This window comes from Toxorhynchites rutilus, chromosome 2 (assembly GCF_029784135.1).
Source record: "Toxorhynchites rutilus septentrionalis strain SRP chromosome 2, ASM2978413v1, whole genome shotgun sequence".
Lineage (NCBI taxonomy): Eukaryota > Metazoa > Arthropoda > Insecta > Diptera > Culicidae > Toxorhynchites > Toxorhynchites rutilus.
Window position 1 is genome coordinate 244,334,366 of NC_073745.1, and position 54,490 is coordinate 244,388,855.

A 54,490-nucleotide genomic window follows, 5' to 3' on the forward strand; every position below is an offset into this window, starting at 1 on the left:
CCGTAATTATGGTACGTCAAATGGTTGCATGGCTGCGAGGTCGATTTGGTAGTTCTGATTGTTTTGTTTTCGGCGTGGTTCACCTCCAAATGGGAACAAATTGCACACGTTGCTAAGTATTTTGGCCTAAAGGGTCACATTGGATCGGAGCATTATATCTTGACATATCTAAACCACGGATAGTTTAACCTGGAGATACACAGCGGTACTCCATGCACCTATTGCCATCAAGTCGTTGGTGATGATTGTGAGCTGTTTATCTGAGAGTTTTCAATTTGTATGAGATGACTAATCTGGGTTTTCTGTGCATTAAAAAGACACGGTTTTGTTTGTTTGGCAAGTAGTTAAAAAAATCATTTCGCATGTTTTACGAAGATATTTTCTATTCATTCTATATTCGACAGTACATTATTTCTTATTTCATTTGTTTTCATTTTTTTAAATTTTTTTTTTAATATTTATTTGATCCCCGGACGAATTATTTGGTATATCAGAAACCACAGTTTAATTTTTTTATATTCAACTGGATATTTTTCTAGTGTAGGTAGAGGAACAAAGGGCCTGGCCGGGTAAGGGAGTAAAAAGTTCCCCCAAACCAAATCACCTGCTGTATGGCAAATATTGTATAGGATATTGAATAAGAAATTTTGGCGGTTTTTTTGAACCCCTATGTGGTTTAACATTTTTTTTTCTTTAATTTAGAGATTCACTACTCTAATTCATATTTAAATGTGTTCCTGTGGCTTTTCTAGATATGTGTGATTTTTTTCAGATTTTTTTCAGTGTTGCGCGTTTTTTTTATATTTCCAAAGGGTCTGGCTGGGTAAGGGAGTAAAAAGTGCCCCCAAACCAAATCACCAGCTGTATGGAAAATATTGTGTAGGGTACTAAATAAAACATTTTGGCAGAAGTAGCACATATTTGAGTCCTTATATGGTACACCATAGGATCTATGGTGATAAATGCACCTTTTGGTTTTTTTTCACACCATTCTCAATATCTTTGAAACAAAAATTTAAAAAAAATACTGAAATATCTTCAAACATTTTTTTCATTAAAAAATCTAATAATAAAAAAAAATGCGCGGTATAAAAAAATTTGGTATATTTTCCGGCATTTCGAAATTTTGAAAAAAATATAACTTTGAGACCCACCTCTGCTCTAATTTTTATTTAAATACGTTCGTATGTGTCTTTTTTCCTACATGTGCCGTAATTTTTTTCTAAATTTTTAAGAGCATTGCGAGACAAATAAATAATTTTCATCATCGTATGCATGATTATTTTTATTTTCTTGAAATAGATTATTTTATTGTGTTCATGGTTTTCAATTGTGAGATTAAAATAAAAAAAATTATGATAATCTGGGTTTCTTTAAGTGTTCTTCTCATAATTCTGAATGATCTTTCCACAATGACTTTATTTTTTCTCACAGAGCTCTATCGTACTGCTGACTCCTATGAATTTGGTAAACCGTCTAAATCCTATGTAAAGATAATCTCATATATTTTAAGATACGAGAAAAAAAATCTATGTACAGCACAATGCTTTAAATATACCTTGAAAACTTAGACATATGAAAACAAAATTTAAATAAATATTAGAGCGGTACTGGGTCTCTACATGCCAAATAAATTAAGAATGCCCAAAAGCCAAAAAATATATTTTTTTTTACCTCTTAAAAGTTTAACAAAAAAAGGCGCTACATGTGGAAAAAAACAACACATACGAACGCATTTAAATAAAAATTAAAGCAAAAGTGGGTCTCAAAGTAATATTTTTTTTCAAAACTTCGAAATGTCTGAAAATATATATATATATATATTTTTTTTTGTACCACAAAATCACTCTAAAAATTCTGAAAAAAAATCACATCAACTTAAAATAGACGTAGGAAGAAATTTGAATACAAACTAGAGTAGTACTGAATCTCAAAATAAAAAATAGAATTTAATTTAAAATTAAAATAATAATTTATATAAATTTTTTTTTCAGTATTTGATTTTTTTTATCAAAAAATTGTTTCAAAATATTGATCGATACACATTAGTAAGATGTACTTTCAGTATTTTTTTATATTATTGTTTCAAACCTGTTGGGAATGGCGTGAAAAAAATGAAAAAAAATACTGAAAGTGCATCTTACTAATGTGTATCGATAAATATCTTCAAACATTTTTTTTCATTAAAAAATCTAATAATAAAAAAAATGCGCGGTATAAAAAAATTTGGTATATTTTCCGGCATTTCGAAATTTTGAAAAAAATATAACTTTGAGACCCACCTCTGCTCTAATTTTTATTTAAATACGTTCGTATGTGTCTTTTTTCCTACATGTGCCGTAATTTTTTTCTAAATTTTTACCTTACCTAGCCAGATTCTTTCGAAATATAAAAGAAATATTTTTTTTGTACTGCGTAACACTGCAATCTGAAAAAAATCACCCATATCTAGAAAAGCCGTAGGAACACATTTAAATATGAATTAGAGTAGTACTGAATCTCTAAATCCAGAAAAAAAAAAATTCTTAGTTTCAATATTTTTTTTCAGTACTTCTATTTTGGATGATTTTTTTTTTTTATAACTTTTCTTGATACACCGTAGTGAAATGCACATTCAGTATGTTTCCCAAATTTTTATCTCAAAGCTTTTGAGGATGGCGTGAAATAAACGAAAAAGTACGTTTTTCACTATAGATCCTATGTTAAACCACATAGGGGTTCAAAAAACCGCCAAAATTTCTTATTTAATATCCTATACAATATTTGTCATACAGCTAGTGATTTTGTTTGGGGGCACTTTTCACTCCCTTACCCGGCCAGGCCCTTTCGGACGTTTTTTCGAACTCCCAAAAATTAAAAAAAATATTTGTACTATCCATTATATCATTATATGTTTATTTATCTTTAAACAATAGAATAAATTGAACGGGAAAAAAGATTCATAATTGAAATTGTTACAAGTTGATGAAGTTAGGGGGGGTTCGAAAAAAAGTTGTGCCATGTAGTACACGAAAAAACGAAAATCGATAAAAATGGAACAACTGTTTAATCAGTAAAGATACCGTCATCGCATGAATCTCGGACAAATCAGAAACATGTTTTTTGACAAAATGTCGGCCGTTTGAAGAAAAAATGATATTTAAAACTTTTTTTCACATTCCAGGATTTTTTAGAACAGAGAAATTTAAAAAAATGTGTTTTTCATTGTATTCATATAAATTGGAAATAATTCTGTTCAGTAGAACTTGAGATGTCGCGTACGCCATTTGCTTGGTGCTTGTTGAATTCTTCAATAGACCATAGCAAAATTGATTAAATTTGTAGAGAACTTCAATAACGAAGTATAACTAGGAAGGATTGAATACTGAATACTTGGAAATTCAGAAGGCAACCAGGCTTCAAATTTCATTACTACTACTTCCGCTTGACGAATCACAAATTAACAATATATTGTATATTGTATATTGGTATATATTAGGGTATACGAAAATTCGAAATTGATGTTTCCCATTTATCAAACTACCGAATAGGGGTGATGGGGGTAAAGTGGTCACCTGCTTGTTTGGTAGTATAACTATTGAATATTGACACTCCGTATTGATAGTCACCTTATGTTTGAAGAATTGCATGACTTTTAAGTCGCCCTGTACTTCAGTGGAGCTGTCGCATGTCAAAATATAAATAAAAAACAAAAATCACTCTCTCGGTAGCTATTCGGTCGTAGTTTCATGCGTTTTGAATTTAAGGGATTTCTAGTGAAATTTAGTTTTTTTGAGTTGATATTTTCAACACATGTTCACATATTCTAGGAGAGCTGATCAGATATTTTGTTCAATTTCAGCGATTATTTCGCATAGATATTACTCTGTTGTTTGGGGGTCATTGGTGGATTACTACTGACAATGTTCAATGTTCTAGCTGGTATACCTTATCACCTTCTGCTCTTAAAGGGGTCCCTATTGTGGTTTTGACCCAGGAGAAAAATGCCACCCCAACCAAACTATGCCTCATTATGAAAAACGTTATGTGTTTCCCACTACGTTTTTGTACGTTTGGGAATATTTCAATTACGACTCTAGGTTACTAGGCCTAACTCATTTCATACATGTACCTACTATTTCAATAATGATATAAACAAATTTCGACAAGAAAACGCATAACGCAAGCGCAAACGCATAAATATATCCCTTCTAGCATGATATGTGCCAGTGACGAGTAACTCCTCATTAAAAAAATGTTCGATTTTTCAACTTTTTTCCTAATGATGAAAAATATACTATTTTCAATATTCATAATAAAAGATGCTTGCTATCTTGAACAACAATAAGTTGAACTACAATATTCTTCGAAAAACGGAAATTGTAATGGTATGCGGACACAGGAAATGGGCATGTTCCTTAGGATGACCACATTCCCCCCACTTCCCCTACGTGACTTTTTATTTAGTTTACCCTGTTTGTATGTTTGTAACATGTCTGTAGCGCTGTCCCACATTAATAGAAATTTGACCCTCTTCCTGTTGACCGATTGATCTCTAATTTGGAACACACCTTTATCTCTGCAGTAACTATGAAACTGCGTATTTCATGATCTTGAAAATCCAAGATGGCGGCCGCTACAAAATGGCGGATTTTATATTTTTTCAAAACTTCATCAATAGGGGTTTTCCCAAAATCCCATCAATATGGGTATTGAATGAAAGGGCTTGACTAGTAAAATACAGTTGTTTATGAGAAATCCAAATCCAAAATGGCCGCCACCACAAAATGGCGTCATATATATATATATATATATATATATATATATATATATATATATATTTTTTTTTTTTTTTTTTTTTTTTTCAAAACTTCATTAATATGGGTATCAAATAAAATAGCTTGATTAGTAGAACACATTTATTTATGAAAAATGCAAATCCAAAATGGCTGCCACCACAAAATAGCGCAAGATATATTTTTTTCAAAAACTCATCAATTTGAGTATCAAATTAAAGTGCTTGGATAGTAGAATACAGATATTTATGAAAAATGCAAATCCAAATGGTCTCCACCACCGCCTTTATAAAAAAATTAAATCCAAAATGACTACAATACGGTGAAACGGTAATTTTCTTTTCCAATACCCTATCAATATGGGTATCAAATGGTCGGGGTTCTGCCAAAACGAACCAAGCGCCATTTTTTCAAAATTGAGTTACTTGCACCATTGGATGCAGAAAATAATAATCTATCAACTATAGAATGACCATGTCATTCGGATGATTAACAATAGCTCCAAAACAAAAATTCTGTGTAGCAGATTGAAAAAAAAACCAAATTGCATTCAACCAGCAACAGCAAAAGTGAATATATATCATTCATGCAATCAGTCAAGAGCCGTTACAAAATACTAAAGTGTAATGTAATGATATTATGTTAATGGCTAGCATGGACTTGGTTCGCTCTGGCTGAAAAGAAAACGAAGTTTTGCGTGTCTAGCAGAAACTTAGTTTTGTTTTTTTTTCATATTTCTAAAGGTTCTGAATCAGAAATTGACGAAGATGTGTGCTTACAGCATGAAAGGGAGTGTTATGATTGACACCCTGTTTGTAACACGTGGGCGATAAAATGATAGATCTGATTCGACACAGTCAATTAGTGGGAGCCCAAAGTTCAAATTGAAATATCTCAAAATAATGTTTTTGGCGCTTGGTTCGTTTTGGCAGAACCCCGACCAAATGAAAGTGCTATTAGAACGTAGTAGATCATGAAAAATCCAAATTCAAGATGCCCGCAGTCCCCAAATAACCAATTACTTTTTTAAATGGTTTCATTCAGCTCGACCTGTTTGTATGTATATTTGAATGTCTGTGGGGAAAGTACCATGTATTTTTACAATCCCCTCAATGTCGTTATTAAATTAAATGATTTGATTAATACAATACAGTACATCATTCAAAATAATGCCTAAAAACTAGAAAATAAAATATGTAAATAAAAAAAATTCTTAAGTTAAACGATTTCTTTGTGATTAAACATAATAATAATACAGACAATGTACTAAAAGCTAGACTTCTTTACCTTCTCATTAAGAAATATTCGATTTTTCAACTATTTTTCTAATGATGAAAAATATACTATTCTGCCCATGATTGCATAGGAGACGTAATCGACAACACTATTAGTATTGGGAAAACGTATTTTTGTTGTTTTTTGGCCTACAAGCATAACCATGCAAATTTCCGATGAAATGATCTGTCCAGTTAAAGGATATTATCGACAAAAAGAGGGCCTAGGTGATTTTGCGGATTATAACATATTTTTTTCCATTTGGAAAACGCTTGCGTCTATTTATGCGGACAATCAATCGTTCCAATGAACATTTGTCCGCATAGCTAGACGTAATCACCAGGTTGCTCTGTTTGTAGCGTTAGAATTTACAATTCCGATAATAGTCAAAACGTATTCGTCGGTAGTTTCAGTTGTTATCGGATAAAATCAAAAAGGTTTGGAAGAAATCTTGTGAAATGTCTGGAAAAGGTGCTCTTGATCTGTTGCGAGTCTATGATAGTACTTTTTTCCTGAAGAATACTCTGAGATATGATAGGAACAGCAGGTTCTTGTTTTTTAAATTAATTGAATTTGTAAACGAAATCTGCAATTTTAGCAACATGATTTACCGATATCACGATCAATCACATAAAGATGGTGGAGTGACTTACTCCAACGGTATGTAGCAGTTAGCAGTTATCATACCCCTTTTAGCAGTAGCAGTTAGCAGTTATCCTACCTACTAGAGGTATGATAACTGCTAACTGCTACTTGCCTAATTATTTTCTAGCTTTTAGTACATTATCTGTATTTTTATTATGTTTAATCACAAAGAAATCGTTTAACTTAAATTTTTGTTTACTTATTTTATTCTGATCATATAACAGAGCCACACACTTTCCCAACATGACAAAATTCAAGAAATGACCTTTTGAATGAATGTTTCTACCAAATCGGTTTACAAACACCAACAACTTGTACCATTACATTGTAGTTCAGAGAATATCTCAAAGTATTGTTTTTCATCAACAGTGTAGAGGATTAAATATTGCCACAAAATTATACCGATTAAAATGGTTAATCTGTTAGATAGTATCTTAAAGTTGGCAAAAAAAAACTTCAAAATTTCCATGAATTTTTTGAGTTCATTTCGGTTCTACAAAAACTCAGATCCTCAGAAATATCCGAATGAAGGTGGAAAGGAAAACAATCATTGAATCACAATCATTCAGAATCAAACAGAAATGTCCTGAATAACACAATCACATCACTGAATGAAACATCCTGTCAGAAGCTGCTCATCATCGAAAGTTCTCACCGCCGTTGAAGTCTCCGTCTGGTCCAGCTGGCATTTAGCATGTTTCCGAGAGCACGTGCGAAGAGCAACAACAGAGCGCGCCGCGCAGCCGAGGAAAAATCCGCGATCACGCTGCTGCTGCTGCTGCTGGAGTTGTGTTGGATTATATCTTAACCCCCTCAACTTCGTCCGGTCGGTGGGTAACCACACGATGTGCGGTGCTGCAGTGAAATGAATAGCGGCACCCCGAAGAAAAAAGCGCTCGGGTAGAAGGAGGTCTAATGCTTATAAAACCAAATCTGCCATCCGTCAACCGTACAGTATCCGTTCGAACAAGTTCCAGTGCTGTTGTGTCTCCAGAGTTTTGTGGGTGATCGAGAACGAGGATTTGTGTTAGACGATCGAAATTATTTCTGGAAAGGATTAAACGTTCTGAAGCAATAGAAGCAAAAAAATGGTGTCTGGAAGTTGTATCGCTGCTACTTTGGTGGTTGCCGTGGCCCTGTTTGGATCCAGTGCACTCGCCCGGCCAGGATATGCTGTGGATTATTATGTGAGCGTCATTTGTGATTACTTTTGTGTCGTGATTAATGCAAATTTTCCTTCGTCTATTGTCGATTTGATTGATTTTCCTAGTGTGAACTGATAACATTGTTCATAACAATTCAGTGGGCCAGTGAAGTGATTGAATAGAAGATAGATAGAAGATAAAGTATACGACATTTTGAAACGCACTTCCGACACCTACTCAGCATTTATAAAATCTCTATGTGTAGTCAAAATAGTTTTTGTGCGATGCTGTTTTGTGTTTTTCCATTGTGCGAGAATTTTAATGGGATATTACTATTATATCGGAAATTGAATCGTACAAATAATAAAATCACACAAAAAATCTAATTGGAAAAACGTACAAAAAAGACCTCATAAAAACAGATTTAACTGTAAACTGAAACTTCCTTGTACATTTCTATATATAGAAATTTGGTAATTTGGTAGAACAATGAAGTCAGCTAAACATTATCTTCTTTGAAAGTGCAATCTAAGTAGAGCTGAACAAATCAAAATATGGTTGAATAAAGTTCCTGTCACACCTTGTAATTGTATATACGTTTTCTAGTTGATTTAAAACAACATTTAACGAACAATATTGGTTATAGCTTAATAATTTCTCTTCATTTGCGTGAACAAGGGTTGATTAGAAGTTGTGAGGACATGTAACTCAAGAATTATTGAGCATAGAGCTAAACATGACTATCACTCAAACGTGACACTGATGGGGAATTTTGTTGGGTTTCGACATAGCCCTAAGGAAAGAAATTTGATGATAAATCGCAGATCATGAGCGACCTTTCGAAGTCAAAGGAGAACGGTCCAATCGCCCCTTTTTCCATGATCCGCACCAAACAATGACTCGTTGAAATCACATTAGCTTTTACTGTATCTCCCAATGATTTTCGGAGCCCTAGTTACTGAAATTTTACTTGTTGACGTATGAAAATGGGGGTCATGCGAACACACAGATTTGTTACAAAAATCAGCTACTACATTTCTGTTTTTCAATTTTCCAAGGCCCATTCCAAGAACCTACGATGCTGTTGATGGTCGTCTTCAACCTATTGAACGAAAATGACGAGAACAGTTCGTCAGAAACTTTCCTGAACAAACTGACAAGGACAAGCTGAACTCGTCAGAAATTATTCAGGTTTTATGCTTGTTATGAGGCAACATCTGCAAGACATATAGATTTGAGCAACATAACCGTAAGTTTCTATACCGATCCCTCCTCTTCAAACTAAGAAAATTAAATCATCTGCCAGAGCAGTGCTGACTGGAAATAAATTTCGTTCAATGGGTTAAGTTTGTTGATTTTCAAGTGGATTTGGCATGACATGTTGTATATCTTTTTTTTTGTAGTGTTTCAGGAAATAATTTTTAATTTTGCAAATATTGCAGTAAATTGTAATGTTAGAAGGCTAATTTTTAGCCTATTGTATCCCCAAAACACCTGTAAACATTTCATATTGATACGTTTAGCCGTTTTATTAGCCGATCTACCAAAATATGGATTACCACATTCGTCGCCCAGCGCGACGTTTTGAGTTTCTTGCAGGGCCCAACTTGCTAATAAATGATTAAATGAAGATCAAACTGTAGATAACTTTTACATGATCTAGCAATGTATGTTTTCAATTGAAGACGAATTGATAACAATAACACATGCCAAAGTCATATTATATGGGTTTTGCAAAAAACTGCAGTACAAACCATCCGTGCTACAAATTAATAAAAAGTATAGTATAAACAGTATAATATTATGGTTATGATTTTATTATTTTTTTTCATATCCTATAGACGAATTTCATGCCAACTCGACTGGCCGTCGGCAGCACCATCTCAGATTGAAACGTTGTGGGTGTAAAGGCATTTGTCATTTAAGCAACTTTACATACTTGAAACATTTAAAAAATAATTAGACTACTTTTTGGAAAAAGACAATTTTTTTTCTTAATTTTTTACAAAAAAATACCAAATATTTTTTTGGAAAAAATTTCGCTGAAGAAAAAAGTTGTTTTAAAAATTAAGATTCATTTTTCTCAAAAACGTATTTTTTTAAATTATTAATATTATTAATATTAAATATATATACATATGAATAGCCATTAAAATTTCCAATAAGTCGTGCATACATCGGAAGATGGACACTTTTACAGGGAAAAGGTTTTTTTAACAACAACTTTTTAATATTTTCTTTGAAAAATACACAAAATCCTAATTTTGTTTAAAGTCAAGATAGCGATATAGTGTATTCGACAAAGTTTTAGATCTTGTTAAATATAAACTTTTGTCGAAGACAATATAAGTTTTTGGAATATATTAGGCTGTCAAAAAAGTCCTGTGGTATTTTTTTTGAATTTTCATTTGTTCATAAAATTAGTTACAATCATCTGTTTTAAGTCAAATATGCGCCGTTTTGTTCGATGACTTGTTCCCAACGAGATGCCAACTTCATAATACCCCTGTTATAGAAGCTCGCTTCCTTATTGGCAAAAAACTCGGATAGCCAATTTTCACAGGCCTCTTTTGTGGCTAACTTCTGACTACCTAGCTCATTCGCCATGGACAAAAACAGGTGGTAGTCACTTGGTGCAAGGTCCGGACTATACGGCGGATGCAAAAGAACCTCCCATCCGAGCTCCCGGAGCTTCTGGCGCGTCACCAAAGAAGTGTGTGGCCTGGCGTTGTCCTGATGGAAGACATGCGGCCTCTGTTTATCAAAGATGGCCTCTTCTTCATGAGTGCTACCTTCAAGCGGTCCAGTTGTTGGCAGAACAGGTCCGAATTGAGCGTTTGGCCATAGGGAAGCAGCTCATAATAGATTATTCCTTGACATTCCCACCAAACACACAGCAGAACCTTCCTGGCCGTTAATGAGGGCTTGGCCACCGTCTGAGCCGCTTCAGCGGGCTTCGACCACAACCGTTTGCTCTTCACGTTGTCGTAAGTGACCCACTTTTCATCGCCAGTCACCATCCGCTTCAGAAACGGGTCGATTTTGTTGCGATTCAGCAGCGATTCACATGCGTCGATACGGTCAAAGATGGTTTTTTGCGTCAACGTGTGTGGCACCCATACATCGAGCTTCTTTGTGAATCCAAGCTTCTTCAAATGGTTAATAACGGTTTGATGACTTATCCCCAGCTCTTGGCCGATGCTACGGCTGCTACTATGCCGGTCTTTCTCGGCTAATTCAGCGATTTTGTCGCAATTTTCGACGACAGGCCTTCCGGAGCGTGGCGCATCTTCGACGACCTCTACACCAGAACGAAAACGTTGAAACCATCGTTGTGCGGTGGAAATGGAAACTGTATCGGGTCCATAAACTGCACAAATTTTATTGGCAACTTGAGATGCATTTTTGCCTTTGTCATAGTAGTACTGTAAAATATGTCGGATTTTCTCTTCATTTTGCTCCATATTTACGACACTATAACTCACGAACGTCTTAACCAAACAAAACACTGTCAAGGACTATATTATAGCCCGCAAAAATACCTTTCCAACAAGCTATAGTATGACTCGATACAATGAATACAACTAGAACTACGCGCTTACAACGACACCTCGCGGAAATACTGCAGGACTTTTTTGACAGCCTAATAAGTCATTTTTGTATGAAGACTCCTGAAAAAATATATTTTGCTCGTTACATTTTTGTGTGTAAATGCTCACGTTTGACATTTTCTTGACATGATATTTGGTATTTTTGTGTGAATTAAGCAATTTCCTACATTTCATCTTTTGACAAGAATTTGAAGGTATCATAGTTTTCAAGTTGAATTTTTTTGTAAAAAAATAAGTAAAGAAAATTGTCTTTTTCCGAAAAGTAGTCTAATTCTGTTTTAAAATATTTCAAGTATGCAAAGTTGCTTAAATGACCCATGTCTTTACACCCACAACGTTTCACTACTATCTGAGATGATGCTGCCCACTCCTAAGACGAGTTGGCATGACATTCGTCTATATTTACATTTAGGTGCCTATTCTATCAAATTCCTTCTCAAAACCCTATTCAATTTGAACGAGGAAAGTGTCACCCATATCTGTGTGACGAGGTGACGAAAGGGTTAAAATAGAGCAAATTGTACCTGAAGTACAAAATGCTATACGTACCCTCAGAATGAAAGATCCGTAATTTTCGATTCCACACATTTGTAGGCACGAGGATTGCAAAGAATGATGATACTCACACGTATACATACGCATTCGTACATATACACGCATTCCTCGCCCACAAACTAATGGCGATGGCGATGAAAATTTTGCACTTCCAGTCGCAGATGGTCGGCCAAATCAAATATTTTAACGTGGGACTACGTCTAACCGGAGTATATGGGGGTGAAATGGAAACCTAATCACAGAACATGCAGGAAAGATGAAACTCGAACATTTCTTAATAGATCGGAAAGATGTTTGCATCAATTTATAGGAAATATTTATACGCGTCTACCACAGTTAATAAACTGTCATTTTCCATGAGATGAACAGTTAAATAACTGTAAAATGTCAAGCGTTATTTAAACGTCCTAACTGCCTAGTTTTGATTGGCCGTATTTACAGTTTCCCTAACACAGACTTGAAAATTAATGTACCTGTGGGAATCCGCTTTGCAAATATACATGCAAGTAGGGGTTTTTTTTTTGTTCTCACCGAGCTGTGTTTCCCTAACACGGACTTCAAAACAAAGATTCCTGGGGGAATACGCATTGTAAATATATGCAAGCTTGACTTTGTGCAGACCAGGATATGTTTCCCTAAAACGTACTTCGAAACTGAGAAACCTGGGAAAATCGTTATTTCATGTACTAGAGGTGAATAAACTTTCGCGGTTCGAGAACTAAAACATGAGAGATGCAATAACTTATGAGGGAAATGTAAAATACAATGATCGTTTGACAATTCTTCTGTTCACATATTTTGGTAGTACTAGGCATCATATCAAACGTAAAAGGACGGTCATAAAATTTACTTGTAACGAAAACTATAATCTATTACAATGCATGAATTGATCTTACAAGGCAACTGTTCAAACTTCTTACTTACAAAGCAAATATGTTGAATTCAATTGAATTCGAAAATTGTATCATTCGCTCGATAATTCAATCAATACAATACAAATGCTTACTAAGACAATTGTGATCCCACGTCAACGTTGCGGTTATATCATAGATATAACAACACCCCCCCCCCTCCCCCGTAGGACTACGTCTTTCATTTCTGTACCGGGGTGTGAGTTCAAAGGAATATTTGCGGTTCCCGTGATGCAATCGTATTCAAGGGCATCAGTTTATGTTTAGCTTTCGCATGGAATGCTCATGAAGAAATGTTTGCTTGTAATTGCGGTCGAGCGAAGGAAGATTTGCGCGTTCGGTTTCAGTGATGTAATCGCATCCAAGAGTATCAGTTTCTATTCTGCTTCCGCGGGGAGTGATCAAGAAAACTCTCGTGTATTATTCTCACGAGAACAAAATAGAATACCCATCCACTCACCCACTAACAAAGAAAACTTTCAGCAATCTTTAGAAACATTTATTCATTCATTCATTGAGAATTGATTCAGATGCAATTTCAAACAAATGATTACAGAGCCATCGGTAGTCCTACGTCTACCTTGCGGTTATATCCCAGATATGACCCATCTCTAGTTTTTTTTTTTGAAAATTAGGATAGTCTTGTTCAAGACGGGTCTATGGTACTAGGTGAGGCCGTTTCGTCACTAAGTTGGTTAGGGGAGCGGTATATGAAAACAGTACGGAAGAAAGCAGAAGGGGAATTTTTTCCTTGAAGTGTGAAAGAAACAGACTGATCACGAGCGAGCTTGGGCACAAGCGTATTGTGTTTTGTTTACAAACAAAACACAGTAGACTTCCAAGATGGCTGAAGAGAGGTTTTAGCAAGTTGGCCCACCTTAGGATATACTTCTACGCGCCTTGGTCTTGTTATGGTCATGGTCATAGTCTTGAAGCCGTAGTCGTGTAAAGCTTCTGTCCTGGAAGCAGTTCAGTCCTAATTTACGTATATTTCGTCGACTATAACGATACAATAGAATTTCGTAATCAGTTCCATATACTGCTTCCGAGATCATTATTTGCCCGTCGTGTGCTGCCTGTCGTCGCGATTCGGTCGATACGGAGACCTTCTAGTATGGTGACAGTCCGGCGCGTTACTTGGCTTGCTGCTCTGCTGTGTGCGAAACTCCCAACTTGTACCTGAAGTATCGGGGATTTGGGGTTCTACTTGATAATGCTGGCCCTTTTTCCGTCGTCTCTCGGCTTTCGGTTTTCGATTTCCCTCCGATTTAGGCTTCCTGGCAGAAAATGTTCCTTTTCGGATCATCTTAATCACATCCGTTACAGTTGATTTGGCCACATTGAACAATGTTGCAAACTCGCATTTGAAAAGCTTGGATTGGTGAGCCAACGCCATTTTGAGAACTGAACGTGAAATGCGAGAACCAATATAAAAGAATAATTCCACGGGTTAAACCTACAAAATTGGGGGTGTTTGGATTTTCCATATGCACACTCAAAAGAAATACGTTTAATTGAAGTTGACCAAATAATGATCTTCCACCCTTCAAGCGAAAACTATAATAAGCAGAATTGCCGCATTTTGAGTGCATGAAATTCTCTTGCAATTTTCGAAACATCGTTGTATTCTGAAAAAAATCACTTTATGGTGCGCTGTATGGGTCGGCTGAACCATTGGTTCGTTTTTTGTTTAAAAATTATATCAACCAGAACGTTACCATTAATAGTGATCATTACAGAGCAATGAAAAACGATTTTTTTAAACTGCGGATACACAAAGATCGATTGTGAGTCCTAAGACTCAGACACACGGTCGTTTGTTCAGTGAGCGGACGTGCAGCATTTCTGCTACACGAACTCTTAATAACGTATATTAAGTGCTTTGATTCAATTTCAATTTCAATTGTCGTGCCACTTAAAATGACGTCGGAAAAGGTTATGTAGACAAAGTAGATAGTATATAGAAACAGCGACAATAAACAACAGACCGGTTCTCACGTTTTGAATTCATTCGAATGAACATAACAAATACAAACAAATTAATAAAACATAAATATCACGGTGTAAGAATACTTTTGCCATAATTTTCAATCTTTAATTTGACAACTCTCCCAATTCACTCCATTTCGGAACATATATCGTGGGTATTGTTTGATCAATCATTCAATCCGTTTGCGTAACGACCTCCAACGAACAGATCTAGTTCGCTTCCACCATTGGCATCTTCATTAATTCACAACGCGTACTAAATTAATTTGCGATTCTTTTGTCTCAAAACGTGAATCAGTTTATACGCTTGGATGGCGGAAATCCTTATACAACGCAATGTTGATAACAAATTGAATTCCCAACCAAATCGTCTTGAATCTTGTCGGAGGCCGTTACTTGAATGCGTCAATTCATATCGATTAACAATCTAAAATACTTTTTTTTTCATTTCATCTTTCAGGATCACCCAAAGTATGCGTTCAACTATGGAGTCGCGGATCACAGCACCGGTGACGTGAAGTCTCAGCACGAGACACGTGATGGAGATGTTGTGAAAGGTATGTACTTGTGCTTCATCCAGCTTCTTCTCACAAACTCGGAAACGCGGTTCGTCTGCAATCTTGGCACTGATATTGCGTAACAGTGGACGACTAATTTGTTCGTAGGCGGCCGACAAAACGACATACAAAACTGTTCCATTTCCATAATTCACAAGCGCTAATGCAGCAGCAAAACTCTTCCCTGCGATTCATTCAGCTGCATCATTTGCAGCAATCAGCAGGCCTCCCCCCACGGGGGGTTGCATTTTCTCACGGCGGCCACTAATGCACGGCAATTTATTTCAATTCTTAACAAGGTGTAGAAAATGAAGGACCGCCTCGTAAGCTATCATTATTCGCACCATCATGTTTCGCGGTGCCAGGCGAGTGAGAAGAAGTTTCCCTATCAGCCACCTGATCTTTTGCTGTGTAGGCACCATTCGGAGTGGCGTAGCGTGGTAACGGTGGCACATTGTTTGGGTTGCAACCACATGGCGCCCTTGGTGAGCGCAAAAAAATGCGTTTGTTGTCATTTTCGCAGCCGATGGTTTGCGGATAGGAAACAGCTTCGACTGGTGGGACCGCATAATGCGGCTAGTTACACTCGATTTGCATACCTACTTGCATTCACGCTGGGATAATCTCCGGTTACCGCATTTGAACAGACCGCGCGTTGGTATCGAGCCATATCTTCACCGAGTTTTATGGTTGTTTTATTGGATGAAGGTGTTTTGTTTCCTTCGTGCCATCAGACTGTGTCTTCCACTAATGAAATAATTAGACGTTCTATCAAAAATATTTCATAATGGTCATGAAATTTTCTAAGCCTGTTTTACGCTCCGCTTCAAAGTTGTGTAAAGGGAGATAAAAGTCTGATAATTTGGTTTTTTCGTATTTCATTGTTGAAATGTACAATTTACAATTTACTGAAGTTCCAATTGCTGATCGAAATTTGCGCACAGAGACAAAAATGTGAAAATTGAGAGTTTGACATGCTTCGGATACTTCAGTTTTACAGAATTAACGTTTACGTCACATCAGAATATAAATAAGAAAAACCTGAATCATTTCATGCTTTCAGTTTTTTTCGCAAACTGTTTACTGTGTTCCTTAGGAGACAAGAAGTTATTTTCTACTGAAAATGAGATTTGTGTCACTTTGCACAACTTCAATGATTCTCAGGTTGGTGCAGTGATATTGGAAATAACAGTAGTGGCTTGTTTTTTTTAAATGAGTAACTAATTGGAGTACCGGTAAGTTTCTTCGTTTTTTTTTCAAAAATTAATGCTTTATTCTGCAAAAATGTTTACAAATGTATTATTCAAAGTATTGCCCAATCGCTAGTCACAACTTTTTCCCATCTTTCTGGCAATTCACGGATCCCTTTGCGGAAATAATCGACCGGTTTGTCGACTAACCATGAATCGATCTATTTTTTTCAATTTGAAAATTGGATAAGTGCTGGTCAACCAGGCCATGTTGCATCAATCGAAAAAAGGTAGTATTCGGACGGAGCAATGTCTAGAGAATACGGTGGGTGGGATAGGACCACCCATTTCAGCGTTTCCAAGTATGGTTCGACTGGTTTCGGGACATGCGACCGAGTATTGTCGTGCTGCAAAATAACTTTATAGTGTTTTTGCTCGTATTGTCACCGTTTTTCCATCAGTGCACGGCTCAAACGTATCAATTGTCGTCGGTAGAGGTCCTCCGTAATGGTTTCATTCGGTTTTAGCAGCTTATAGTACACCACACCCAGCTGGTCCCACCAAATAGACAGCATAACCTTCTGGCCGTGAATATTCATTATTCCCATTGCTTTTAAACGATCGGATAAGGTATGCTGACCTACTCCAAGTGTATCTGCAAGTTCTTGTAGCGTTTGTGACGGATCTTGATCGAGTAAAGCCTCCAATTCTACGATAACTTTTTGAAATTTTAGGGTCGATTTTTTCCCATACATTCATTGGCACCCTAATGTACATTGCAAAACCTATTTCATTTGTCTATTCTGCAGCGAAGTTTGCAGAGAATAGAAATCTTTTCCCCTGGATGATATCGTCTGCATAAAACCAAAATATGACTTTTGGTGGAATATTTTCGAAAAGGGATTGCAGAAAGATCAGAAATAGTTTGAAAGTCACCTTTTGCTCGGTACTTTGCCCAGCTAGCTCACCTGTACCGTTTCTCAGGGTCGGCTTCCGATCTCGGGAGGACTCACACTAAGACTCGCGTAATCAAGACGGATAATTGAACGCCACCGGAGTGGAAGGGACTGGTCTTATTAAAAATTAATATAAATTTACTAAATTTACTGAATCGATTTTTATTTTCGGGTTGGTAATGCTATTGTGCTCCGTCGTCGATGGTTATTGGGGTTTGGGAAAGAGAGGGAGGGATATCGTACCTTCTCTTATTCTCGATGAAAGCGGAACGCATGGTTTGACTCAAACTCCAGCTGCGTTTTACGGCCACCACCGTCGCTACTTCGCTAGGTCCCAACGATAGTTGACTCCTCCAGAACACGGAATGATGCTGCCGCGTTTCGTGGACGAATTGTGTTCCCGAATGGCGAAAACTGCTTTCCCTTAGGAAGGTGGTCCCGATGGTCTTGCGTCCACTGCACCGTAAATCGGTGGACAGAAATCGTGTCGCGATGACACCACTGACACCCTCAAGTGTCTGTGGCAGGCACTCCTCGCGTACTTTCGCTCCAAAGCTGCTTACTGTCTCAAGAAACTTTCCTTTTTCTCAATTCACGTCAATATCGCTTTCTAGCTTAGACCTTAATGCCCGATCCAATCGTTTCCGCTTTCCTTTTAAACTTCCTCTCCCCTCCTCGTTCTTTGTTCTTCTCCTCCTTCCCATCTGTTCCTTCCATTCTTCCTGTTTCCGGTTACTGTCAGAGGCAGTGACAGTGACAGCTAGGCGGGATTTCGACGTTACCGTTTTTCGACGGTAACTAGTTTGATAGCAATAAGCCTTGACGGATACTGTTTTTTTAATCCAATATCCAGAGCGATAGTCGCTAATCCCGACTCTGAACCATCTGTCGTCGAGGAAATTTTGTGCGACCCATACTACCTTTGGTTCTTTACACTCGAGAGATTTGTGGATTGGAAAACGCCACGATCATGTGCCTTCGACAAATCAAAGAAAACAATGTCACCATACAGCTTCCTTCCCAGGTGGAAATCAAGAAGATCTCCAAAAAATTTGTGAGCATAAGCGAATTATTTAGCAAACGAGACTCCATTAGAATGATGAGTCTACTGTTAAGTATAAGGTATACTAGTAAGTTTCAATGGATTTATATTAGACTAGCTGACCCGGTAAACTTCGTTCCGCCCAAAATATTTTTTTTTGTTATCGATACCTTCAAACATTCACGTTTTCTTACTATGAGCATGTTTATGAGTCCAATCGCAGAACTGTTCATTGATTGATCTTCCAATCGACCCCGTTGAATTGACCTTTCACTAAAAAAATCCTAGTACTTCTACCAAAACTCATCATTATAATATCAGATTATTTTCAGACATAATTCTCGTTCAAGATTTTTTAACCACTTGCCAATAACATGTTTCTTTATATGGAATAAATGTTTGATACGGAAAATATGATAGAATGAAGACATACCCCTCCCCTCTTCTTCATTTAGAGAGAGGGGAGGAGTGTTTATTCATCATAGAAACGTTTCGTGTCCCCTTAAATCTTCACATGCCAAATTTGGCTCCATTTGCTTGATTAGTTTTCGAGTTATGCAGAAATTTGTTTTTCATTTGCATTACAGCCCACCCTAAGAGAGAGGAAGGATTATCTAACCACCATAGAATCATGTATTGCACCCTAAAACCTAGATATGCCTGATTTGGTTTCATTTTCTTGATTAATTCTCGAGTAATGCAGAAATTTGTGTTTCATTTGTATGGCAGTTCCCCCTTAGAGAGGGGGGAGGAGTGTCTTACCACCATAGGAACATTTATTGCACCCTAAAATCTCCATATGCCTAATTTGGTTTCATTTACTTGATTAATTCTCGAGCAATGCAGAAATTTGTGTTTCATTTGTATGGCAGCCCCCCCTCAGAGAGGGGGGAAGGGTCTCAAACTATCACGAAAACCTTCCCCGGCCCCAAAAACTCCTATATACCAATTTTCATGTCGATCGGTTCAGTAGTTTTCGAGTCCATAAGAATTAGACAGACAGACAGACAGACAGAAATCCATTTTTATATATATATATATATATATAGATTGATCGGAAACGAAGAAAATCCATCAATTGGCTAATTCATGGAAAATACAAGGAAGCATTCGAACGTGAGCTCGCCCTCTGTTTCTTGAATCTAGGTCCGGATTTTCTGATAATCCTATCCTGTTATTTTTTCGATTCAAATCTAGTGGGAAAGTCGCTCAATGAACATCGCGAAATAGGTGCTAGTAAGTTAAGCAATATGCGTTACACAAAAGCTCTTGTTCGGTAAATAGTTTCACAAAGTTCATGTTAGTTCTATGAAATATTTCGCGCTTATAGAAAGATCGCAACTATATTTAAATCATTTACAAGAACGTCGATTGGTAATGAATCCGCTTCTGCCACGAATGTAAAAAATGATGTTTGCCCAACAGATGCTCTGCATGTATGTGTAGCAAGAGCCCTATATGTTTGACGTTTATACTTCCTGATTGAGCATTTTCTGTCAACTGTTCTATTTTCATATTTTAAATTTTAAGATCGGACCCGATTGTATACAGACTCGATTATATATAATTTTAGACTCTGGAAATATGTTTTGTTATATTTTATATATGATTTATTTTAATTTTAAAAAATACTTCGAAGTGCTTTAAAACTTCCATTTCAAGTCTGTCTTGACTTGACCACTTTCGCCGCATGGCGTCGAGTATAGTCAGCTTTCGTCCTTCAATGCTCAGCACAAACGCTTCAATGGCATTCGGAATGGATCTACCATGATCGTTGTAATCGGCCAAAGTTAAGCTAAGCTGGTCACTCCAAATACATAATTGCACATTTATGCTGTCGTATTGGTTGTCGACGTTCTCACCGAGGCTTTCGGTATTTTTTTGTGTTTGTCAGTACAACATCAGTTCAAAGTATTTGCTCCTGTCAATATGAATGCGGAGTAGTGATTCCTCTCGTCTTTGCTTTTTATGAAATTTTTCAAAAGCAAAGGAATACCTTCCAACATCTTTCCGTTTTATTCCTATGCACCATTTCAAATTGATGAATTGTATGGCAAATATCATCTGTTATTTTTACCACTATTTACCGCTGTTGTGGTTGGAAACAAGTTGTACACCTAATGTTCTAAATGTTTTGTCCAACGCAGTCGGTCTGACTTGAAGTGTACTGTTTCTAGCAGCAAAAATTCAATATACAGATATGACACGACGCACTATCTATTCAGTAAGTCATTTTTTATCCAGATGAATCTTCCGGTTGTCAAGAATCTATTTTCTATAATCCCTATTTTGGGATTTTGAGTCAAGCCTAGTCTACTTACAAATGAGTTATAACCAACAATATGAGGCGAATTGTGTTCAAAACTTTTGACGTACCAAACAATCTGCGAGTGCGAATACCACCCTCTTATTATATCCAATCATTCATGTCCCAAGACCGACGGAGTTCACTGCATAGTGCAACCACGCGTTACGGTGGCTGTTACTATTTGCAAATGACATTATGTAAAATCTGCTTGGAAGCACGGTCGGCCGCAGTGCAGACTAGGCAATTACTGCTTCATGTTATTCCTAGCCAGGTCTTATTGCAAACATAAAATAATTACGTTTCATGGCGCATCTTTCAAAACAATCGTATGCAACTCGATTTGACCCAAAGCCGATGATGCGTCCTCAGATGCTGTGGCACACCCACGAGAGCGCATTCGTGTGTATGCATGATTATGGTACCACAGCCTATAGAGAAAACAAGCAGCGAAATAAACACACAAAATACTCACAGTTTATTGCTGCTCCACCGTTGTAGTTCTCCTATCGTGGTTTCATTCAGGCCGATCCGCTACTACTGCGCACTTCATTCATGCTAGATTGTGGGGTGCCGAGGTTGCGCGCGGTTTCGGCCTTAACCTAGGTTATGGTTCATGAAATAATGTATCCGAACGCTAGACAACAATTTCATGATTTTGTTCCATGTTTCTCTCTGTTTTTCCAATCGTAGGCCAATACTCGCTGGTTGAACCGGACGGTTCCGTACGTACCGTGGATTACACGGCTGATCCCATCAACGGATTCAACGCGGTCGTTTCGAAGACCGCCCCACTGATACACCCCGCACCCGCCCCGGTGGTCAAACATGTTGTTCCGGCTGTCAAGACGGTCCCACTGCAGAAGGTTATCTACACGCACGAACCACTGGGTGAGTATTATTTGTAGGGACGAAATTGCTTTCTGAAAATTTGTGAGTATTTGATGCGAAACCCGTCAATGAATGTTGTGAATAAATGCGAGGGTAATTAATGGTTAAACTTTGCTCATGGAGAAAACTAGGGTGCAACTGGTTCTTACAGACAGCTATTAAGCATAATTATGGTTTTTATTGTGTTCAAAACACGCTTCAGTTATGGTGTTGGAAGAAAACGTTGGGAAAAATTCTCCAACGAGAGTTAAAATGTATGATGTGTTCTGTGTGTGGTTTTTCAATTACATTCCCATGCAAATTAAGATTGGTTGAAGTGGCGTTGAGTTTGGCAATCAACTTTCCGATCTAGCGGTTTAGATCCAGAGTCACTAGGTTAATTTGGGTTAGTTCGCGGAATAAAGGCATCAAATGTCAGAAGAATAACTACTTAACATATGAATGAGCAAATTGATTGAGTTATCAAACTGATGGGGTATTTAAATAGCAGACAATGAAAATGTTTATAGCCGATTTGTATGCCTTTGCTGAATCTTAATGAATTACAGCGAATATCATTTCGGTTTTGTTTCATAAACCTAGTTTCATAAACAATCATCCATTATCTTCTGTGTCAGAATTCATTACTTCGTATAAATTAGAGTTCGAATATTGTTTTCGCTTAAGAAGAATTAAAATTTATGGTGTGGAAAACATATTCGGTGTTTTGTGAACTGTACAAGGAAACCCGTTTTCAATTTAGTGTCGAAGAAAAATCATGTTTAATGAAAATGTGTCAAATAGAGAATTCACACCTAGTTCTACGTAATGGACACAATTCAAATATAACTTCCCGTCCAACAAGCACTCGCCATTTGACAATCTTCAACCCAAGGACAAAGGGAAAGCTCCCAGCTCCCACCTCCAGTCAGCGCACGAGGGACAATTTCAACACAATTGCCCTTTCATGAGGCCTCGAGAGAATGGCTATCGGCACACGAATTCGATCCACATTTGAATGTAGTTTCAAACTGGAAACTATTACTAAGTCGTGTGATTGTTGGGAAGCAAAAAAAAATGTATGGTTGCATCTCTAGATGCAAAACGTGAGTCAGAACATGTCGATGCTGATCTTTCAATCACTTAATAGTTTGTTGAGAACTTAAAGATGCCTTGTGAGGCAATCAATCGGTCTGAGTGAAGCTATGTATGCCGTGTTTGATCATGGCCCGTGGGGAAGCACGAGCGTTGTTGTGGGAAATAATGCTGATGGTTCAACGACTTAATTTAGGGATTTAAATAGTTAATGTCATAAAATATAGAATGCATAATTGTTGTTTGCGAAACTGATATCCAATTTTGTATCTCTACTTACAGTGCACGTCTCCAAGACCGCCCATTACGCTGAGCACCAGCCAGCTTACAGCCATTATGGTGACTACAATGATGGTTACTATGGCCACTACGATGATGGGCACTACTACTAATGAGAAGCAGTTCTGAAAAAGGGCGATTCTCGTAAGCCACTTGTTTCCAAAAAATACATGAATCTTAAAGTTAGAGTTTCTAAATAGTAATAGGATTTTTGCGTTTTGCAGTCGAACAACTTTTCCCCTCTTCCCTATATATGTAAATATTCCCTCTTCCCAAGCTGATCTCTTTACATTGTTTGTAAACTCGTTAGGTGTATACTAAACAACGAATTAGTTTCTCCTCAACATCGTTAAATTTTCCAATTGAGTAATAATATCCATTTTAATCCAATCTACAATCGAGCTCTGTTTCCACTCTAGTAGTATATTATATTTTTGTATGTTAAATTTGTCAAGCTACCTTAACAACTTAATATTTTGAAATTATATTTAGTTTAAATTCAAATAATAATAGAAAGATGCGATAAATATACGTTGTGGAACATAACATAGTATAGAAACATTGTTTATTTAAGATATCACAAGTCAAATGCACTGCACATGCAAAAAACTCCTGTATTGACAATAAAACACATCTATTTGCAATTTTTAACAAATTTCTCGACATAATTATCTTTTAGATCTATTCATTTAATCCAGCGCGTTTCCAAATTTTTGTTCTTAGAATTGAAAAGACATTCCTTTTCTATTCGTCCACCCAACTTGCTTGAAGTTTTTGTAAATGTAATGTTCAGGAACGGATGAGATAACGCACTGCTCTCGTTAGCGTAATGCTTTAAACTACAACAAATTTATTGCAACAGTTTTCACTATTAAAAAGTATAATGGTGCTTACTAATTCAGTGCTTTCATGTGCTTTCACTGTGCTCCCTTGGCCGAGTGGTTAGCGTCATAACTAACATGCCGGGTGTTCGGGTTCGATTCCCGTTCTGGTCGGGGGAATTTTTCGTCAAAGAAATTTCCTCCGACTTGCACTGTGATCACGCGTATTCTAGAACTTGCCACTCAGAATGCATTCAAGGCGTGCTATTTGGCATAGAAATCTCAACTAAGTACTAATAAAAATGACGCAAGTAATACTACGTTGAGACGGCGAAGTTCCCCTAGGAACGTTAGTGCCATTGAAGAAGAAGAAGATGTTTCCTAGTCCCGCGAATAAAATCAATGTTAGGTTAAGCAATAACAAATTGTGTGTTGACACTCGAATCTATATACGAAATGACTTAACGCAATCCGTGCCTTTGCTTACTTTTCCTCGTTCGTGCAATCAAAACAAACATTTTTGTGCGCTGATTCAATCGGTCTGAAAATACTGTATTTTTTCAAAATTATCACCAGAATTGCACGTTAGGTAATCAAATAGGGATAATCAAGTGTAGTGGTTTTGAAAACTAAACTGAAAAATCTTTTTCCGTATTGCTCTGATCATTTCAACTGATCACATTTTTTTTCAACCCTGGGGTAAGTTGAAACAGCAATGAAAATCGGCACCTTTCTGCAACTGCAAAACCTTATTGGTCGGCGCGATTGCTGTATAAATGGATGATGATAAATTTCAAAAAATAAGAATCATTCCTATTTCATTTCTCAGAGACAAGTCAAATTTGTTGATTTTGCAACTAGGGGTCGTTCAAATATTACGTAACACAATTTGTTTACTATTTTAGACTCCCTCCCCCCTCCATAACGAGTAACAAATGGTCATTCGCATAAAAAAGTTTAGACTTATTTGGATTTATTTCTAGACAAGTTTGCACAAGTCATCCCCTCCTCCCATTATGAGTGGTTTACGTAATATTTTCAACTTACCCCGCTCTACGGAACAAGTTGGACCAATGCATATGAAAACTAGCCAGTATGAATCTCAACTTTTTATCGAAAGCCATCTGTCATAGCTTTTATATGTTGCAAACAGATTTCAATTTAGTGATTTGGTGATTTTCAAGATAATTTTCAAGTTGAACTTCGAAAAAATGTATTCAGCCATTCCAAGCCAAACCGATACAGTGGTTCTCAGATTTTCGCGAAAAGTGATAGATTTGTTCTTTATTGCAAAATGTTAGACTCGTTTTGAAGTAAGATTACGTCTTTGATTTCTATATAGGAGGGTCACTCTACGAAAAATGTAAAGTTTATTAAGAGTTTTCAAATGCATATTACGCAGAATCGTTCTTACGATATATGTTATAATATATACCATTATACGGCAATTTTAAGACGACAATAGTAGAAATAATAAAACAAGTGAGCAATATAACAAATAAAAGAGGTATGTTTTGCGAGCGGATGCGAAGTTTAATCATGTATGAAGCATTCTTTCTTCCAATTTCGTTCCTATGAATGTTGTATGTAACACAAAATTGCGTGCAATATTCGTTCTATGTCACAAATCAGCAAAATGTTAAAGTAGTCTGATGCAAGATTTCATGCATCATTCAAACTTCATGCAATATTTCATCAAAGCAACGAAAAAAGTGTCTCCCATACAGTGATCGTTCATTAATTAGGAGGAGGCAGCGATTATCATGCGAGGACTTATTGAGATCGGCATTACATCGCATCACAAAAATGAAATGAAATGAAATATTAATAATCTTCATGACTCAAACGAATATTATTTCACCGAAAAAGCTGCTGCTCTCGATGCCTAATAATAAGAATAAGACAATGGAAAGAAATCACAATACCATAGCTATTCATTAAAAATAAAGCAACTTCATGATTTCATGTGTATTTTACCTCAAAATATTACGAAATCGTGATTATTTTCAACTTGTTTTTTCGTTTCTTCCCCATAAATGTCATATTCAATGTAATCAATGACGATATATTTTTTTCGTTTACCTATTCACATATACTTCATCTACCATTACACCCTGTTATGTGTCCCACTGATATTCATTAATCATTTTCAGTTAGACAGTTGAACTTCCTGCCAGAAGCTTATTGTCTTTCTTTGTTCGTTACAAACCGTTTGAAGGTTATGAGTACATACAACAAACGACCCTTTTCAGGGTTACTATTTAGAGTTTCAAAAGAGTTAAACTAACAGATTTCTGAACAATGAAAAGAATTACATTTAAAATAACCAAGTGTTCTGAACGATCACAGTCCTACGTCAAACTTCCATCCGTGCCCCTAGGCTCAGACCCTTCTACTTTTTGACGTAGGACTACGTCTTTCATTTCTATACCGGGGTGTAAAATCAAAGTTTCGAAAACGAAAGCGTTACGCCGGACACCGAGATTTTGAGCGTTAATAGCTCTTAAACAACTGAACGAAATGGTATGATAAACACTTCATTCGAAAGATAAAATGTCTACGCGTTATATACTTGTTACTTTTTCATCTAAAAACTTGTTTCAATAGCCTTAAAATTGGTTTCAAAACAGGCTATTGAAATCACCAATCGGTATATAAGCGAGCGCCGCTCGTAAACCCACTCAGTTATAATTGAACAGCGATTGGAGCATGTTGTCGCTGTTGTTGTGAAGCTCTTCGTTTATCATGAAAGCGCTGATGAACGGTGTCACCAAGAGCCTGTTTGTGCACCTTAGGCCAGAAGGGAATCCACCAGAAGGAGAGTGATGCCACGGTTCCGCTTGAAACATCGGAGCAGCCGCCACACATACATACACGCGCGGAACCCTCGTTCCGCGTTCCGCGTACCAGTTCCCCTGGGAATTGAAAAATACATTCATGCGAAAGAGTTTATTTTAATGTTTTCTATTCATACAACACTGCAACCAAATACATTTGGTTTTGTGATTTTTCAATCAATCGCAATTGACAGGAAAGTTTCTGAATATTATTTTTCCCCATCAGTAGATAATTTTCGTATCCAATATTGGATGCATAACATGAAAAACGGAAAATGTTACACATCGCGAAAATCATGTCATTTTCGAGCGATTATTTGCATCCTACTCATATATTGCTGCGACCAAATACATTTCGTTTTGGATTTTTCAATCAATTGCGATCAACGTAAGACCACGTCTTTCGGCAATTTATTAGAGGTGCAATGAATCTTTAGGAATTCCCGCTCTACGCGTACTGGCAAACGATGTTTACTCAACAGTTTCTCAAACGAGAAATGGGTGTTGTGAGAAAGGATTAGCGAACGCAAAAACGACAAACGGGAGAAAGAGATGTTTGAAGGTTGAAGGAAATTAGCAGAAAACATCTTCATTTTATCTTCCGAATAATGTGATTATCATAGTACTTCCTTTTGCCGGAAACAGATTAATAACGCTCAAAGGAGGAATCGAATCCTCCGAGGAAATACCCAGCGCAAATTAGAATCGACTATAGATTGCGCCATTAGTACACAAATAACTTTATAATGCAGTTTCATCAAAGTGATTTCTTCGATATGGGGAAATATTCACTGCATCATGTCATGTATTTCATATTCTTCACTATCAAAATCCATATCCATGGCACCTATCGGTATCGAATTGTCATCGACAACACGATTTTCGCTAAATGCTCCCTTCAGTTCGGCCTGCAAAAAACTTTCCTGAACTCTAATACATCAAATTAGGAGCCCTGAAAAGGGCTGCTGATTATATGCTAAGCTAATAGCACGCTCTCCTCGGATACGATGGGCCAAGGACATCCTTGGGCATAATGTGACGCGCTTTGCGTGGATAGCACACAAATTGGTATCTTCGAATAGGCCTCCTGCAGTACCATAACCGCGAAGTTTGACGAGCAAGTCGGTTTTGAAGTTCCGGGCAATTCCACAAACCAAACGCTGCAAAGGTAGCTTGCGGATCAGCAGTTTGTTCGACCTCTGAAAGCGACGAATTTCACTTAAAGTTCCCGGTCGATAGCGATGTGGCTTCTTCACGCTTTCTGCGGCTGGTGCGCTTATCCGAGCTGCTTTCATGGTGCCTTACCACCGAAAGACTAACGAGCTGTCTTCTTTGTCCCAAACAAACAAGTCCTCACGGTGCGAGAGTAGAGTAAGAAATGAACGAAAGCAAAGGAAGCGTGATATTATATACCATAACAGACTTGAATGTAAACCCCACCCTCTTTATTATATTCTTAGCTTAGCCTGAGAGAGAAAAGAATAACATCGAAGTAATTATACAGTAATGTATTTGAATCCGGACACTTTGTGTTACATTCAATATCATACCGCAGACACAACATTTCGTGCATGCTGAATTAATACGATTGATTAGTAAGTATCAAGTAACTATCAGTAACTATATTAGTAACTATTAATCGCATAAATTGAACATGAAAAAAAATGTTATGGCTGTGGTATGATTTTGAATGTAATGCAGTGTCCGGATTCAAAAGCATTACTTCTTTTACAGTACAGTTAACTCAACTGAAAATTTTTCAGTTCGGCCTGCAAAAACGAAATTAATTGGAAGAGTACAGCATAATGCATAGACGTGAGTATGAGCTTCCCCATCTCACATTCCAATAGGATTAATGGGCTTCCAAGTGGGCGCGCTACATACGGATACGTATGATTTCAATAACCTGTTTTCGAAGCTATCATTAAGCTATTGAAACAATTTTTCGAGTCAATAAATAGCAATGATATAACTCTTGGACATTTTATCTTTTGTATGAAATGATTATCATACTGTTCCGTTGATCCGAAGCAGAATGAATCACGCTTAAAGAAGGAATGGAATGGAAAAATCTAATCGTTGCTGAAAAATAATCTGCCAGTTCCCGTAGGAATTGAAAAATACATTCATGCGAAAGAGTTTACTTTAATGTTTTCTATTCATGTAACACTGTGACCAAATATTGTTTAATCAAGTGCTATTAACAGGTGGTTATCGAGTTATCATTAACCACCGGTGGGCTTCAAGTATCGAGGAAAATCTGGAAAAATCTAATCGTTGCTGAAAAATAATCTGCCAGTTCCCCTGGGAATTAAAAAACTACATTCATGTGAAAGAGTTTATTTTAATGTTTTCTAACCATATAACACAGCGACCAAATACATTTGATTTTGTAATTTTTCAACCAAGTGTAATTAGCAGGAAAGCTTCTGAAGGTTATTCTTCCCCATCAGTAGGATATTTTCGTATCCAATATTGTATGCGTATGCAACGGAAAATGTTTCGTTTCGCGAAAATTATATAATTTTCAATCGATTATTGCTCAGTCTCCGAAAGTTTCAAACTCAGAGAGTTCATTCCCCTCTAGTTTGCCTTCCAAATTGCTATCGTAAACCATACCTTCTCTCGATTCAATCGCGCACAAAAAGCATTTATTCTGGTGGTGAAACGATATTCTGGTGGTGAAACGATATTCTGGTGGTGAAACGATATTCTGGTGGTGAAACGCATTCGATTAGAGGCGAATGAACTGAAAAGTTTAAAGCCTCTTTAATCCAACATCATCATCATGAAACGCATTCATTTTCCGTGAGGACATCGACAAGACAACATCGTTACTGAACGAGCTGAACTAGCTGGACGAGCTGAACGAGCTGAACGGCGAAGGATCGAGGGATCGAAGGATTCATTACCTGGCCTGACCTGACCTGAAACGCAATCAGTTTGTTTTAACTGTGAGGGAGCGCAGAAAAGCCGATCGATCAGAAGGAGAAGAGAAGGTGACCAGGAGAGTATCAGCATCGAAAAACGGTTCCCCGGGAAGACATCGAAGCAGCCGCCACACACACACATGCACGCGCGCAACTCTTTTCGTTTGCTGGTTATCGAGAAGAAACCTGGAAAGAAATGATCGTTGCTGAAAAATAATCTGCCAGTTCCCCTTGGAATTGAGAATTACATTCAAGCGAAAGAGTTTATTTTAATGTTTTCTATTCATATGATGCTGCGACCAAATACAATTGGTTTTGTGAGTTTTCAATCAAGTGAAGTTAGCAGGAAATCTTCTGAAGATTATCCTTGTGAAGAACCTTGTGCCTCCAACGTAACGCTCTCGTTTTCGAAGTCCCCCAAATATTCATTTACACATTCATTCAGAATGGATTTAGATTCAACTTCAAACAAATGATCTCTAAATCAACGATAGTCCTACGTCACCCTTGCGGTTATACCATAGATATAACCCACTTCCTGTTTTGTAATTTTTTTTTTATTAGGGTGCTCATTCCCATTTTAGGGCGGTTCAAAAAATCCATTTTTTCGCATATTTCCCAAAAATGACTTTTTTCGAAAATTATTTCGGAAAAAAAATGCGCTTGCCAAAAATTTGGATTTTGTTTTCGTTATTATTGATTGTATTCGTTTTTTGGTGTTTTCATAGCTTCGAACTAGAGAGCGCTATATTTTTTTATATTTTTACTTAAAAATTGAGGATTTTTTGCATAACATATCCTAAAATCTAAGGTGTGATTTTTTTCGTTTCAAGTTAGAAATTTTTAAATTGATTCGACGGTTTGTAAAAATCATTTTTCCCCTTTTTCCGAAAAAGACATTTTTGAAAACATCATAACCCTTGAACTACTGTAACGACTCACATGATCGACATATCGAATTGAAGCCAATGATATATTCTTCTATGGAAAAATATAACATTTCCGAAAACATTGAATTTTGGATTTTCGTTTCAGTAATTATCGATTGTGTTAGTTTTTCATAATTTTCTCGGTTAAATATGGAGGGCGCTGTATATTTTTATATTTTTCCTTGAAGGCTGAGATTCTTTTTCATAACATATTTAGAAATCGAAGATGTGTCATTTTCTTTTTTTGAGTTTGATTTTTCAAAATTAACTTTTATTTAGTCTTTGTTCAATATTCCTATGCAACTAGACTGGAATCCGATTTTTTTTGCAAGCTTCAACTTTTTGGCTTCAACTTAATATGTCGAAGGCTGACCCGGCAAATTTCGTCTCGCCCAAAATTTATTTTTCGTTATTTCATTCACGTTTTCTTACTAAGCGCACGTTCGTGGGTCCAATCGCAAAACTGTTCATTGATTGATCTGCTAGTCTACCCTTTAAAATTACCATTTAATATTTTTTGAATTTATTATAAAATACCTAGTACTTCTACCAAAACTCGTCATCATAATATCAGATTATTTTCAGACACAATTCTCGTTCAAGATTTTTCAACCACTTGCAAATAAAATGTTTCTCCGTTACATGGAATAAATCTTTGATACAGAAAATATGATAGAATGAAGACAGCCCTAAATCGTACAATTCATTTCTCGACTTTTACTCTTATCAACACATTCGGCGATCCATATATTTTTATATAGTCATTCCATGCCAAACCGATATAGTGGTACTCAGATTTTCGTCAAAAGTGGAAGTTTTGTTCATTATCACAAATTATTAGACCCGTATTTTTTAATTTTTTTTGTAAGGGTGACCATTTCCATTTTAATGTGGTCCGAAAAATCCATTTTTTCGCATTTTTGCCAAAAATGACTTTTTTCTAAAATTCATAACTTTCGAACCACTGGACCAATTCAGATGTTCGACATATTTAATTAAAGCCAATTAGCTGGTATTTGTTGGAAAGTTGCAGTTACAGTTGCAGAAAATTTGAATTATGTTTTCGTTATTATTGATTGTTTTTGTTTTTGACATAGGACTATGTCTTTGATTTCTATATAGGGGGGTCACTCTACGAAAAATGTAACGATTTATTAAGAGTTTTCAAACGTATATTACTCAAAATGGTTATTGCGACATATGTTGTGTTATATATCATTAGACAGGAAATTTATCCAGATTTTTTTTTGCTTGAAACATGAACAGCGGATATAGTAAAAAAGTTAACAATTTGACGATTTAATTGGGTATGTTTTCTTTCGATTGCACTATCCACTCGCTTCCTCCCCGTCGCAACGAGCAATCTTTTTACCTAAATTCGGGCGTTAGCTCATAATGTGAGTTTATGCGTAAAAAGAATTATTTTTCATTTATCGATAATAGGCATTAATTTTATTTTATACTAGCTGACCCGGAAAACGTTGTTCTGCCATATACATTATTTCTAGTAAATAGTTTCGCTGTTTAATAAAAAAGATACTAATATATTGATAGTGTGTTATGTGATATTGTGCTGGGTCCCGTTCATGCTTTTTGGAAAACGCCTTGTACATTTTCCATCTGCCATGCATGGTGATAAAAGATTCAGATCACCACGTAGGCTATGAACCATGTTTGTCGTAACAATATCGAACAGTCACCCATATTTTGGAATCCGATTGCTTTGAATCTCGATCGGATCTAACGATTCGTCTTTTGCATTCTGGAATCTGATCGACCTCAATTCATTCGTGCTAAAAAATGTGGCAATCTAGCCTTGGCGCAAAATAAACATCAAAATAATTTATCCGTATTCATATTCGCAATTTATCAAGACTTTGGCGTCCGGTGACACCACAGTTACGCACGCAAACTAGCGCCTGACTGCCGGTGACACCACAGTGGTTACGTGCGCATATACTATGCGGCCGGCGATATCACTTGAGTATCATTTTCATTCTTTTGGGGTTTGGTTTAAGTAACAATAACATACACAGACTATCAATTTTAATGTTTTTATAAGTAGGGAAGGTGGGAAAAAAACGGACATATTAAGAAGAACTTTTATTATATCTTTCGAAACTCGTGTTTTACCAAACTTGAATGCAGTTTCTTGCATTTCAATATACTGTTTTTCGAAATAATCGGTCGAAGGTATTTCAATGAACAGAAGAACATTTATTCGATGATTATCCGCATGGCCAAAAAAAAGGGGGGGGGGGTTGGTTTAATACGGACATGTTTGTAATATTTACGTTGTACAGCGCAGACTCGATTATATACAGTTTTTGATTTCTTTTCACTGTATATAATCGAATCCTGTATATAATCGAGTCAAAAAAAAATTTGTGTTATTGGTTTTTTTTGCATGTATTTTTTGTTTTTTCGAATATTAAAGAGGAATTTGGGTTTTGATTCAACCCCTTAAAGTCAGAAAACACCTTAATTAATTAACTGGATTCTTCCAGAAGGATCATATTTGATGAAAAAAAACCTTCTACGCATATGTTCGAATTTCAACAATGACAGAGTTATAGAACATTTTTTTGTTTCGGACTCTGTTGCCTCAAACTGGCTCTACATTACAGAGTACGCTACAGAAGACGATTTTGTTGCGTTCATTTGAAAGATGAGAAAATTTAGTACAGGATATAGTAGTGGAACATCTAAATAAGTGGATTTCAATAACATTTTGGAAGTGAAAAACATAAAAGTTAATTATTTTTAATGTGTTATTATTAATTTCATCCTAAAAAATTATATTAAACTAGATTGTTTTTATCAATTAAATTGAAGCTTTTCAACCGTTTTACAATTTGTTCTTTGACACCGAACTTCTATCGTTCTAAATTTGGCTGCAATATCGATATAAACAATTCTTGGTGAAAATTCAATCAAAATCTTCAAAAATCACGATTTTTACCCCACTGTACATGTAATAGCCACTTAAATTACACCTTAACGTTGAAAGGTTACATTTCTTCTTGAAATAAGTCATATTTGAAATATAAAAAGAAATATTTTTTTCCAAATTGTATATAATCGAGTCCAAAATTGTATATAATCGAATCACATATAATCGAGTTTGTATATAATCGAGTCCGACCTGTATATCTTCGAAATTTCATGAAATTATCGTTGAGAACTTATGAAAACTAACGATAAGATTAGATTTCTATTTCTAGATCTAGATCTATTTCAATTTCAATTTCAATTTCTAATTTCCCTATAATGTCAAGAACGGGCGTCGACAAGCCAAGTAATCCGAGTTAGCGCTGCCGGCGCCAAGCGCATATTTTTTTACGAACCGTGCGGACGTCAAAATGTTAATATACTCTCTATCAGATCAGCAGATACGATAGCAATTCTAAACTGCTAAAATTTGATTGAAAATCATTACTCGAAGTTGTTTGAATACGGTCCTAACTTAAGATTTCTTCTATAAATCTCTTTGAACTTCCGCCAAAACTTTATCCATAATATTAAATCATTATCAGAAACAAATTGTGAATGTGGTTTCCTATTATAGAACACAAATTAGGGACTATCTTCATTTTTTCCGTAGAATCCTTGGTGGATCACACCTTCGGCTGAAGAAGGGCTGGATTTTGCTGAGGGAGGGCTAGATTTTGCTATTATTGGCACAGCTCAAGACATTGTCCTGACTGCGTCAATTCATCAAACGACATACATAACAATCGCACTCTCTTGTTTGATTCGTCTCCTCCAACCTCATGTTTAAAAATATTAATTCAAAATGAGTAATGATGTTTATAATGATTGAAGTAACTGTAGCGCATTAGATCTACACACGTGTCCTCCAGCCTCCAGCATGTGTATGTTCAGAATAATTTCAATAATTCATTGTGCTTATCCAAAAGGTTTCCAGCTCGCCGGCGATGCACCTAGCTTTAGTCGAATTGAGGTTAGTTGCGTATGTATGGGGTATGTATGGGGTGAGGTCCTAGCAGTATCATATATAGTTTACGACCTATTCTCATTCCTACCAAGTTTTTTGATTATGATTTCATTAAAATCGGTCGAGCCGTTTCAGAGGAGTTCAACCACGAACATCGTGACACGAGAATTTTATATATAAGCTTGTATGTTGTCCAATCAATTTGTGCTCAATTCATGTTTTTATCGATTTCTAACAATTTGTGTAATTTTGGTCCAGATGGTCATAATATCGAGTACGTTGTTTGGTTATGTAAAAATGCAATGAATGAATTTAAATGGCCGCTGATTTAGAAGATCGAAAGGGTATACCCACGTAAATCAGATTATGATAGCTTGAGTAGTCGCGATCTTACAGGACTATAAAGTTATTACAAACAATGTTCCGGACAACTTGGTAACGAAGGCGATAATGCTATTTTTATTCATTATATATTTTTGGTAGTCATAGATTGATTTGACTCAGACTTATATTTATGTAGATTTTATATATTTAGACTTGTGTTTGAAAATGATACATGATGACTCTTTGTCTTCTTCTGCATGATTGAATAAACAGAAGAAAAGGCTAGTAATGGCTTTAATGGTATTTTTGTGTACATTTTTGAACAGAATGCGGTACCGAATTATACCACGTTATGTCATCTAACTCGTTTAAAGGATACAAGTACATACAGGAAACGGTTTTTCCAGGGCATCCATTTGATGTATCAAAAGAGAAAAAAATACAGATTTTGACAAATGGAAAACTCAATTTAAATGCAATTACTACACACAATTACAGTCCTATGTCAAGATCCCGTCTGTGCCCCTAGGCTCAGACCCATCAACTTTTTTTATAGTTTTCATGGTCTCGGGACCAAATATTTCTTTTATTATTTTTTCTGGAAAGCTGAGGATTTTCCACATAACATATCTCGAAACCACGGAGGCGTTTTTTTCGTTTTTGAGTTGTGATTTTTCAAAGTTAACCGGTGGTTCTAAACATCATTTTTTCCCATTTTTTCCACTACAAAAAACCATAACTTTTGATCTACTAAACCGATTCAGATGATCGACATATCAAATCAAAGTCAATAAGCTAGTCTTGTTTCAAAAAAATATTACACTCTGAATAAAAATTGATTTTGTTTTCGTTATTATTGATTATATTTGTTTTTTATAGCTTACGTAATTATTGATTATATTTGTTTTTTATAGCTTACATCGTTTCGGGACCAAGGCGCCATAATTTTTGATATTTTTTCCTGAAAGCTGAGTTTTTTTCACAAAATGTATCCGAATATCAAAGAGGTGTTATTTTTCATTTTTAAGTTATAATTTTTCAAAGTTAACATGTTTTCAGTTTTCGTTCAACATGCGACTAGACTGGATGTATTTGATTATAATCCAATTAATTGGCAAATGTGTTATTTTTTTTTTAAATCTAGCTAGTAGGCTTTAATTTGATATGTCGATCATCTGAATCGGTTCAGTTGATCAAAAGTAATAAATTTTTGAAGAAAGTCATGTTTGGGAAAAATTGGGGAAAATGATTTTATGGACCATCGGGTAACTTTGAAAAATCATAACTCAAAAACGAAAAAAAACGCCTCCCTAGTTTCGAGCTATGTTATGTAAAAAATCCTCAGCTTTCCAGAAAAAATATAAAAAACTATAGCGCCTTTGGTCCCGATACTACGAAAACAATAAAAAATGAATACAATCGATAATAACTGGATCAGAATTCAAATTTTCTGCAGGTATAGTATTTTTCCAAAAAAGACCTTCATACGAAACGTTAACCATCGGAGTCAAAAATATCTAATTAGGACCTAGCTATGGAAATAACATCTTATCAGTAAGACATTGATGCGTTTCATGCTGTTTGGAATAGTCAAATTGGAGGTACTGATCTTTTTTTGCTGAGAAACGGTTTGTCCCTCTGTGCTCGGGCATTCAAGCTACCCTTCCTAGGCACATTATAAACTTTTTGTTTGCTCAATTTGGTTTTTATCGATGGTGTAATGGATCAGAATGTTTACTTGAACAAAGAAAAGTGTCAACAAAATGGGATAGAATTGATTCAAAAAGTGTCAACAAAATGGGATAGAATTGATTCAAATTTTGCCAAGACAATGACCTAGAGCTCAAGACATATGAAGTTCGTACATGGTTACATTACAATTACAATGATATTCCTCACAATCTTCCGACATCAATCCCAGTAAAAAACAAAGGAAGTTATCTGCTTAGGAAATTTAGAAACCATAAAATTTCTAGAAATAACGATTTTAAAAACCACTTAATGAAAAAAATGATGAATATACCTTCTGAATACACCAAAAAAATTGTAGATAAGGCTAAAGACAGCTAAAGATAGTTGCAATGAACAAGGGATACCATACTAATGATGGAATCAGGGAATTGGCCAACGCCTTCGAAATCAAGTAGAGATTTCAACCAGCGTACGATTATGAGTTTGAGTCAATTTTCTTACATTAGCACATACATTCGCCTTTTTTAGAGAAATAAAAACAATTATTCTGAAAACAGATATCAAACCTTTTAACTCTCATATGACACTATAATTTAATCTAAATAGAATGTTCCGAAAGCTTGTTTTCGACTTTCAAAAGAAGGGAAAAGAGATCTGCATGGTGGAGTACGATTACGGATTTGAGTCACTGTATATAGATTCTCATTAATATCTGCGAGATGTCTTACGATGTTTCAATGTCCAATGCTATGAAAATTGACGATCATTTGGAAAGCGGCAAAAGTTTTTAGGTTGGAATGACAACGGAAGAAACTACAAGAACTGTGGATAGCGAAAGGCAGATCATTTTTAAGGATATTTATCGGAGTTTTTTCATGGAGCTGACAAAGATTCGACTTTGATCTGATGCTCAAGGCTGCGGCAATGTTAAATCCCAGAAACTTTTCCAGTTAGACAAGCATTAACGTTGCGTTAGATGCGTTTCCAGGGTTCTACGATGGGAATATACAAGATCTGGAGATGAAATTCCGTACAGGAAACCTGTTTTTGTGTGATTTTTGACGTAGGATTACGTCTTTCGGGAACATATTGGGGTACAAATTGAAAATCGAAAATCGAGTGCATCGTGAAATTGTTCAATTTCAAACGCTTATTGCTTAGTCATTTCATGATGGATTGATGAAATTTTTGCGTCAATCGATTTCGGCACTCCATAAAATTTTTTTAAATTGAAAAAAATAATATATGTCATGAAACTAATTATCGAACAATTGAAAAATCTCAACCCCTATCCTAACTGAAATACCCACTTTTGATTGGTCGAAATTGACGACACATGCGGCAGGTCCCTAACAGAGACATCAAAACCAAGCTGCCTGGGGAAAATCAGCATTGCAAATGCATGAAAGTATGGGGAGCTTTTGTTCCTACTGAAATGTATTCCCTAATAGAGACATCAAAACTAAGTTTCCTGGAGGAAATCGGTATTGCAAATACATGAGAGTAGGGGGAACTTTTGTTCCTACCGAAATGTGTTCCCTAACAGAATCATCAAAACCAAGCTGCCTCGGGGAAATCGGCATTGCAAATATAATGTTAGTGATACGATTAATTCTAGCAAAAACGATTTAAATTTGGAACTTTAATGTTGATTGCTTCGTGAAATTTCAAATCAATGACCGGTCGTGTATTGTGAAAATTTGGCACACAAATAACTGTAAAATTGTATATGGTAGCAGTTGTGTTAAAAATAACTTGATTTATGAAACGATTTATTTCAATTTTCATAAATAAAAACCAAGGTTTGTTCCCGCACGAGAAAGGATCGTTTGGTTTAAACTGTCTGTTTTGTTGTGTTCATTTTCACCCAAGGATAGTTTATATATTAGCTCTACATATAGTATTTGGTGTTGCTAGTCCAACTAATATTCGTATTGGGTTGAATAAATACTCAGAAAGTAAAAATTATCAACGAAAATTACTTTTTCCATTTCAAATATGTTTTCTCTATATTAAAGTGACATGTTTTTACTGATGAGAAAAATTGATAATTGTGTTCGGTATTGGTAATAATCTTATATTACATTGGTGAGTTTTTTTTCTTTATTTCATCCATACATATCATAGGAGGCATCTCGTCCAAGATCACAGAGGGTGGTTTTCATCATATCTCGTCCCACTTCAGTATCTTTTATCTGAAACGCGCCATCCAACGACTGTTTACCAACAGCGAAACAAAACAGCCCTTTTTAGGGCAACCAAATCATTATCAAAGAGTTTAACGATGTAATACTTCAAACATATCCAAAATCAACAGATAACCTAACGGAATCCTACGTCAACTATGCGGTCGTGTCTCGGACACAACCCTCCTGTAACTTTTTTGTGCGGTATATAAAAAGAAGCATATTTGACGAAGTTATCGTCCCTTTAGGTTTTTTTTCGATGATTTATGTGCATTTTAGTGCGAAAAAAGCATATTTGCGTCTAAATTATCCACTTCTTTAATCATTCCCATCCTTCCAACAAGCGCTCTAAGTTGCACATGACACAATTTCTAACAGCAACAAGTCTCGACATGCAACTAAAAGCACGTCACAGCCACGCGCAACCGAAAATGAAAATTGTCCCATCGCAAAACAGAGAAACAAGAGGAAGTCGAATGGTGAACGGCGTGGATTCGAGTTATTTTCTTTGGGAAAACTTTTCCATGCGGTCCCTATCTACCGCAGAAAAAAAAAATTCAAGTTGTGTACCGAACACGATTTTTTAAAGCTTATGGTGAAGTTTTGTACGATTTTTTTGCGATTTATTCTGTGCGACAAATACTCGAATGTGATATTTGCCCGAATGCAACATTTACCCGAATGTGACAAATACCTGAATGCTACATTCATCCAAATGTAACGTTTTCCCGAATGAAGATGGAAAAATTCAGACAAATCAGTATATGAGTTTTGTCGAATCTTCTGTTGATAAATAAGATAAATAAGAAGTAGAATGAAAAATTCTATGCTATTTTCGGGAAGTAATTTATCAATTAAAAACGTACATTTTTTAGAGTTCCCGCTGAATATGAGGCGAATGTGATAGCGTGCAGTGAATATTTGTGAAATCACGTCGAAAAAGACGGGTAAATGTGATATTTCCATGTGCCATTTTCATTATTTAAACGTTGATGTTTCGAAGGCTCTTAGAGTCGGTGTGTATGTTGTGAGAGAATAATCGTCAATTAATCAAAATTTCACCAGAAATGTTACTGCTTTCAAGAACTAAGCACATGGCTGCTCTCTGGACCTTTTTACCACATAAATAATCCAAATAAGCCACAATACAGTTTTCATCTATTGAAAAACAAACAGATCATTCAACTGTTTGTTTTTCAACAGATGAATACTGTATTGTGGCTTCATGAGAATTCTTGCTCAAACTATCATGCAATCGTGAGTACTTTGAACATTGTTTTGTTTCTTGCATATACATTCCGTATTGAATGCAAATATTTACGACACGATATTTTGCTTGCCAATACAGATATACTTCACCTACTGCTCCACCTCGATATGTACCTCATTGCTTTGAAATATATAAATAATTCACCGGGCAAACATACGTCCGGCTTGGAGCCGCCTCAGTTCCTTATCCTCGTTAAATGGAGACTTCGCCCCCATTACATTTACTTCACAATAAACTTCATTACGAAAAAAAAAGTTGCCCTGCGGTGGCGTTAATACGTAAGTTGCAGAAAAATATTTATGTATAAAATATTTTGTACTTTTTTGATTCTTAAACCAGAGCTATTCTTTAGTGTTTCTTTTTTTTTTGTTCTAAATATTTGGATTGGATTTAACAAACTTAAATATCTTAATTCAAAACTTACAGAAAATAATTTCTTCTTCGACAAATTCTCTGTCGGGCGATGTTCAACAATATGAATAAATTGAAAATTTTAATTATTTTTTCAAATATTTTTTTTTCTTCTCATTCGAGACAGTTTACCATTCGGGTAAACGTTTTACCCATATCCAGTGATTTAAACTCGTAATCGTACTCCACCATGCAGATCTCTTTTCCCCTTTTCGCCTTTTTTCGAATACAAACTTTCGGAACATTGTATTTAGATAAAGTCATAGTGTCATATGAGAGTTAAAAGGTATGCTATCTTTTTTCAGAATAATGGTTTGCATTTCTCTAAAAATTGGGAATGTGTGTGCTAATGTATGAAAATTGACTCAAACTCATATTCGTACGCTGGTTGAAATCTCTACTCGATTTCGAAGGCGTTGGTTAATTTTCGAATTCCATCATTAGTATGGTATTCCTTGTTCATTGCAACTATCTCTAGCTGTATTTGGCTGATGTCACATTCGGCGGATATCGCGACGGGTTTTTTTTCTCGATTTGAATTCGCTTCCAAAACCGCCCCGCTCTGTGTGACATGGCTCATTCACAATACCTGTGGATCCTCCGCTGCGGTTTTACTCGCGGAATCCGCGGCGGCGAATCCGCCTAATATGACATCAGCCTAACGCAAGTAATACCTCATTGAGAAGGCAAAAGTTCAACTGGGAACGTTAGTGCCACCCAAGTATGTAAAAAAACCTCAGCCTTCAAGAAAAAATATAAAAAAATAAAGCGCCCACTAGTCCACAGCTATGAAAATGACAAAGAACAATTACAATCAATAATTACGAAAAGTTCAAATTTTCGGCAAGCGTAATATTTTTCCAAAAAAAGACCAAGTAATTAGCTATAATTTGATATATCGATCATCTGAATCGGTCCAGAAGTTCAAAATTTATGAATTCTCAAAAGCAGCATTTTTTAAGAAGGCGAAAAAATTAAATTTTCTGAGCATCCTAAACTGGAAATGTGAACCCTTATGAAACAAATAAAAAAAAATATGGGTCTAATATTTTGAGATAAAAAAGTCACAGGAGGGTTGTGTCCGAGACACGACCATAGCATAGTTGACGTAGGATTCCGTTAGGCTATCTGTTGTTTTTGGATATGTTTGAAGAACTACATTGTTGAACTCTTTGATAATGATTTGGTGGCTCTGAGAAAGGGCGTTTTGTTTGGTTGTTGAGTATTGTTTGTTCACTACACCAGTGTTTACCGAGTGATGATGACACAAGGATGGTAAACAGTCGTTGGATGGTGCGTATCAGATAAAAGATACCGAAGTGGAACGAGATATGATGAAAACCACCTCCTAGACGAGATGCCTACTGTGTTATGTATGGATGAACAAAAGGAACAAAAAAAACTCACCAATGTATTATAAGATAATTATCAATACCGAACACAATTATCAATTTTTCTCATCAGTAAAAACATGTTACTTTAATATACAGAAAACATATTTGAAATGGAATAGATAATTTTCGTTTATAGTTTTTACTTTCTAAGTAGGGGAAGTGGGGGTATAGTGGTCACCCTAAGGAATAGGCCCATTTCCGGTGTCCACGTACCGCTTCAATTCGCGTTTCCCGAAGAATATTATAGTTCAACTCATTGTTGTTGAAGATAGTAAACGGCTTTTATTATAAAAATTCAAAAAGTACATTTTTATCATTAGAAAAAAAGGTGAAAAATCGATCTTTTTTATTGCTTGGAGGTAAAGTGGTCACCTTGTGGGGGCAAAGTGGTCACTCTTACATATCAAGCTAAAGGGGATAGATTTATGCGTTTTTTTCGTCCAAATTTGTTCAAATCATATTTGATACAGTAGGTGCATGTATGAAATAAGTTTGGCCTATTCACCTATAGTACCAATTTAAATTTTCTCATGCATACAAAAACGTTGTAAGAAACACATAACATTCCGCATAATTAGGCTTGGTTTAGTTGGAGTGGCATATTTTCCTAGGGTCAAAACCACAAAAGGATCTTCTTCAAGAGCAGAATGCGATGAGGTATATCAGCTTTAGTAAACAGAACATTGTAAGTCGTTGTTCATCTATGACCACTTTACCCCCAAACATCAATGTGAGTGCTAATAATCGCTGAGATTAAAGAAAATATCTGTTCAGCTTTCCAAGAATATGTGAACAGTCGTCCAAACTGATGATTTGTCTAACATATCAGATTGAATGAACTAAATTTCACGAGAAATTCCTTAGATGCCATGCGGACAGAACTACGGCCAAATGGCTATCGAGAGAGCATTTTTTGTTTTTATTTATATTTTGACCTGCGACAGCTCTACTGAAGTACAGGGTGTATCAAAAGTCATTAAATGCTTCAAACATAAGGTGATTATCAATACGGCATCTATAGTCAATAGTTTTAGTATCAAACAAGCAGGTGACCACTTTTTCCCCCATGACCAATTTGCCCCCACTACCCCTATTTATTCAACCCAATGCGAGTTTTAATTGGACTAACAACAACTATTACTATATGTAGAGCATATGGAAAATCACTTTTTCTAATATTTCTCCACTTTTCCAATTGTTCGATAGTTAGTTTCATGACATATATTATTTTCTTCAATATAAAAAATTGTTATGAAGTACCGGAATCGATTGACGCAAAAATTTCATCAATCCACTATGAAATGGCTGAGCAATAAGCGTTTGAAATTGGACAATTTTCACGATGTGCTCGATTTTCGATTTTCGATTTGTACCCCAATATGTTCCCGAAAGACGTAAACCTACGTCAAAACAAATCTGTCAATTTTCACGAAAATCTGAGACCCCTTATATCGGTTTGACATGGAATGGCTGTTTTAATGTACATCGATACAATAAGTCAGAGAATGTCGAGTTTATATGATAATATTGGAATATCTACCAGATTTTTTCTCAACAGTTTACTAAGCAAGATAGATATTAATGGTTCCGGATTTTTTCTACCACTACAATTCATGCAATCCGTTTGAAGTTCAGTTTAGTTCATATAACAAACGGTTGTCTAGGGCCACCATTTGGAGTGTTGAACGAGTTGAATTTACGGATTTCTGAGCAGTTGCAAAAACTCAAAAGCAATTTTCCTCAAAGTCCTTCCACAAGTTTCCGTCCGTACCTTCGATTCGATTCGTTGTTTTTGAGAGACTTTAAATTTTGCAGTTCATTCGCCTTTAATCCGTATCTCTAGGTGCATACTCTTCTACTATTTTCTTTTTCAAACTGTTACAGTGTTACAGTATTCTACGGTCCGTAAACGATCCTCTGGGTCAGATTTTATCTAGACAAGATTGAAACTTCCATATTGGCCATGCGGGTTGCCTTCCCATTCATGATCATGATACAGAGCTTTTCATGCAAAAGCTCTCAACATTAGTTGATGTTGCAGACACGTCAAATATCGAATAGTTTTTCATATGAAGGTAACACTTGGATGTTTTTGAAGAATTATCAGATTTTTTATCGTTTTGAATCATACATTTCGTTTTGATGAACAGTTAAAAGAAAAAAGAGGTAGTTAAAAATAATTTCGGTATTACACATGATAATAAAAAGCAAAAAAATATTCTGTTATACCGTTAGATTGTTAGAAGTTTTGCGAACTTTGTGTCCAATGAATATTGCGAAATCTAACCATCAATCACAATGTAAGCATATCTGTGTATGGCGCTCCAGCGGAGTATGCCACATTATGTGAAAGCTACATCATGTCAGCGAGCTCATCTTCCTTTCTCACCGACTCAACAGCTTTCAGCTCATTTCGGTTTTCCGCTAAATCACGCTCTGCTGCCGAAATTCATTAAAAGTCTAATGGTGCAGTAAACTAATTTGGCTTCTGCAACGGTAGTGATAATTTGATTTTCGACGATTTCTCAGGCGTGGAAAGCTTTTGGCGTCCGCCTCCGCTGTCCGCTTGTAAACTCTTCGGCGAGGCTGGTTAAATTAAAGATGAGATTCACGTACTAAGCGGCAGAGGCAACTGTTTCGCACACACTTTAGAAAAGCGCATCAGGGCTGACCTTCTCCGTTGATGAAGTTGGGTTCTGCAAGCATGGTGTGTTGTAAATCGTTGCCGACGGAGGCGGTGACCGATTGTATATGATTATGTGAAGTGTGTGAGAGTATTTTTTTGCAGACTGCGTCCGACGTCTGCTTGCTGCAAATAATGGAAACCGTTTAATTTATTTGGGTGCGAATCGTTGCATACACTGGAAAAGTAATTTCTATGAAAGAGAAACATTGCAAGTCTATTCATAAAAATAATTAGAAGACCTATATGTTTTAGGTAGTTCGTAGCTTAGGATAACCTTGATATGTGTACCATTAAATAAGAAATAATTAATTTGATGAATGGTTTTTTTGGAGAGTGCTGTTTCCTTCAGTGCAAAATAGAAAAGTGAAATCCTTGGGAATGGATAAACAAGTGAAAAAAAAATACTCAGTGCACCTAGTTAGTCGCAATTTCCGAAAATAGAAAAATAGATTATATCACACAAAACTACAAATTCGATCTAACGGTACCCAGGCGGTTTTCGAATGCATGCCACACCGGCCAATCAATCAATCAAGCGCCAATTCTTGATTACAGTGCATTCGGCGGCAGAGCTTTGCGAACTCGACCATGTCCAGGCGTTTTGGCCATTGGCGGCACACGCATGTGAACAAATTCTGCGCGCGACCTGAAAAAGTACGGCACCACACAGCATGCGTATGATCGATCGCGAAGCTCCATTTTCGGCTCCAAAGGCCGATATGTATTGTATCACAAGCAGACCTCGTCTGGGCTCATGAATGTGCTGATATGCGGCAACACTTGGTTAACTTTATTGACTGTGGTGTGAACCGGTGGCAAATCCGGTGGTAAACATTTTTGACTCATGTGAACTATGATGCTTGGCTGCACGATGGATATTTCGCAAGGAGTACCATGTGCCACACACACAGTCGCTCAGTGGATGAGGTTTATAAGATTCTTCGGAGGTCCTCCCCAAGAGACCATAGCTTGCTGTCGCTCGGCGACGGGGAGGCATACAATGTAGAGTGGGTAGGTATTGAGGAATAAATGTTGAGACAAATTGAGATTTGATTCCGTGGCATGGCTGATCAATAGTTAATGCCAGGCGAACTTAGATGGATAAATTACCTAAAGTATGCCCATGTTGGGTGGGAATGATGTGAAATTTACTGCTGTTAATGTCACCGATTGCTGTTGAAGGACAATTATGACAAACACGTTAGGTCATGTTGTCAGTCATAGTGATAATGAATTCAGGGAATCAAAGTTGGACAGATTCACTGCAATATCAAATCTTTGAATTGCAAATAATATCTGTTCAGCTGAAAGTCAAGTGGTTAGAACCCAACGAAAATAAAATCGATGTGATCCATCTCTGAAATAAGAATGTTTGAAGACAAAATAATATTTCCTATACCATTTACTGAAACGCTCAAATGTTTTTCCTTCATGGTTTGAACTGTATCAAATAGCTAGGCATTCATTTGGCTATTATAATAGCATTGAAGGTCCTATCGCATTTCCCTACAATGGTTTGAGTCGGACGAGTTATCTTTAAGTTAAACTATCTATACAGCCATTTCATGCCCAACAGATATAGTGGTTCTCAGATTTTCGTCAAAAGTGGTATTTTCGTTCTTTATCGCAGAACATTAGACCCGCATTTTTTATTTTGTTCATTAGGGTGACCATTTCCACTTTAGGGTGGTCCGAAAATCATTTTTTTCCTAAAAATGACTTTTTCCAAAAATTCATAACTTTTGAACCACTGAAACGATTTAGATGATTGATATATCAAATTGACACCAATGAGCCTTTTATTAAAAAAAGTATTGAACTTGCAAAAAAAATTATTTTATTTTCATGATTATTGATTGTAGTCGTTTTTTATTGTTTTCATGGCTTTGGAATAAGGGGCGCTATATTTTTTCATGTTTTTTCTTGAAAGCTGAGGATTAGTTAAATAACATATGTCGATATTAGTGATGCTTTTTTTTCGTTTTCGAGATATGATTTTTCAAAGTTAAACGGGGGCCGAAAAATCATGTTTCTCCTTTTATCTAAAGATGACTTTTTACAAAAAATCATACCGATACCGATTTAGATGATCGAGATATTAAATTGAAATATGAAAACATAACTCAATCAATAACTACAAAAACGAAAATCCAAATTTCTCGTAAAAGTAATATTTTTTCAAAGAAAAATAACTTATCAGCTTCAATTTTAAATGTCGATAATCTGAATCGGTCCAGTAGTTCAAAAGTTATGAATTTTTGTAGTGGAAAATGGAGGAAGATTGTTTCTTCGAACCATCGGTTAACTTTGAATAATTGTAACTCAAAAACGAAAAAAAACACCTTTTTGAGTTTAGGATATGTTATTTCATTGAACATCAATTTTCAAGAAAAATATATGAAAGAATACAGCGTGCTCTATTTTTAACCGAGTAAATTAAAAAAAGGCAAATACTGTTACTGTTAGCTTTGTTTATTCGTTTTTTGTACTATTTGTATTTAGTGTGCAGGAAAATATGCCATAAAAATACTACACACATTAGTTAGGGATTACCCCTCCTTGCAATGATTATCTCTCTTGATGTCTAATTTAAATAGAGAGGTCGGAGAAATCACTGTTTTACAGTGGAATTGTCGTAGTCTTATCCCTAAATTGGATACTTTCAAATTTCTAATTCATAAATTCAATTGTGATGTTTTTGCTCTGTCCGAAATCTGGCTCTCTTCTCAAAATGATCTCTCTTTCCACGATTTTAATATAATACGCTTGGACCGCGATGACAGATACGGAGGGGTACTTTTGGGGATTAATAAGTGTCACTCATTTTTCAGAATTGAACTTTCACCTATTGGAGGGATCGAAGCTGTTGCTTGTCATGTAACCATCAGAGGCAAAGACCTCTTTATTGTCAGCTTGTATTGGCCTCCGAGAGCTGCGGTTAGCCGCAAACAACTTGTTGACATGTGCTCACTCCTTCCTGAGCCACGATTGATCTTGGGAGACTTCAACTCTCACGGAACTGCCTGGGGGGAACAGTATGACGACAATCGTTCATTGTTGATATATGACAGCTTCAATATGACCGTTTTGAACACTGGGGAAACAACACGTGTACCTAAACCTCCTGCTAACCCAAGTGCTCTTGACCTCTCGCTTTGCTCGAATTCACTATCGTTAGATTGCAAGTGGAATGTAATCCAGGACCCCAACGGTAGTGATCACTTGCCAATCAAAATTTCCATCACCATTGGGTCGAATTCTTCTGAATCTATAAACATGGCATATGACCTCACAAGACACATTGACTGGAAAAAATATGCGGACGCGATTGCTCTAGCCATAAATTCCAGAGATGGTTTACCTCCATTGGAGGTGTATAACTTCATTTCTCGTTTGATCTATGACAGCGCGGTTCGCGCTCAAACGAAACCCATCCCAGGCTCCACTATTCGTCGAAGGCCTCCCAATCCATGGTGGGATAGCCAATGTTCCAAGCTTTATCAGGATAAATCGCATTTAAAGCTTTCGAAAACGTGGAACCATTGAGAACTTTCAAACGTATTTGGACCTTGAAAATCTATTTAAAAACATGATCAAAGGGAAAAAACGTGCTTATTGACGAACTTTCGTGGGAGGTTTGTCACGAGAAACGTCAATGAAAAAATTATGGAAAGTGGCTCGAAACATGAGAAATCGCTCTTCATCGAATGAAAGCGAAGAATATTCACATCGATGGATTTTCAATTTTGCGCGGAAGGTTTGTCCCGATTCCGCTCCTGTGCAAAAAATTGTTCGAGATATACCACAAGATAGGTGCGATCTTGATTCCGGGTTTTCGATGGTAGAATTCTCTCTTGCTCTCCTTTCATGTAACAATTCTGCTCCGGGATCGGATAGAATTAAGTTCAACTTGCTGAAAAACCTCCCTGATGTGGCGAAACATCGCTTGTTGAATTTATTCAATCGGTTTCTGGAGCATAATATTGTTCCAGATGATTGGAGACAAGTACGAGTTATAGCTATTCAAAAACCCGGAAAACCCGCGTCCGACTTCAATTCGTACCGCCCAATAGCAATGCTGTCTTGTATACGGAAATTGTTGGAGAAGTGATCTTGTTTCGCCTTGATCGTTGGGTTGAAACGAATGGCTTACTCTCAGATACACAATATGGGTTCCGCAGGGGCAAGGGGACGAATGATTGTCTTGCGTTGCTTTCTTCAGAAATTCAAATGGCTTACGCCGAAAAAAATCAAATGGCTTCAGTATTCTTGGACATAAAGGGGGCCTTTGATTCTGTTTCAATAGAGGTTTTGTCAGACAAATTACACTCTCGGGGTCTACCGCCTCTATTGAATAATATGTTATATAACTTGCTTTGTGAGAAACATTTGAATTTTTCTCACGGAGATTCGGCAGTGAGTCGAGTCTCTTACATGGGTCTCGCTCAGGGCTCCTGTTTAAGCCCCCTTTTGTACAACTTCTATGTAAGCGACATCGACAATTGCCTTACACAAAATTGCAGCTTAAGACAACTTGCAAATGATGGAGTAGTGTCTGTCGTAGGATCAAAAGAATCCGACCTGCAGTTGAATACTTTGAAAAAATTTTCAACCTGGGCCATTGGTCTAGGGATCGAATTCTCCACGGAGAAAACAGAGATGATGGTTTTTTCTAGGAAGTATAGACCAGCAAAACCAAAGCTTCAACTTTTGGGTAAACCGATCACTCATGCTATGTCATTCAAGTATCTTGGGGTCTGGTTCGACTCCAAATGTACTTGGGGGGCCCATATTAGGTATCTGAGTAAAAAATGTCAACAAAGAATAAACTTTCTCCGTACAATTACCGGCACCTGGTGGGGAGCCCATCCCGAAGATCTTATAATGTTGTATCGAACAACTATTCTCTCAGTGATGGAGTATGGCAGTTTCTGTTTTCAATCAGCTGCCAAAACACATCTCATTAAACTCGAGCGAATTCAGAATCTTTGTCTCCGTATTGCGTTGGGATGTATGCCCTCAACGCATACCATGAGTCTCGAGGTTTTGGCAGGCGTACTCCCACTAAAAGATCGCTTCAATTTATTATCTCTTCGGTTCCTCATCCGGTGTAAGGTTATGAACCCATTGGTGATCGGAAATTTTGAGCAGCTGATCGGGCTAAATTTTCATTCTGGATTCATGACTTCATATCATGAATTCATCTCCATGCAGGTTGATCCTTCTTCGTATATTCCCAACCGTGTTTGTTTTCCTGACTACAACAATTCCTCTGTGCATTTTGATCTGTTAATGAAGGAATGTGGAATTCCAGATTATCTTCTATCGAGGATCGTTCCTACGATCTTCAATGCAAAGTATGGGCGTATCAAATGTGATAATATGTACTTTACTGATGGGTCCTCTATGAATGAGTCCACAGGATTTGGAGTGTTCAACGAATTTTTAGCACCTCCCACAGTCTTCAGAATCCTTGCTCAGTGTATATTGCTGAATTGGTAGCAATTCACTGGGCGCTGGACAGCGTCGCCTCACGACCTGTTGAACACTATTACATTGTAACGGATAGTCTTAGCTCTGTCGAAGCTATCCATTCTGTGAGGCCAGAAAAGCACTCGCGTACTTCCTTGAGAGAATACGAGAAATTTTGAGTGCTTTAACCAGACGCTGTTAGGTCATTACCTTTGTCTGGGTCCCTTCACATTGCTCAATTCCGGGTAATGAGAGGGCTGACTCATTGGCAAAGGTAGGTGCAATTGAAGGCGATATTTATCAGCGTCAAATCGCCTTCAATGAATTTTATTCTTTAGTCCGTAAAAATACCATCGTTAACTGGCAACGCAAATGGAACGAAGATGAATTGGGCCGGTGGCTCCACTCGATTATCCCTAAGGTTAGCCTCAAACCATGGTTCAAAAGTCTGGACTTGAGTCGGGATTTTATTCGCACCTTCTCTCGACTCATGTCCAATCACTGTTCGTTAGACGCGCTACTCTTTCGTTTTAATTTTGCCGATGGCAATATCTGTGCTTGTGACCAAGGTTACCACGACATCGAACACGTTGTTTGGTCGTGCGAGGAGTATCTTGTTGCCAGATCGAATTTAGAAAACTCTCTTCGGGCCAGAGGAAGGCAGCCCAATGTGCCGGTGAGAGATGTGTTGGCTCGGTTAGACCTTGATTACATGTCCCAAATATATGTCTTCCTAAATGTTATCGATCTTCGTGTGTGATTGTCCTTATATCCTTATATTCTCCTTTTCCTTCGCGAGAAATCAAATCCCTTCTTACTAACAATAGAATAAGGTGAAATGTAAATACATATTAGATATAAGACAGGCTTAAGAATTGAGTATGATGAATGTGAGTGTGAACATTGTCAACATATCCTTATATCCCTTCCTTTTCCTGAAAAAAATGTCACCCTTCTAAACTCGAGCAAACCGCGAGTAATCGGTTCTCTATTTCATTAACACTAGAATTAATGAAAAATGTTTATATATACTTGAAACAATACAGATAGGAGTTTGGCTCCTTTAAACTTATGTAACTGAGCCTGTAAAAATAAGCGATTTAATAAAAAAAATTTAAAAAAAATTAGTTAGGGATTAGATTAAGCCATTATTACACTCACATTAAAGAGCCGGAGAAGAGAATGAGTGTCGTGCGGAAATAGAGATGGAAATAGAATGAACAATAGTGAATTGGTAGAGGAAGGAAAAGTTGAGAGAAGTGAGACAGAAAAGCAAAAGAGGAAAAGAGAGAATGCACAGAGTAGATGAAAGAATGACTGCCAGAAGAATGCATTTGCTGGCAGCATCGACTATCACACGGACCGAAAGTTGGAACACTGAAAATTGAGTGGAAAGTTTTAGACGAGAGGAAGTTAACTTAAAATATATTTAGATATATTAAAAAAAAATATTGTGAGCCCCTGAGTCTGATGAAATCAGGACCCGTTAATTAAAGATTTATAAAAGGACCCTTATAACCCCGAAATACCCAGCGAACAGCGTAAGGAGAACGACCAGAATTCCAGCGGAAGACACACCAGACACCGACACACATCCACACAGATTTGTATCAGATAGGTAATAAAATGACGAAAAAATTATATCTGCACTTTTTATTACACTCTCAATCCGAGCCTTAATCAGCTTTTCAGAAGAGCCGTCCTTGAGAGCGATTGGCCTCAAGCTCGAGCTTGCCCACATAAAAGAGGCCTTGAGAGCCCAACCTCAAAGGTTCCCGAGGCTCAGACCAGGAACCGAGGTGTTGAGGAAGGTCCGTCTGTCCCCCGGAAGTAATAATACAATCAATAATAACAAAAACAAAATTCATTGTTTTTATAAGTGTAATATTTTTTTTTCAGAGAAGATAGAGGGCGCTGTATTGTTTTTTTTTGAAAACTGAGCTTTTTTACATAATATGTCCGAAAATCAGAGAGTTTTTTGCTCTTGATTTATGATTTTTCAAAATTAATCGATGGAACAAAACATATTTTTCCCATTTTTTTTTCCAAAAATGACCTTTTTTTCAAAAAATCATGACTTTTGAACTACTGAACCGATTTAGATGATCGATATATTAAATTGAAGCGTTCTGCTTCGTAAAAATACCACAAATGCGCATAAATTGTATTCTAGTTGCAAAGATGTAGACGTAGATGAGGAATATTCCACGAAAACTGAAAGCATGTTCAAAAACGAAAAGAACACCTTTCTGATATTCATATATGTTTTGTGAAAAAAACTTCAGCTTTCAAAAAAAAAATATAAGAAAATATAGTTAAAAAATTGTTAAAAAATGATCATTCATAAATGGTTAAAGATGTTTAGAATAGTATGTTTTGAGAATTGAAAAAAAACTATTAGCAATTATTTTCTTTGGTTTTTTAACAATTGAAAAATGGCTCTTGTAACCTGAAATACTTATGCATACTTCACTTGTTCAAAACGATTCTAGATGTCGACACCTCACTTTGACGTCTTGAAATGAACTCAGCGCACCTAACTTTATCAGCCGTTATTGATAAAATGACCGTACCCCTGCCCTATTTCGATAATGATGAACCGTAATCAACTTCAACTTGGTTGATCTTACACGATCATTTTTAATGTCATCCTGTTGAATTAAAGTCAATATGAACCGTCGCAGGTCACCATTTCCGATAAATTGGTATCTTCCTTCTGTTTGAGGACAATGCCATGCGAATGCTTCCCGCAAATACGTTCAAGGTGATCCATGTAGATGGTTGAAATTTTCACCATTTTTTGGAGCATTTCGGTCGGTAAACATTAGACCAATGACCCGTATAGTATTACCTCGCATAGCCTCGATCGTTGTTGGTTTATTCATATACATGCGAGAGACTTTAAGAAAAATTACATTACTTCATCAGAATAACAATAATAATGATCGTGTAAAGAAGATAAAATTGATATGATGGGCAATAATGGTGCAAATCTGGATTTTCTGAATTCACTTCACCATTACTGTAGTAGTGCAGGGAAACAATCATTCGAGGTGTCTAGGATACTGTGCGACATCTTGTGTTAAAATCTATGTTTGTGAGATAATTTACTCTCTATCATGTTAGTGGGCTCAAAGAATATTACTCTATTACATAGAAATTACTCTATTACATAGAGCAACACATTTGATGCGAAGAAAATTATTCTCGTTTATACTTTTTAACGTAGGACTACGTCTTACATTAAGGCAAATCAGAAAACAGGTCACGTTTTTATGAAATAAAGTTAACGGTCATAACAATTTTTGCTGCGGATGGACTTTAACGATTTGCATACCAATCGAATCGGAAATTTTCTAGGATTTGTTTTATATGCTATACATTACAATCCCATAGTCTGTATATGGTTTAAATTGATGAATATTGGAAGCATTCCCATTTTCCCATACATTTGTTCTGTCCATTTGTGTGCTTTCCCGAACAGAGCTGTTAATAACGGGCAACTTATGCAGCCGCTAGAATAGAAACAACGAAGGGGGATAGCGAAATAAGAATATTTGCGAAGTAAACTCTATCCTTCCATAGTAAGTAAGCTGTCACTAGCGTATAAGTATTTCATTTCCTCTGAGGAAAATTCTCAGAATCTTTCTGTGCCCGAAACCACAAAGGACGCTTATTCTGCTCTTTTTATATTTTATGTTTCCCCTTGAGCTGATTTGCTCTAGTGCGTATCGGCTCTGTTCTGGTGCAACAAGCTCCTAGCTTTATTGACAGTTTTGACCGAGAGTCGAGAAACGATTTTTCAGAAACGGTCATTCTCGCGATGTTTCATTTTTATCGCTGCAACTGTGTACATCTGTTAGACGCGTGTTTGATGCTTTTTGAATGACGATGCACGGAAAATGACTCTCGTTAAATACTCAGTGGAATGCGTGCATTGATATGAAGAAACAAATTGCGACATATGACCAATTAGTGTATTGTTCTATTGTATTGTATATTGTTATAAAGCTGTTCGTTTGACAGGAAGTGCGAGATTCTATTTTTCCAAGCTGTCAAGACCAGGATCATCGATGGCTGCATGTTGGAAGGATGAACCTGTGCAATCAACATAATTATCAGTATTTAAACTTATAAGGAAGAAGAATATAAATTACCAGCGGAATGATTGCGTTGTTTGCATGACTTTAGATCAGTAACACATTCTTTGACATGATCTTTATCTACATCACCAATCACAGATTGATTACGATAGACCTCAATATATTCATGTACTGGAAAATCGTTCAGAAGCGTAGCATCACCTACTTTTCCAATATAGTCTTCACTTTCTTCATCTATTAATAGCGATGCTTCGTGCTCGTTGTCCTCCATGTCGAA

At 36.5% G+C, this 54,490-nt stretch overlaps 1 protein-coding gene across 1 annotated transcript; it reads left to right on the top strand.

Annotated features, from left to right (window-relative positions):
* The first annotated feature begins 7,659 nt into the window (after nt 1–7,659).
* LOC129765475 (cuticle protein 7-like) lies at nt 7,660–23,746 on the top strand. The gene is made up of 4 exons (XM_055765836.1): nt 7,660–7,882; nt 15,367–15,463; nt 21,650–21,847; nt 23,204–23,746. Exons 1-4 carry the CDS (start codon nt 7,784–7,786, stop codon nt 23,311–23,313), a joined length of 504 nt encoding a protein of 167 aa, XP_055621811.1. The 5' UTR covers nt 7,660–7,783; the 3' UTR covers nt 23,314–23,746.
* Nucleotides 23,747–54,490: the final 30,744 nt, after the last annotated feature.

Bases quoted from the DNA above. Each gene is read 5' to 3' on its own strand.
- LOC129765475 (XM_055765836.1), top strand. From the start codon at position 7,784: ATGGTGTCTGGAAGTTGTATCGCTGCTACTTTGGTGGTTGCCGTGGCC. The intron at 7,883-15,366 runs GTGAGCGTCATT...TTCATCTTTCAG, and splicing joins GATATGCTGTGGATTATTAT to GATCACCCAAAGTATGCGTT. The intron at 21,848-23,203 runs GTGAGTATTATT...CTCTACTTACAG, and splicing joins CTACACGCACGAACCACTGG to TGCACGTCTCCAAGACCGCC.